This window comes from Pleurodeles waltl, chromosome 1_1 (genome assembly GCF_031143425.1).
Source record: "Pleurodeles waltl isolate 20211129_DDA chromosome 1_1, aPleWal1.hap1.20221129, whole genome shotgun sequence".
Taxonomy (NCBI): domain Eukaryota; kingdom Metazoa; phylum Chordata; class Amphibia; order Caudata; family Salamandridae; genus Pleurodeles; species Pleurodeles waltl.
This window is the reverse complement of record NC_090436.1, coordinates 618,659,836-618,731,924: the sequence shown is the minus strand read 5'-3', so window position 1 is coordinate 618,731,924 and position 72,089 is coordinate 618,659,836.

Genomic DNA, 72,089 nt, shown 5'->3' with positions numbered 1-72,089 from the left:
CATTAATCTGTTAAAAAAAAATGGGAAGATCCCGAACCATTGTTTCATCCTGTGTCCACTGGGTTCCTAGTAACCCTGACAAAGGAATTAGATATTGAACTTTGCCCCACAGATCAAGACCAGGGTAGTGATTAACCACAGATAAATCTCTCCCTACTATCTCATCAACAAGAACAACTCAGGGCCCTCCTTCACCAGCACGAAGGGTTTTTCTCTTCAAAACCCGGACGGAACAGTTTAACCCAGCATCATATTAAGACACCATCGAGGAAGGTCATCCGTCTCCGTCCCTACCGAATCCCAGAAGCCTGGAAACATTTAGTTGAGCAAGAAGTAGAAAAGATGTTTCACATGGGGATAATAGAACCCTCGGTGAGCCCGTGGTGCTCCCCAGTTGTCCTTGTACCAAAGCTGGACGGCTCGGTTCACTTTTGTATTGACTTCAGGCAGTTAAATGCTATATCCCATTTTGACACCTATCCGATTCCCCGAGTAGATGAGTTGCTAGAAAAACTGGGGAAAGTCTGTTACATGTCCACTCTGGACTTGACTAAAGGTTATTGGCAGATACCTTTGGCCCAGGAGGACAGGGAAAAAACGGCCTTCTCCACTCCCTCAGGTCTCTATCACTTCATCATACTCCCTTTTGGGCTACACAGGGCTCCCGCTACCTTTCAGAGGCACATGGACCAACTAATACAGCCCCATAGTAATTATGCTGGCACCTATTTAGATGACATAGTAGTCTATAGCGAATCCTGGGATGAACACCTAGCCCACCTAGACAAAATATTCCAGCTATTACATACTGCAGGGCTCACTGCCAACCCCTCAAAATGCCACCTAGCCTGTAACGAAATCGCATATCTGGGCTACCACATAGGAAAGGATGTAGGTACAGGAGCTGTACTCTTTCAGAAAGATGAATCTGACAACAACCACCCCATTGTGTTTATTAGCCGTAAACTCCTGCCCTGTGAACAACGTTATCCTATAAAATAGAGAGGGAGTGCTTAGCCATAAAATGGGCCATTGAGAACCTTCAATATTATCTTCTAGGGCACCCATTCATTTTGTATACCGACCACGCTCCCCTTACTTGGTTGTCCCGACATAAAAACCCCAATGCACGCATACTGCGCTGGTTTATGGAACTGCAACCCTTTTCCTTTCAGGTTCACCATATCCCAGGAGCTCAACAATGCACTGCAGATTACTTGTCAGGATACCCCATGAGCTCGGAACTCCAACAGTCCCTCTCTAGGGGAGGGAAGTGTAACTGGGTTGTTCTCCACCTGGTTACTAGTGCCACAGAGGGAACGGCTGAAGGGTGCCCCGGAGGCACCGATCAGCTTGCGCCGGAAGCAGAACACCACCAGGGAAACCTGGATGTCCGGGTTTCCAACAACAAAAAAGATGGACGACCAACGTGCAAGGAGGAGAGCCGGGAGACGGAGGTCAAGAGAGAAGAGGGAGCGCGTTCGGAGAACCCAGGAGAACGTCGCAAAGAAGGAACAGGACAAACTGTGGAGCGACGCGAGGAAGAGACAAACCTGACGATCCGGGGCTCAGAGGCTCCTAGAAGATTTATCTTCCGCCACGTCCCTGGAGGGGCGTGGCTCATGCAGGTACGTTCCTGCTTGCGGAGACGCTACCAGGCTATCCACGGGAGGAAGGAGGGAGCGGATGTTAGGAAGGGAGAGGCAGGAATATTTAAACCACTCCTGACCAGGAGTGGAGGGCTAGCGCCCAAATGCCTGCCCTAAGGCACTATTTTGTTTGGTTTGACCCTCTCTAACCCACAGTATTAAAACGCTAGGAGGACTGTGAAACTAACAGTCCTCCTACCTCTGCCTGAGAAAAAGTTTTTTTTTTCCTTCTTTCTTTCCTCTATTATATTTATTACGGCATGACGATTGTTTGGTCACAGCACTGTGTTGAGCTCCTGTGTTGAGCTGGTAATTAGCACCACAACACTCCCACCTCACCGCACCTCCCCCTTTCTAACCCTATAAACGGGAACCCTCAAAAACATCCCCCTTACCTTTCTTTTTTTTGTTCTGTTCCCTTCCTTGACTGCCTCCAACGCCGCCGGACTTTTGCTTCTTCGGTGCAAACGGAGACCACGTTACCAGGAAGATCCACCTGAAAAGAAGAAAAGAAGGATGAGCGACCGAAGAAAGGGATTCGTGAGAATCATTCCATTATCCCAGAAAAGAACTGAGAATTAAATAAAGTAGACTGTTTAAGGAAAACATAACTAAGAGAAATAAACATATCAACTTGCAAAGCCTACTATCTTGACTTGTCTGAGCTCTGTTCACGTAACACAATACCCACACCTCGTACAGTGTTGTTCAGCAAATGAGTGATGTCAACTCTTTCCAAAACATGAGAGGGCCAAGAATAAGCGGTCCAAATCCAAATTTCCAGAATAATGTGAACCTGATGCAAGGTTTTCAGCCTATGCAGCCCATGCAGCCACAGCAATTACAGATGCCCCAAACACAGCAGATGCAACCGCAGGTGCAAATGGTGCCTAGACAACAAATCCAAATACTTCAAGCCCCAATGGAACAGTGGCAAGTGATGCTTTCTCAGATGGTCACAGGTCAAAGGCTTAATCAGAGTAATACTGTACACCAATTCACCTTACACAGTGAGAATGGAATAAACAATGATTGGGTGAGCAAGAGTTCAGATGAGGAAGAATGCGTGTTGACTGCTTCACTAGAGGTAGATCAGAAAGGTCCTTACGATAAGGGAATGGTGAATGGTCACAAAGTGTCATGTTTGGTCGACACTGGAGCTACATGCTCTACAGTGAGAACTGCAGAGGTTCCAGACCTGCCCCTTTCAGGGAGAACAGTCCAAATTGTAGGAGTTGCAAACCAATATTGACAAACAAAATTATAGAACCAGTCCTGGTCAAAACTGGCAATTTTAGGGGATTGCACAAATTTGTGGTTCGAGACCTGTATCCCTATTGGGAAGGGATTTGTTGTGCAAAACAAAATGCTCGATTATGATGGAATTAAAATTCAGACAAACAGTGTTGATGAAGATGATTTACTTACAGGGACAAAGAATGACACAGTGACTGAAGAATAACCTCTGATTAGCTTCTTTTCAGCTTTCACTGTGAGAGATCTTCCGATTTGCAGGGATCTGTTGTAACGAAGGTGTGGGATTTTTCGTAAAAAGACATTGGCCTAATAAAAGGGTTTGAGCCAGTTAAAGTTACAGTTAAGCCAATGCAGTTTTTCCCCAAGTTCCGCAATACCACATGACAAAAGAGACGATTGGCAATGTAGCACCAATAACTGAAGAATTCCTAGACAAAGGTGTGCTAAAAGAAGTGCTGAGCTTCCATGCAATTCACCAATAATAGGATTGTGAAAGCAACGTGGGAAAGTTCGAATTGTTCAAGATTTGAGAAAAGTAAATGACATTGTGGTTAAATGTTGCCCAGTGGTACCTAATCGAGCTGTGATCATGTTCCAAATTCCATGCAACTCTGAATGGTTCACAGTAGTGGACCTGTCACAAGCATTCTTTTCTGTTCCTCTTCATGAGGATAGCTAATTTCTCTTTTGTTTCAAACTCTTAAATCGAGTAAATTGTTGGTGTAGGATTCCACAAGGGTATTCAGAGTCACCTTCTATTTTTAATCATATCCTGAAAAAGGACTTGGAGTCACTAGAGATGCCTTACCAGTCAACGTTGGTACAGTACAGGGAGTGCAGAATTATTAGGCAAATGAGTATTTTGACCACATCATCCTCTTTATGCATGTTGTCTTACTCCAAGCTGTATAGGCTCGAAAGCCTACTACCAATTAAGCATATTAGGTGATGTGCATCTCTGTAATGAGAAGGGGTGTGGTCTAATGACATCAACACCCTATATCAGGTGTGCATAATTATTAGGCAACTTCCTTTCCTTTGGCAAAATGGGTCAAAAGAAGGACTTGACAGGCTCAGAAAAGTAAAAAATAGTGAGATATCTTGCAGAGGGATGCAGCACTCTTAAAATTGCAAAGCTTCTGAAGCGTGATCATCGAACAATCAAGCGTTTCATTCAAAATAGTCAACAGGGTCGCAAGAAGCGTGTGGAAAAACCAAGGCGCAAAATAACTGCCCATGAACTGAGAAAAGTCAAGCGTGCAGCTGCCACGATGCCACTTGCCACCAGTTTGGCCATATTTCAGAGCTGCAACATCACTGGAGTGCCCAAAAGCACAAGGTGTGCAATACTCAGAGACATGGCCAAGGTAAGAAAGGCTGAAAGACGACCACCACTGAACAAGACACACAAGCAGAAACGTCAAGACTGGGCCAAGAAATATCTCAAGACTGATTTTTCTAAGGTTTTATGGACTGATGAAATGAGAGTGAGTCTTGATGGGCCAGATGGATGGGCCCGTGGCTGGATTGGTAAAGGGCAGAGAGCTCCAGTCCGACTCAGACGCCAGCAAGGTGGAGGTGGAGTACTGGTTTGGGCTGGTATCATCAAAGATGAGCTTGTGGGGCCTTTTCGGGTTGAGGATGGAGTCAAGCTCAACTCCCAGTCCTACTGCCAGTTCCTGGAAGACACCTTCTTCAAGCAGTGGTACAGGAAGAAGTCTGCATCCTTCAAGAAAAACATGATTTTCATGCAGGACAATGCTCCATCACACGCGTCCAAGTACTCCACAGCGTGGCTGGCAAGAAAGGGTATAAAAGAAGGAAATCTAATGACATGGCCTCCTTGTTCACCTGATCTGAACCCCATTGAGAACCTGTGGTCCATCATCAAATGTGAGATTTACAAGGAGGGAAAACAGTACACCTCTCTGAACAGTGTCTGGGAGGCTGTGGTTGCTGCTGCACGCAATGTTGATGGTGAACAGATCAAAACACTGACAGAATCCATGGATGGCAGGCTTTTGAGTGTCCTTGCAAAGAAAGGTGGCTATATTGGTCACTGATTTGTTTTTGTTTTGTTTTTGAATGTCAGAAATGTATATTTGTGAATGTTGAGATGTTATATTGGTTTCACTGGTAATAATAAATAATTGAAATGGGTATATATTTTTTTTTGTTAAGTTGCCTAATAATTATGCACAGTGATAGTCACCTGCACACACAGATATCCCCCTAACATAGCTAAAACTAAAAACAAACTAAAAACTACTTCCAAAAATATTCAGCTTTGATATTAATGAGTTTTTTGGGTTCATTGAGAACATGGTTGTTGTTCAATAATAAAATTAATCCTCAAAAATACAACTTGCCTAATAATTCTGCACTCCCTGTACATTGATGATTTATAAATTGCTTCCAAAACAAAGGAAGAATGCAGACATGATTCAATTGCCTCACTGAATCATTTAGGAAACAATGGTCATAAGGTGTTCCCAGCGAAATTACAATACTGTGAGAAAGAAGTAAAATACTTGGTTCACCTAACTGAGAAAGGAATTTGGAAAATATCCAGAGAGAGAGTTGCAGCTATATTACAGATGAATCCTCCAACTACTCAGAGAGATGCTAGGATGTTTTTGGGAATGGTGGGCTACTGCCACCAATGGATTAAATTTTTCCGGTCATTTCAAAACCCCTGCAAAACTGATTCACAAGGAGGTTACTGACCCCCTAGTGTTCGACCAAGCCTGTATGAAAGCCTTTACAGAACTGAGAGAGTATGTGTCAAGCACCAGCTTTAGGTATGCCTAATTACACAAAACTCTTCATGTTGTTTTGTTATGAACGTGATGCTTGTTCTTTGTCTGTCTTGACTCAAACACATGGCAGTGTAAATTATGCGGTAGCCTATTTTTCAGCTACCTTGGACCCAGTTGCAGCAGTCTTACCAGGCTGTCTAAAGCCCATCACAGCAGTTGAACAGAGTCTCACTCAGAGTAAGAGTATTGTGATGGGACATCCCTTTACAGTACTGGTCCCTCACTTGATTGAAATTTTGTTCACTACATCCAAGACCCAGCACTTAACCAGTGCTCGATTGACCAAGTACGAGTCCATTATCTTGGGATCCCCAAATGTGTCAATCAAAAGATGTATAGTACTTAACCTATCAACTTTACTACCGAATGAGAATGTTGAAATTGACAAAATCGATGACATCGAACATGATTGCCTAGAGGTAACTGAAATGTGCACAAAACCAAGACCTGATATTTGAGATACTTGTTAGGAAGAAAATGACCAAATTGTCTTTGTTGATGGTTCTTGTCTAAGAGATAACATGGGTGCATTGAGAGCAGGATATGCTGCATGTACTGTCTCTGGAATACTAGAAGTGTCCTGGTTTCAATGAGTATACTCTGCACAAGTGGCAGAGCTAGTAGCTCTTACTAGAGCATGCAATATTTCCACGCAGCTTAAAGTTACGATTTTTACAGACAGCCAGTATGGATTCATAATAGTCCACGACTTTGACCAATTGTGGTCACAGAGAGGTTTCCTTACCTCTTCTGGTTCACCGGTAAGAAATGGCGAGAGAATTTGAATTGTTACAAGCTATTCAATTGCCTGAAAAGATTGCTGTGGTTAAATGCAGTGCTCATCAAAAATCGCAAGATTTTGTTTCAATGGGAAATGAATATGCTGATCAAGTTGCAGCAGATGGCTGTGGGAAAAGGAACAATAGTCAATATGGGCCACATTGGAAAAGCCGGAGGGCCATTCAGCAGAATGCAGATTAATTTCATTGAGATGCCTGCATGTGGAGGTCTAAGATATGTGTTGGTGATTGTGTGCATTTTTAGCCATTGTATTGAGGCTTACCCTACACAAAGAAATGACAGCCTTACAGTAGCAAAGTTACTGCTTAGGGAACCGATGACACAGTTTGGGTTTCCAGTCTCTTTAAAATCAGATAGAGAAAGTCACTTCAACAATGAAGTAATCAAATTGCTATGTTCAGCCTTAAACAATGAGCAGAAACTGCACTGTAGTTAATGCCCTGAAGCATCAGGACTTGTGGAACAAATGAATGGTACCTTGAAATCAAGAATGGCAAAAATGTGTGCGTGCATGAATCCGAAATGGCCTGACACACTACTGTTAGTTTTAATGTCAATGAGAAGTACAGCCGACAAGAAAACAGGACTGTCTCCTCAAGATCCTTATGGGCAGAGCGATGAGGTTGCCAGCTGTCCCTGCAAATGCTCTTGTGAACATTGCAGATGATATGGTGTTGGACTACTATAAAGGCCTGGCTGACGTGGTTCGCTCTTTTTCTCATCAGGTGGAAGCTCCCACACTGCAACCGTCTCAAGATCAAGGATACAACCTGAAAACAGGTGACTGGGGTGTGGTCAGAAAGCACGTGAGGAACTCGTGCTTGGAGCCTCGGTGGAAAGGCCCATACGATATAGTGCTGATCACAACCACTGCTGTAAAGTGTGCTGGTCTTCTGAACTGGATTCATGCCAGCCACACACAGAAAGTGCATAACCCTTCCAACAAGAAAGCAGAGTTGTTGAGATTACTGACAATGTCCAGGCAACCTCCAGGCTTGGAGAGAGGAGAAAGTGAACTAGAGACTGTACCTGAGCAGACCACATCCAACGTAAACACTCCTCTGACGAAGTGGAAGAAATGCAGGAGAGTGACAATGAACCGACCTCTAGTACAATAGGAGAACCTGACCAGAGGAGGCTTTTCCCGGAAGCAAACAGTCTTGAAAGGCGAACAGAACACATGACTGACCCCAGCGGGGAAGGAGTTGAGGTGGATCAAAGCCACATCCTGACTCCTCCTGAACCACTTGCGAGAAGGTCAAAAGAAGTTGTTGCATGTGCAATACTAAAAAGAGCACTGACAGGGAAGCCATTAAAAGGAGACAGGTGGTCAGAATGTGGCCAGAATCACAGCTGAACGCAAAGAAATCGATCAAAGTAACAACAATCGAGGAACAGGTCGATACAACCAGCAAAGAAGACTTAAGTGAAGGAGAACTAGGTGGTAATCGAAGATTGCAAATCGAAGGTATTCAGGTCTTGAATGGGCGCATATGGCTACCAGTGAGTGGCAAAAATCATTTATGTCTTTTGTTTTGATCAAGATATTCCAGGTCAATACTTTGGCATGTAATGAGAATCTATGAACTGAACCTGTTGAAAATTCTGAAACTGAGAAAGTTCCAAGAAAAGAGAATGTTTTAATTTACCAGAAGAGACATTTTTGATAACCTGATAAGACAATCTGCTAAACTGATTTTGACAAAGTTACCGATTTTGACAAGGGTCCTGAATTAAAGACTGAAAGCTGTAAATTATTGCTGAAGAAGATTGAAGATTTTTGCTTTTGATTTTGCTGCATAGCCATAAGATTTTATTACTTCTGCTTTCTGATCCATTGCAGACGATGAGTAATTGCAACCAGCAGGGTAGGAAGAATAGATGCTGTAAATACATGGATATTGGTTTGGCAATTGCATGTGTGATAGCGTGCCTGATGTTGATTGTAAGTGTGTCTGTTCTTGATATGAATGAGGCCAACCATACCACAGCTGTAGAGGCTACTACACTCTCAAAAATAGATAGGTTTAGGTTAGATTAGAAATATCTGCACGTAAATGACGCAGAGAGAGAACTTTCTTCTAATGTCTTCTATTGCTTATTGCGTGAGTATGTTGATACAATGGATATAAAAGAATGTTATGTTTGTACCCATATTCCTGCCTCAGTCGAGGAAGGAGTGATGTATCATAGTCTGCCTTTAACCTATGGCATAAGTTGTAGTTTTTACTAACAATATTTTATAGTCAGGAGTATATCCAGTATTTCTATTCTAACTATGATGTTGTGTTTTCGTTTGTTCCTATAATTAAATATCTGAGTAAAATAGCTAAAGAAAATAAAATAGAATTAATGAGAGGATTCTTTGAGCCTACATTAATGTTTGGAACTGCTTACGCACACAGGAATAATCTGACATGTTTGCTTACTCCAGTAGAAAAGAGCTTTTTAGATCACACACAAGATAGAAGAAGAGCATTAAAAGCACATAAAGAAAAAGGGTTAGTGATAAAGACACCAGGAAATGATCATGCATTTAGGGCCTCATTACGACCCTGGCGGCCGGCGGTAAGCTGGCGGTAACACTACCAAAAGGCTGGCGGTGTTCCGCCAGCTATTATTACCGTGGCGCAATAGCCACGGCCATACTGCCGGCCCCTCCACTATACCGACAGGCTTTTGCCTGGTGGTCATAATCCCCAGGGCAGTGGTGCAAGCACCGCTGCCCTGGGGATTATGAGTCCCCGACCGGCAGCCTGGCCACAGCGGTAAACACCGCCATGGAAAGGCTGGCAGTAAGGGGGACTTGGGTGCCCCTGGGGGCCCCTGCACTGCCCATGCACTTGCCATGGGCAGTGCAGGGGCCCCCAGGCATAGCCCTTTTGCACATTTCACTGCCCGAATTTTGGGCAGTGAAACGGGCGACGGGTGCTTCTGCACCCGCTGCACATCAGCATTGCCGCCGTCTCTATTACGAGCCGGCAGCAATGTTGATGGACTTTTCCGCTGGGCCAGCGGATGTTAACACTGTTACCATCCACTGGCCCGGCGGAAAAGTCAAAATAGGGAGCCAGAAATACCGCCAGCACTGGCGGTATTCTGGCACCCGCTGCCTTGGCGGTCTTCTGAGAAGACTGCTGAGGTTGTAATGAGGGCCTTAGTGACACAACAACGCAAGGGAAATTAGCTTTAGATGTGCTACATGTAGGAAAGCTTTATAAATATAGGCCACAATCTAGAGTTGATAGGGTGTTTGTGGGAACGAGTGAATGCGGACATGTGTTTTTGTTTCAGTATAAATGGACATTTATGTTGAATTGTCAGGACCCAGCAGTTCCAGGTATTTTTTACATCTGTGGACCTAAAGCATATTACCGTCTTCCTAGAGGATGGTATGGCACATGTTACTTAGGGATAGTTTTCCCAAAAATTTATCATCTTAAAGACTTGAACAAATTACCTAAAATGACTGAATTACATCATGAAAGACAAAAGCTAAATCAATTTCTGGCATTGTTGGAGACATATTTGGAGCAATACTTCCTTCAGTAGGAGTTGTTCTGAATTCTATTAAGATTTGAAAGTTGTGTACTATTGTGGATAACATGCTGACAGATTTTTCAGGAGCCATTATCCCAGTGGATACAGAGATTGCTGCTTTAAGAGCTATGACTCATCAGAACCGCCTTGCGTTAGACATCCTTTTAGCAAAAGATGGCGGAGTTTGTAAATTGCTTAGTCAGCAACATTGCTGCTCATATATTCCTGATAATAGTAGAGAGATTAGAGGCCGTATTAACAATCTAACCAAAGATAAAGCTGATTTAAAAGAACTACCTGAACCTAGTTTATGGGAAAATGTTGGCAAAGGCATTGCTTCTGTGGGGAATTGGCTTGGCAACCTGGGAAAAGGGATAATAATGAAATTAATACAAGTGGTTTTGGCTATTGTGATTTTCTTAATTATAATATGGGGAATGAGAAAATTGTATAATGTGATTAAATTGAAAAGATTGAAAAAGAATCAGAGGAGGGAAGAAATTGAAATGGAAAATTGACTTAGGGAAAATTCAAATGGGAAAAGATCTAGTAAGAAAATAAAGGAAACCAAGTTCTGAAAAGAAAATTGTGGGATACATTTTGTATGATGACATATTTAGTCATCAGAGGAGGGATTGTGAGCACTGAAATTTTACTGATAAATAATTTATGAATCTTGGATTCTGAATATGCTAGACAATGATTTAATAGAGGAAAATAACATGTAACTCGTAAAATGTGCCCACTCGAATGGCCGCCACCTAATATCAATTGTCGTTCTAAGGATTTTAATGTGTACTGAGAGTCTATATTAAAAATAAAATGCAGTAATATGTCATACTTACAATTAAATGCTATGCATTAGCTTAAATTAACTGTAGGCCTCAAGCTAACAAGGCCTAAGCTTTAGTATTGCACCACTGTTTGTTTGAAATTGAAACATTAGAATAAAATATGATCTCATGCTTTCTGAATAGAAGGTAACTAATTGTATCAGTTTTGAAGGTTGGCCAAATCTTATGAATAAGCACATGTTTTTCCTGTCTTCATAAGCTACTGTGTATTAGGTTATGTGTGTAGAAACATGAATGTACAAAAGTTGCTACAAATTAATAACTTCAGATGTATGGGAAAGTAATGCTCGCAGGAACTAACAATGGATGTACTGACGGAGCGGAAGAACGCTAAATGTTGCTTCTTGACAACTCAACAACATGCGTAAAGGGAGGAGAACCAATCATCAACATGTGAAAGGTTGTCTCGTGATATCTCTGATTTGAAATATTAATCTCATTGGACTAATAGTTATCGTATGATTTTCTGACCAATGACAACATGGGACAACTTTAACTTAAACGCACTGCACTGAGAATTTTGGGAGATTCTTAGCTTCTTCTCTGGGTCACTACTCTGACAACTTCTCTGCTGAGATCTTACCCTACTATTTTACGTGTTTTATGCTCAAATGCTGGCGTTCATTCTTGCGTTCGATGTTTAGAGCTCAATGCACCTTTGCTGCCTGCCTTAGATACTCCTCTTAATGGTTTGGAGAACTTAGAGTCACTGGTTCTTAACTATTACCCCTGCAATGTCCTGTTGATGATTCTTCCTGAACTGATGCCCGCCCGACGATGATTAATCACCGCTTGCTGATCCATAAAGGACAGTTATCCTGACCTGCAAATGTCTTTTCTACTGATTTGTCTTTTGTTTCTAGGTACCAACTTCTGCTTTTGATAGAGCCATAGTTAGATGTTTTCCAAATTAATGTTGACTAAAACATTTGCATGAAGCCCAACATGCTGATGTTAACCTGATGATAGTCTATTCTCACTCAATTAACCACTGATTTGATGTTGCTCAATTGCTGAACATCTCAATGTATGTTATTTCTATTGCACAATTACTTTTACTGCTGTTCTGTACTCTGATTTTAGAAGGACTGATTGTATATGCTTTAGTTAAGTTGAGATTATTTAGAAGATTTGGTCAACCAGTGTTGTTTTTGTACTTATAACATGTCGTTTTGAGACTAATTTACGTAATACTAGCATTGATAATCTAGGAAAATAAACTTTCCAATTGGTAATAAACGTGTGGGTATTCATGGCCAAATTGGTCACGGTGAGTGAAATTTACTGTCTCTAAAGATTTTCATTGATTGTTTTGTTGATATTCATGATAGGTGCAAACTTGAGGGTGTGAACATCTTAAACGAGTCCAAAGGTTTAATGACCTCATACACGCGTCTCCTTAGCAACTTATTGCAATAAATTAATAAAGTGCGACACGCAAACAATGGGAAGTGAGCTTTTTACCCTGTTTAGAAGTTCTAGTTGAGGGATAGAGAATTTCCAAGTTTGAAGGACTGAAAATGTTTTACATTTTCAGACTTTTGGAGTGGGAGCATGAGGAAGTGTTGGACAAACCAAGGGCAGTTGGAAGAATGGTTTCATTGAAGACAGACAGAACCAGCTATAAGACCTGGGAAAGTTCATATAGGAGATAGTCAAAACACAGCTGTCAATAGTAGTGGTTGATGAAGTACAGAAGCTTGATGCCATTTCAAATAGAGAATATAAGGCAGAAAGAGATGGCCGAGCCACTGCTGAATGAAGTATTAGGAAAGGTGACAGGCCAGTGTGCCTCTGTTTATTGAGAAAGGAAATGATTAAGGGTATGTGAAATTCAAGTAATTTGCTTTCGCAATATTAGATGAAATTTCAGCAAAATTACACATAACGCAAATATGTAATTTCAAGCTATACACAAAGTGACATAATGATGTGATTCTGCGTAATAAAAATAATGCGAAATTCTCAAAGTTAGTGAATTACACTGGCATAATTTACATTTTGCCCAGACCTAGGTAAGAGGTGGTTTTCAACAAAACCCAAAAGAATCCTTCAGCAAGTACTTCCAATAAATGGTAATTAGCTCAAATTAGACACCGGTTGGTGGCTAATTGGATGGATATTGTGAAGTGTGTCTCTTTCAGATTGGTGGTCCCTGCAATGATCCCAGTAGTGATCTATGTTAATGCCTGAGCCAATACCAAATATGTCAGCAAACCTGGTGTAAACAGGAGACTCTACAGTTATACATCGAAAGTATTTTACCAACTAACAAATGCCTCCTCTTTGATGCAATTCGGTCAAGGAAGATAGTCTCTCATTTTTAAAATCACCCTTCCTGCACAAAAACAATCCTGCCTGCAAAGCAGGCATCCTTGCACCATGATACAATGCTGCCTGTGTTGGCGCTAGGCAGCTAAAAGTGCACCAGTGCAAGGAGAGAGCAGGAATACGCCATAACTTGATAGATATGGTGCATTCCTGCCCTCTCCTTTTCACGCAGTGCAGCAAGGTATCTTGCTGCATTGCTTAAAAAAAATATAACTATCGCCCTCAGTGTCCAAGGGACTGTATGCTTCTCATAAATGTTTACTGTCATGGAACAACATGCCCATATTCATCAGGACATCCTCAAAGCTGCTCCAATTTAGGAAAGATTGAAGACTCACATCTGAAAGGAACACTATATCACAATTCACCTTCGAACCCACTTCCTCTCTTATTACTCAATGACTTTGTGCTTGTCTATGACCACGTTTGACTAGTTTTGCGCTAAAAAAATACTATACACACACACACACACACACACATATATATATATATATATATATATATATATATATATATATATATATATATATATATATACACACACACATACACACATATTGGAATACATTGGTGAAGTGTGCTTGTGCTTTGTATTATAAACTGTAGGAATATGTAAGCCACAATAATTTTTGATAGAGGCTATGTTAGCAAAGTGCTGGGGCTGCAAATTTGTGTAATTTCATGATCTTGCATTAGGCACACCAATAAGGGCTGTAATAGATTTAATGGATGTACAAGGTAGTGGTTCCTCTGTTTTCAGTGTTGTGTGAGAAAATATAGAACACTATCTAGTAATACTGTTACCATATGGTTTTCAAACATTTCTGCGTTGAATTACCACCAGCAAAGAGAATGTATATTGTAGTAATGTTGTTGGACACAAATGTATTTTATAAGAGGTTCCTTTATTCCATTAGGAGTAAAACCCCTTCACAGCCTCTCAAACTAGGCCCCTATAACAACTGCCGTGGCGAGATTCAAAACCCCCCAGAACCTCATATTCTAATAAAAGCTGCTCCTAGCCAGCAATCCATCAGCTATAGCCTCGCTTCGCGGGGCTCAAGGTATTACACAAACCCACATTATAACATCTCCCACCCTTCACAAAAAAGCCCCAAATCACCAAAGACAACACATAACACAACATCAACACATGACAATAGACCATAAGACTACACATAGCACACCACAAACATCAGGGGGAAAAATGGAACAAAAGCTTTCTGAAATAACAACCCCACACTGTATGCCATTTCCATGGTCCCCTTCATCAATTTGTTGACCCTCTCCACCAGCATGTTACTTTGGGGACTGTACAATGATGTACACACATGCTTAACCCCCAAAATTATCCAAGAATACACTCATCTCTAGAGAGATAGGTTGAGTGCCATTGAAGGAATCCCTCCCCTTCTAAACACTTCACCTAGAAGAGCAATCATAGATCTAGTGTTGATGGACCTCATAAAAACTACTTAAACCCATCTAGACTTAGCATTCGATCAGGTAAAAAAATAAAAAGGACCTATGAAATCCAAACAGATCTTTTCCCAAACTTCCTTTACTTCCTCCACCTGCTGATCATGGTGAGAGAATCCTAAACCAACTCTAAAACATTTCTCAGACTGTTTACACAAACCACATTCCTGCACACATGTTTTCACCTGACCATCCCTAAGCCTTCCCTTTAACCTTTTCAAGGTGCTGTGAATGTATCTTGTGGAAGGGAGCTCAAGTGCTCTTGGTGGATGCTCATAAATGATGGTGATTTTCAGAATGTGGAGGTCAACAATGAGGGTGTTCTACCTAGTGCGGGGGCAGGGGTGATGTGGCAGTGCCGGTTACCAGGATGGCAAGGAGGCTGTCTGCCTATTTAGGGGATTACGTCTGTGGTTGACACCACTGCCAGCATGATTCTATTACCTCTATGATCACTCTAGTGATCAGGAGGGTTGATGTGTATAAAGTTCTCCAATAAACCAGGGCTTGAACGAGGGCAACAGAGCTTTGCATAACGCAAGAAGGCAAAGATGGCACAGCGAGGCCTACAGTAGTGTGGGGAGGATATTAGCTGATCATCTGTCTCGCTTTAGCACTGAAAATCGAGGCCCACTGGTGCCTGTGGTATTGGATATCAAGACTTGCCACCTAGTGAATAATCACTGCATTCACTGGGTTTGTCTCTCTGGTGTTCTCCTGATAGATGATAGGTGCCTGGATTAGTCATCGCCAAGAAATTGCATTTTATAACAGGTTCCTATATTCCATCTGGAGTAAAACCCCTTCAGAGTCTCTCAAACCAGGCATCTACACCAACTGCTGTGGCGAGATTCAGACCCCTCCCATAACCTCATGATGCAAAAGAAGCTGCTCCTAGCCAGCATTCCATCAGCTTTATAGAGCTCAAGGTATTACACAAACCCACATTATAACATACGTGTACATGAGGAGGTTTACACCTCTGTTGAACTTATTTTACATTTCTTTGGAATTCACATACCTGTACAGGAAGGTGCCCAAATAATTGTGTCACTCTCAAGTTTCCAGGCACATTACTGGGAAGATCCTCTTACTTTTTCAAGCAGTACCATTTTCACAATGCGGAATTGTGTGCACAGTATAATAGAATGGAAAGGTGCTGTGGTGCACGTTATTTATTTTCTTCAAAGGGAAAATATTTTCCCTATTGTCGATCCACTTTCTTTACCACCCTCACAAGTCTTTGGTTTGGGTGTTTTGTTCCACTTCTCACTTTAGAAAGGGATTTACTTTAGCCTTTGACTAATGTAAATCTACAACCTTTCCCTGGGAAGGAAAGGGTCAGAGAGACATTTTTTTATGTTTGAATGTAGATGTGTTCATAGCTCCATTTTACTAGAAGTCAGACTGCACACAGCACTGAATCAAATTTTGCAATCCTGCATTAAAGTAACATTAGACCCTTGAGGGCCATGGACGTAATGGTTACTTCCATGGCTGTGCCTCTCAGGTGCCATGGACGTAACCATTACGTCTGTTTACCGCCCCCCCTCAACCCTCCCAGGTCATGGCTGGAGGGGGAATCACTTCTCCTTCCACCCCCGACCCCGCTGACCCCCCCCAGTGACCTCTGATGATGTCAGCACGCGATCGCGTGCTGACCTCATCAGAGGTCACCTCCCATTGCGCTGGAAGAATGCTTTCGGCGTGGTGCGGAAAAAAAATGCAAAAGCATTTCTCATTCGTTTGGGAGGAGGGGGCCAGCAGAGACATGAAAGGAAAGGAAAGGCCTTTCCTTTCCTTTCACGTCTCTACAAGCATTTCTGCTGCCCGATCGGGATGCGATCGGGCAGCAGAAATGCCCACTAGACACCAGGGAATTGTTTTTTGGGGGAAATGGACATGAGGGGAGTGGCCCCTTGGGCAAGGGCCGCTGCCAAGGGGGCCAAATATTTTTTAGGCCGATCAAAACCACTAGACACCAGGGATAATTTTTTTTGTTGTTTTTTTTTCTTTTATGTGTGGGGAGCGACCCCTTAGGCAAGGGTCGGTCCCTGGGTGGCTAACTTATTTTTAGGCCATTTCTGCCTCTATTAGGGGCAGATCGACCTAATTATATTAGGCCAATCTCCCCCAGGGGGGGGCAGAAGCCACAAGACACCAGGGATTTTTTTAAATGTTATACTAATGCATGAGGGGAGCGGCCCCTTGGGCAAGGGTGGCTCCCCAACGGGGGCATACTATTTTTAGGCTTTTTCTGCTCCGACTGGAGGCAAATCAGCCTAATATAATTAGGCCAATCTGCCCCCAGGGCAGGCAGAAACCTCTAAACACCAGGCATATTTATATTGTTTTATTTACTTTATGTTTTGATGTATGGGGAGTGACCCCTTAGGCAAGGGTCACTCCCCTGGGGGGAAATTGTATCTAGCCCATTTCTCCCCCTTTGGGGGCAGATCAGCCTATTTTTGTTAGGCCAATCTGCCCCCCACTAGACACCAGGGATTGTTGTGTGTGTGTTTTGTGTGGGTGGCAGCCCCTTGGGCAAGGGTCGCTCCCCATGGGGGCACATTACTGTTGGCCATATCTGCCCCCCTTGGGGCAGATCGGCCTATTTTTAGAAGGCCCATCGGCCCCCAAGGGGAGCAGAAAGCCCACCAGAGACCAAGAAAGATAATTTTTTCAAAATAAGAGGGTGGGGTATGGCCATACCCCAACCCCAAATAAATGGGGCCAAAGTTGTTCTTCCCACCAGTGGGCAGATGGGGTAATTACCCCCGATCCACACCCCGGGGGGCAGAAAGTCTACTAGATGCCATGGAATAAAAAAAAAACAATAGTGGGGTGGTGGCTACCAACCAGTATGGGCCTGGTTATGCCCCCACCCCAACTGAAGGGGGTAACAGTCTTTCAGCTCTCCTCCTGCACACTAAAACATCTTATCCCACGGCAAGCATGAGGACATTTGATTATTTTAGGTTTCGGTTTCACATTTGAGCCATGAGAGTTTGGTAACTCTCAAAATCGTCCCACTTGGAATGGTGAGGGCTGCACTTTTTTTTTACTTTGGGACGCTGCGATGTAGAAAAATCCACAAGACCTAGACACATCTGAAAACTAAACATCTGGTTGATTCCAGGGTGGTGTGCTTCACATGCACCCCGCACCATTTTCTTACCCACAATGCACTGCAAACCTCAACTTTGCTGGAAATCACACATTTTTCCCACATTTTTGTGATGGAACCTTCCGAAATCTGCAGGAATCCACAAAATTCCTACCACCAAACATTGTCTCATCTATACCGATAAATATTCTGCTGCACTTGTCAGCCTAAAAATGTTTTTTTTCAAACTGCCCTTTTGGACCCGCTTTGGTTCCCCCTCAATTTCAACATGTTTTTGGCTCTTCCCTGTCACAGGCACTTGGCCCACCAACACAAGTGAGGTATAATTTTTACTGGGAGACTGAGGGGAACATTGGGTGGTAGGAAATTTGTCCCAGTGCTGTGATTCCACACAGAAATGTGGGAAAAATATTATTTTTTTGCTAAATTTGAGGTTTTCTGAGGATTCTGGGTAAGAAAACATTGGGGGATCCACGTAAGTCACACCTCCCTGGACTCCCTTAGGTGTCTAGTTTTCAGAAATGTCTGGGTTTGGTAGGTTTCCCTAGGTGGCTGCTGAGCCCATGGCCAAAAACACAGGTGCTCCCCCTGCAAAAACAGGTATTTTTGTATTTGATAATTTTGATGTGTCCGGATAGTGTTTTGGGGCATTTCCTTTCATGAGCACTAGGCCTACCCATACAAGTGAGGTACCATTTTTATCTGGAGACTTGGGGGAACGCTGAGTGGCTCCTCTCAGATTCCAGAGCTTTCTGTCACTGAAATGAGGAAAAAGTGTTTTTTTGGCCAAATGTTGAGGTTTGCAAAGGATTCTGGGTAACAGAACCTGGTGAGAGCCACACAAGTCACCCCATCCTGGATTCCCCTAGGTGTGTATTTTTCAAAAATGTGCAGGTTTGGTGGGTTTCCCTAGGTGCTGGCTGAGCTAGGGGCCAAAATCCACAGCTAGGCACTTTGCAAAAAACAGCTGTTTTCTTTGGGGAATGTGATGTGTCCACTTTGTGTTTTTGGGCATTTCCTGTCACGGGCGCTAGGCCTATCCACACAAGTGAGGTGCCATTTTTATCGGGAGACTCACGGGAATGCTGGGTGGAAGGAACTTTCTGTCACCGTAATGAGAGGAAAAAGTGTTTTTTAGGCCAAATTTTGAGGTATGGGCACCCCGGAATTCAGAGATGTGCAAATAACCACTGCTTCTCATCACCTTATCTTGTGCCCATTTTGGAAATACAAAGGTTTTCTTGATACCTATTTTTCACTTTTTATATTTCAGCAAATTAATTGCTGTATACCCGGTACAGAATGAAAACCCATTGCAAGGTGCAGCACATTTATTGGCTCTAGGTACCTAGGGTTCTTGATGAACCTACAAGCCCTATATATCCCCGCAACCAGAAGAGTCCAGCAGACGTAAAAGTATATTGCTTTAAAAAATCTGACATCGCAAGAAAACATTACAGAGTATAACATGGAGAAAAATGGCTGTTTTGTTCACCTCAATTTCAGTATTTTCTCATTTCAGCTGTTATTTTCGGTAGGAAACACTTGTAGGATCTACACAAATTACCCCTTGCTGAATTTAGACTTTTTCTACTTTTCAGAAATGTTTACCTTTCTGGGATCCAGCATTGGTTTCACACCCATTTCTGTCACTAACTGGAAGGAGGCTAAAAGCTCAAAAAATAGTAAAAATGGGGAATGTCCCAGTAAAATACCAAAATTGTGTTGAAAAATTGGGTTTTCTGATTCAAGTCTGCCTGGTCCTGAAAGCTGGGAAGATGGTGATTTTAGCACCACAAACCATTTGTTGATGCCGTTATCAGGGAAAAAAGCACAATCCTTCTTCTGCAGCCCTTTTTCCCCATTTGTTTTTAAAAAAACTATATTTGTGCTGTATTTTGGCTAATTTCTTGATCTCCTTCAGGGGAACCCACAAAGTCTGGGTACCTTTAGAATCCCTAGGATGTTGGAAAAAAGGATGCAAACTTGGCATGGGTAGCTTATGTGGACAAAAAATTATGAGGGCCTAAGCGCAAACTGCCCCAAATAGCCAAAAGAAGGCTTGGCACCTGAGGGGGAAAAGGCCTGGCAGCGAAGGGGTTAAAATACTTGTGCGTAGTCAGATTCATCAAAAGTGGTGCATTGGTGGTATCATCTGCAATGCTTGCACAGAAAAGTCCTGTTTTGTGTCAATCAAATTGTTGTGCAGTTGCATGAAGATAAAGCTGCAGACGCTAGCATTAGATTTGCTCTTGTTAGGTAAACCTTTCAGTAAACATTTTTGTTTTTGGATAATCCCACGGTTAATCTTAAACGATGTAATATTACATAAATTACACTACCTGTAGAAATATCACACGATTTGCTTCACTTGGCATAAGGATTTTTCATAAAACAACATTAGGCTAGTTTAGATGATCTCGTTTTTTGCCAAATCCTATCGGTGTTGGATCAGTTCTGCTCCCTTAGTGTCCCCTCTGAATTCATTAAAAAGGGCGTTGCTCCTTCTTGCCGCAAATCACTGTTGGTGCTGCATGACTGTCAACGTCCAGTGCAAAGTAGGTTTTGAGCACAAAAGTTGATTGACACAGCTGCCTGGGCCGCAAAGTAATAGTAAATCTGTGCATATGGGCCTTAAAAAGCAGAAAAGTAAGAGGCCTTTCATTTGTGATGTGTTTGGTGTGATCAAAATACAGACAAAGGTATTATGTGCTTTAAAATACCAATATCTCAATATTCAAATAGCAAACTATCGACATTTTGGAAAGAAGGGCATGCAAAACTTTATTGCTCAATTGAAATGCATACAGAAGAATTGCATAGGGGAGCAATCTAAAAATCATTAACATTTTCTGCTTCTAAGTTTTCAAACTGTGACTGGGGTGTCAGCAGAAGTGCTCAGGAAACTAAGGGCTCCCTTACAGATCCGACACAGGGTGCTCCCACTCTGTGCCACTGTGCGCCTGTATTACAGTGAATATGCTGTTCCTAAAGCAGGCACAAACTCGTATCTGCCCTGCGAATGGTGTGGTGCATCGTGGCATGACACAGCAGATAGGCTGTTTGAAGCCACCCACCTGCCTTTACTGCCAATGGCAACTCAGCCTGCTTTTCAAAGGGGTGTAGAGATCCCTCTGCAGGTGAGTGCATCGAGTGACTGTCCTTGCCTGCAGGTGGATGCTGAGGGTCCATGGGATCCCTCCCCCCTCGCAAGCGGTGCTCGCTGATGTTCTGTCTTTTGCGTGCGCAGCGCGCATGGAAGTGCACCGGCCGATCAGGGCTTTACATTCTGGTAAGTAACGCGCGGGCCGCAAACGCGCGGTTGAAATGACATGGACACGGGACACACAGGTAGATCGTTACGCTTCCTCGGCCGGGGGTCTTAGTCCCACCCACCTGCCGAGTCAAACACTTTATTAGCTCCCTTGCGTCACGGCGCCCATACCATCTCGCTCACATAAACAGGGAGGTTGGAACCTTCCGGCATGCACGGGGTTTAGACATACAAAACACCCCTGTGCGCCGAGAACTGTGGGGCACCCCCCCCCAAACATAACATTCCTCCTCAACTATAAATTAACTTACAACTAAACAGCAGTGTGTTCTTCCTTGAATACATGGTTGTAACCTTGCACACACTGACTTTTCCACTAGCATTTCGACCACCATAATACACACCCCTTACAGTGTCCACTTTACTCACACACATAGTCCTTCAGCCGAACTGGGGGTGATACGCGGGACCTCAGATAATACCTTCCTTCTCCTCTTCTTTGACTCACCACCCGGCTGTCTTTCTCCACCAGCCCCTCTGCAGATAGGCTCTCCTCAACCGGGGTTGACACCCCCGTAGGTGCCAGATCTCCCACTCTGACATCCTCCCCGTTGCCGGTATGACTAGTCTCAAGTTCACTCCCCAGGAAAAACCCTGGTCGCTCTATATCTTCATCTTCTACCTCATGGCTGCGATCACTTTCGCTCCTGTGATGAATAAAATGATCTCCGTGGTATTTTTTTGAAACAAGAAATGTTCCTGGTTACCATCTCGCTTCCTCGGGTGACGGTCACTAGCGTCCCCTTTACTCGAGTGACAGTCCACAGGCCCGATTCGAAAGTTGTTCTGAACTTCCCGGCCAGATGTCGATTTTTCATGAGTACCACATCCCCTATACTCAGACGTCTGGGATGCGCTCTCCTTTTCCTTGACATTCTCTCATTTTGGACCTGTCTCCGTCGTAGTCTCGCTTCCACTTGTTTGTGCCTATTCTTTGATTGTCCTGATGCCTCGGTGAGGGTTTCCACCTGGGGAATGGTATCCCTTATCTGTCTTGGCATGCAGATCTGGCTCGGGGAGACACCAGTTGTACTGTGAGGGGTCAGTCGATACTCTCTCAAAAACTCAAATATCGCGCAGTCTATATTTTTCTCCCTCGCTACCGCAATCCGCAATACCTTATTGAGGGTCCTCATAAACCTTTCGGCCTCACCATTGGCTTGAGGCCATCGTGGAGTGATTTTTCTGTGGTGGATGCCATGCGATGCCAGATATGCTGCAAACTCATTGCTCGAAAATGGGGGACCGTTGTCAGTCCTTAGTTCCTGCATCAAACCATGCGTAGCCATTATTTTCTCTATACATGGTATGACCTTTTCCGTGACTGTCGATTCTAAAACGTCGACCTCCGGATATTTGGAGAAATCGTCAATCACAACTAGCATGTGTCTTCCATCCGGCAAACTTCCAAGATCCGCGCTGGCTCTTTGCCAGGGCTTTGCCGGGATGGATTCGGTGATGATGGGGGGCGGCGGATCCGTCGGCCCTACCATTTGACATGCGTGGCACCTCTGTATGATCTTCTCTACCCAGATGTCTAGGTCAGGGAACCACACTTTGCTCCTCAGTCGAGCTTTTGTTTTAACCACGCCCTGGTGAGCACTGTGGGCCAACTCAACAGTTCTTTGTCTCAGGCGGTCCGGAATAACTAACCTACTTCCTCTCAGCAGGCAGTTTTCCGGCGACACGGCCAGCTCTTGCCTGACTCGAAATAAGGCCTGCATATCGTGGTTGGCTTCCTTGGTTCTTAGATTCAGATTCTGCTTCACCAAATGCCATCTCCCATCGCTTACACAGGATATTGCCAATTGCAATACCTCATCTTCCTTTGTTGCCTCTTGTATTTCTTTTAGGGATATGGGCAGTGGCCTCGACCTCTCCACTATCAACCTCCCGTACTCCTCCGTACTCTCGATCTCCTCCTTTTCCCGTTCAGTAAACGGTCTTGCATGCCGGTACAAATAATCTGCTGGGTTTTGTGCCCCTGGGCGATATACCACTGCAAACTGATACCCTTGCAACTGGAGAATCCATTTTTCAATTCTAGGGGGAGGCTGTGAGGCTGTCTTGTTGAATAATGGTATCAGCGGCTTGTGATCGGTGTATACCGTGAATGGGTGACCATATATATATAGATGATAGTGGCGACAGGCCCAGTTGACTGCTAGTGCCTCCTTTTCTATGTGTGAATATCTTTGTTCCGTTTCTGTCAATGCTCGACTGGCATATGCCACAGGGGTCCAGTCACCTTCCTTTTTCTTTTGAGACAACACTGCTCCAAGACCTGTTGGGCTCGCATCCACTGATATTTCTGTTTCTTTTGCTGGGTCAAAGAAAACTAGCGTCGTCTCTGCTGATAGTGCCTGTTTTGTGTCCTGAAATGCCTTTTCTTGTGTCTCATTCCACTCCCACGGAGTGTGGGCCTTAGTGAGCTCCCTGAGGGGGGCCGTGAGGGAGGTTAGATTGGGAATGAACCTCCCGCAGTAAGTTACCATCCCCAGGAAACTTTGCACGCCGGTGACTGAAGTGGGTGGTTGTGCTGATTTTATGTCTGCTACTTTCTCTGGGTCCGGCCGAACTCCTTTTTCTGAGAAATGATACCCAAAGAAAGCAATGTCTTTTCTCAAAAACTCGCACTTCTCGCGATGCAAAGTTAGTCCATTTTCCTGCAGTCGTTGGAATACTGCCCGTAATCTCTGCATGTGTACCTCCACTGTGGGTGCATGTACCAAGATATCGTCACTCACGTTTATGACTCCCTCCAGGTCAGCTAGAACTCCTCTGATTGTGTCCTGGAAGACTTCTGCTGCGCTGGCAATCCCAAAACTCAAACGTCGGTACCGGCGTAGTCCCACATGGGTAGAGAACGTAGTGATCGCTCTAGACTCCGGAGCCAACATTATTTGGTGGTATCCTGCTCGTAGATCCATTTTTGAGAACCACTTGGACCCGCTGACCTCTGCCACTATATCGTCTACCGTCGGGGTGAGGTGGCGCTCCCTCTTGATGGCTACGTTTGGAAGGTGCATGTCTACGCATATGCGTACCTCCCCTGGTTGCTTCGGCTTTCTAGTGACCACTATGGGTGACACCCATGGGGTTGGCCCTTCTACTTTCTCAATTATGTCCGCCTCTTCCAGTTTTTTTAGTTCCGCCTCCACTTGTGGGCGGAGATGAAATGCAATGCGTCGGTGTTTCAGCGCGACTGGTTCTATTGATTTATCTATATGTAGCTTTATTTGGCGGCCTTTTAGGCAGCCAATTCCTTGGAAGATGTCTGCGTATTCTTCCTGTAGACTGACTAGCCCCCCGACGTGAATGCTAAATGCGAACGTCACTAATTTCAACTCTTCTGCAGTGCGACAGCTGAGCAGCATTCCGGTTCCTATTTTGGTGACGTACACCTTGGATTGTACCTTTTCTTCCTCATGATTGATATCCGTCACAAAGACTCCCACCATTGGGAGAGGCCTGGTTGATCCGAATGCGAAGACTTGTACCGTGGTGCGTCGCAAAGGGGGGCGACATGGCATTTTATCGAAGTCAGATTGTGCCAGTATATTTATTGATGCCCCTGTGTCAATGAGGGCCATAACCTGGTGTCCCGCTACTGTGACTTGGCATCTGGGAAATTTTTTCCGGCTTGTACAGCCTGGTTTCGTTGCATGGATTATGTACACAGTGTCTTCTGGCTCATCATCATCATCCATGTCAGGACTGAGATCTGGTGGTTGTATCGCCTTGGCCCCTTGACTTGTCTTTTGTCTCTCTCCTTTTGTTCTGGTGTTTGATCGACAAACTTTTGCAAAATGATTCAGCTTTTGACAATTGGCACATTGTTTCCCTTGAGCTGGACATTTTCCTTGGTGTGGGAATGATCCTCCACACATGTAGCATGATCGTTGCGCCCCTGTCAGTTTTGTTCTGTCTTTCTTTTTTGTCATGCTGTTTGATGCTATGACGTTTACCGGTTCTGTTTTTATAGTTTGTGCAAGCGCTGTTTCCATGTGTGCGGCTCTTACCCTGGACAGTTCTTTTGACCTGCCCATCGTCAGCATGTTCGCCATCGTCATGCCTGGGACCTGAAGGATGTGCTCTCTTAGCTTTGTTGAGTGGCATCCTTGGATAAATTGTGCTCTTATCTCATCATCTGGGTCAGGCAGTGTGCACGTGCTTGCTAATTCCTTTAACCTTGCATAGTATGTATCTACTGATTCATCTGAGCTTTGTTTGGCCTGGCGCAGGAGGAATCGTTCATAGTCTCGATTTGCCATTGGTTAAAAATATGCAGTTATTGCCCTTTTTAGCGTTCGGTATGTGAATGGGGGCCCTTCTTCAGCTACTGTCTTGCTGACTCTGTGCAGCATCGCTCCTCCCATGTGCAGAAGCATTGGTCTTTGTCTATCCGGGTCTAGTGCAACCGCTGCAAAGTAGTTTTCTAACCGTTCCACCCATGACTTCCACTTTGCTGCCTGTGCTGATGGGGGTCCTTCCATAATAAAAGGCTCTATGACCGGGAATGTAGCCATTTTTTTATTTTATTTTTTGTTTTATATATGTGTCCCCTCTTTATGTCCTTAACTTTTGTCCAACTTTTCCGGCCTTTTATTGTTGTTCCCCTTTTGTTTTCTCAAAATATGCTTTGTTTTTTTTTTCTGTCCCTTCTTCTGTTAATTCGACGTTTATTTATTTATTTATTTTTAATTTATTGAAACCCAGATGTCTGTGCCCCTTCGTTCGTGAGCCGTACTCTCTCTCACCTCCTTTCTGTGCTCGGGCTGTCGACCAGTCTCCACAGGCCGTTGTATTGTCTTAGGACACCGTCTACTTTCTTTCTTGCTGAGCGCGCGTTTCTCCGGGGCTGCAGCTCACTCCAGTATGGGCATGTGGAGGATTAATTTTGCCTTGCGCTGATTTGCTTCAGCAGCTCTTTTTTTTTTCACACCGCCGCTTTCGCCACGTGGGTTCGCCGCCTCATCGCCAATTTGTTCTGTCTTTTGCGTGCGCAGCGCGCATGGAAGTGCACCGGCCGATCAGGGCTTTACATTCTGGTAAGTAACGCGCGGGCCGCAAACGTGCGGTTGAAATGACATGGACACGGGACACACAGGTAGATTGTTACGCTTCCTCGGCCAGGGGTCTTAGTCCCACCTACCTGCCGAGTCAAACACTTTATTAGCTCCCTTGCGTCACGGCGCCCATACCATCTCGCTCACATAAACAGGGAGGTTGGAACCTTCCGGCATGCACGGGGTTTAGACATACAAAACACCCCTGTGCGCCGAGAACTGTGGGGCGCCCCCTCCCCCAAACATAACAGCTGACTGGGTTAAGTTCTATGTGGGGCACAGTCATTTTGCTTCCTGGTGGCTTCCTGTGCATTCATGCATGTCATACAGTGCGGGCATAAAGACAAAGGATGTTCTCATTTGCTCAGGACTACTGCCCCATTCAAATGAGAGAATGCCCCCTTGAGATTGCATTGTTGCACATTTACGGCCAGCGCCATCTGTATTACAGAAGCAGCTGCAAAAGCGCCTGTTGCCGCTGCTGTAAAAAGCAATTGCATATGCCAGTTGCATCCCAGGGTCACTTTCTATAATACAGCCCAAGGTCAAGTATCTCTTTTCCACTGGACTAAAATAAAAAAATAAAATGATGTGCATTGCACTGGCCTTTATCAGGCAGTTCACTCTGCTTGCAAAATTTAGCTCCTTTCATGTGACACAAACTTGAGGCTTCAAAATATTATAATACCCTCTGCAAAACTGAGAAAGAACTTGTGAACCATTCAATTTGTTTTCTATATAAACATTTTTAAAGTGTAGGCTATCTGAAGCTGCTTTTTAAGCAATGTTCATTTACCTGAATTCAAAACTGTTGAAAACAGTGGAGACATACGGCACAATATTTAAATTAATGTTTAAATGCTAAATAATGTACTGTCTGCTAAATCATACTGCAAATGGTAAACCAAAACCACTTGAAATATAAAATATTACTTTTAAAATAACTTGTATTTGTCAACAGATATCATGAGTAAATGTTTCGGAGTGCTTTCCTGTTAGACCTGACAGCCTTAGGGTGGTCACCCCTAACTTTTTGCCTGCCTCCCTCCACTTTTTGGACACTGTTTTTGCTGGCTTTTAGACTCTGCGCACTTTATCACTGCTAACCAGTGCTAAAGTGCATATGCTCTCTCCCTTTAAACATGGTAACCTTGGATCATACCTGATTGGACTATTTAATTTACTTATAAGTCCCTAGTAATGTGCACTATATGTGCCTAGGGCCTGTAGATTAAATGCTACTAGTGGGCCTGCAGCACTGGTTGTGCCACCCACTTAAGTAGCCCTTTACCTTGTCTCAGGCCTGCCATTGCAAGGCCTGTGGGTGCAGTTTCACTGTCACCTCGACGTGGCATTTAAAAGTACTTGCCAAGCCTATACATCCCCATTCTCCACATATAAGTCACCTCTAATGTGTGCCCTAGGTAACCCCTAGAGCAGGGTGCGGTGTGGGTGAAAGGCAGGACATGTACCTGTGTAGTTTACATGTCCTGGTAGTGTAAAACTCCTAAATTCGTTTTTGCACTACTGTGAGGCCTGCTCCCTTCATAGGCTAACATTGGGGCTGCCCTCATACAGTATTGAAGTGGTAGCTGCTGATCTGAAAGGAGTAGGAAGGTCATATTTAGTATGGCCAGAATGGTAATACAAAATCCTGCTGACTGGTGAAGTTGGATTTAATATTACTATTCTAGAAATGCCACTTTTAGAAAGTGAGCATTTCTTTGCACTTAAATCTTTCTGTGCCTTACAATCCACGTCTGGCTGGGCTTAGTTGACAGCTCTTTGTGCATTCACTCAGACAGACCCCAAACACAGGGTACTCAGCCTCACTTGCATACATCTGCATTTTGAATGGGTCTTCCTGGGCTGGGAGGGTGGAGGGCCTGCTCTCACACAAAGAACTGCCACACCCCTTACTGGGACCCTGGCAGACAGGATTGGACTGAAAGGGGACCTGGTGCACTTCTTAGCCACTCTTTGAAGTCTCCCCCACTTCAAATGCACATTTGGGTATAAAACAGGGCCTCTGCCCTACCTCATCAGACACTTGCTGGAGAAGAAACCTGAACCAGAAACTACATCCTGCCAAGAAGAACTGCCTGGCTGCTCAAAGGACTCACCTGTCTGCTTTCTACAAAGGACTGCTGCCTTGCTGTTGGCCTGCTGCCTTGCTGAACTCTTGTCTGGCTGTGAAAGTGCTCTCCAAGGGCTTGGATAGAGCTTGCCTCCTGTTCCCTGAAGTCTCAGGACCAAAAAGACTTCTCTTTTTCACTTGGACGCTCCGTGCGCCGAAATGTTTGACGCACAGCTTGTTCCGCGGCGAGAAAAATGCCGCACACCGACGCTGATCGACGCGACGCCTTCGGGACGACCGGAACGTCCACGCACGGCCTCACAAGGACAACGCCGCCCGACCTCCAGAGGAGAAATCGACGCAACGCCTGGCGTGAGAGTGAAACTTCAACGCACAGCCCTGCAGAACGACGCGCAGGCGGAAAACAAGCAGGAAAATCCACGCACAGAGCCGGTACATCTGGTAATCCCCGCGATCCACAGAAAGAGACTGTCCGAGCGCCGGAAAACGACGCACGACTTCCCCGCGTGGAAAATAACGACGCAAGTCCGTGTGTGCTGGGGAGAAATCGACGCACACACCATTTTTCCACGTATCTCTTCTTCTGTGGCCCTCTGAGGAGATTTTCCACTCCAAACCAGGTACTTTGTGCTTGAAAGAGACTTTGCTTGCTTTTTAAAGACTTAAGACACTTTATATCACTTTTCAGTGATATCTCTACAAATTCACATTGCAACTTTATTCGTTTTGACCTACAATTATCCTGATAAATATTATATATTTTTCTAAACACTGTGTGGTGTATTTTTGTGGTGCTATATGGTGGTATTGTATGATTTATTGCACAAATACTTTACACATTGCCTTCTAAGTTAAGCCTGACTGCTCGTGCCAAGCTACCAGAGGGTGGGCACAGGCTAATTTTGGATTGTGTGTGACTTACCCTGACTAGAGTGAGGGTTCTTGCTTGGACAGAGGGTAACCTGACTGCCAACCAAAACCCCATTTCTAACATTTCCCCTCTGGAGGCTACCAGCAACTGCTTCACAACTTCACAGGGAAATAGCTTCTCCTGGGACATGAGAAAACAGAGCTTCTCATGCCTGAGACCTTGTGGCTCTGTCTGTGTCTCTGCCCACCCATGCCTTCTGATTCAAACCATAGTGTAGTGAGCAAACCAATGCTTGAAGCACATGCTTTAATGCACAGCCCATTCAATACTAGGTGTTTGCTGTTCCTTAACCAGTGTGATTGGTGAAAAACAAACAGTATGCAATGGGCCTACTAAGCATTTGTACTTGTATATTGTGCACACAAATCAGCAAGTGTTAGAAAACAGAATATTTCTTCTACCAACATACGTATTGTGCTTGAAAAACAAAGCCTTTTCATTGGAACCATGCAATTGTGTTTGTCTGCCAATATTTCATGCATCCAGAGCACTAAACATGTAAACGAGTAGGTTATACGTGAGAACCCATTCGTCTTGCATGCAAATCGGCATGTAATGCTTTCAAACCAATGGGCTGTACATTTCAACCAATATATCACACGTACAAACCAATACAATACAAGGATGAAGTAGTATAGTGCCTATAAGAACCATACAATTATATATGCAGACCAGTACAGTATGCATGCAAATCAGTGAGGTATTCATGCAAACCAGCAGGCTATGGATGTGAACAAGCACATCAAATGCAAAACCATTATGTAATGCTTTCAAACCACTAGATTGTATATTGCAACCAATATGTTGCATGTTCACACCAGTACATTACAAGAGTGAACCAATGCATTATGTATCCGAATCAAGCAATTATACATGTGCCTGTACATTATGAATGCAAAGCAGCAGATGCTGTCAAACCATTAGGCTGCACATTTCAACCAATATATTACGTGCACAAAGCAGTACCTTCCAAGAGTGAGGCAATATGTTAAGTGTATTAATCAGTCTATTAAACACCTCCACTAATGTGTTACTCTTGCAAAGCCATACAGTATGAATGTGAATCAATGTCCCTTGAACACAACCAACTCATTATGAGGGCAAACCAATATATTAACCTCAACCAATATGTTATATGCCTAGTTTAGGGTGGTATGTGAGCACAGCAGTAGGATATGCATGCACACAAAAGTGTTATCCATATAAACCCGTCCATTTAGAGGACAAACTAAGAGAGTATGTCTACAAATCAGTATATTGTACAAGCACACCACTATTTTTCAGACACACCAGCATTTACTGTGCATACACCAATGTGTTTAACAAGCACAGCAGTGTTCTGCTGATATAAACTAGTATATGAAACATAAGCTGATATGTGGTGTTTGGAAACCACACACCTTAAATTGTATGCTTTCTCACATAAACTAATGGTATTTATTAGTGTGCCATTAGTTTATCTTTGGATTAACCAAAATATTGATTCCTCAAACCAATGTTACTCTTTACCAACCAGTACAGCGCATGAAAATCAATAAAACGTGTGTGAACCAGTGCAGTGCACACAAAGACACATTCAATATGTTTCATTTTTAAACCAATGTAGTTACTATGTGAACCACTATGATTTATACAAATCACTATGTGCTGCATTCAGTTTAATTTAATTTTGGCCTGTTTAGCACCTCATGAATCTCTAGATTATCAATATGGAATGACCCACCGTGGCAAATGACCAGCACGGTTAGTGGTGGTGCACCACAGCACTGTGAGGCTCCATACAGTCTCTGCTGCTTTCACAGTTTAAAGAAATCACAATGGGATAAAGAAGCAGGAAAGTACTCTGAAGCTTCTAAGGGACCGCTCTCCTGGCCTAGTATTGACAGCAGAAGTGATTTGATTGAATGTAATGTGGGATTTCTAAAGTGCAATAGCTACCCAGGGGTGCCATGCGCTGTTACCAACAATAACCCTAATAGGAGGAGAAAGGCCATATCTTAAACTGTTCCAAGTCCTGAAGTTTGTAGTACCACAAGGATGATATACACATAGCTTTCACATAACATCACGTCCATAGTGAAATTTTGAGTGCAGTGTCATTAGCATGGAGGACATGTAGAATTTTGAATGTTTATCAACCTGCGCTTTATGTCCTGCATAGAGGGAGCTAATGTAATTCAAATGTAAGGGGTTAGTCTTCAGCAAATACTGATAAAATGTTGGGAAAAACATTCTTACTGCTCGTAATTATTTCATAATACATGACTCACCTGTAATAAGGTGAGTCCACACCAGATGAAGATATGTGGTAGGAGGTATTTATTACAGCCTCAACCAACAGCCAGCATATCAACTGTCATGCAGAGAACCCTGCATGACAGAACCTCAGAACAAGCTGGTTCCATGCCCAGTGTTCTGGCATGGAGCCATGTTACATCATTACACTTCTTCCTCTTTACATTAGAACAGAAATAAAATGAGAACAAAAAACACATTTGAACAGAAAGAAAAAGAGGGTAGAAAGAACTACACAAAATCACGCAAATGTAAAGGAAACCTGCGTGTTCTGACACTCCTACGAGTATTATCAGACCTTAAATCAATGTCAGAGGGAAAACGATAAGAAGTATCATCTCTCCTGTCGGCCACACCACACCCCCCAAAATGTGCTACACGACTATGATTCCAGATGCGACCATCATCCGTCTTGACAGCATTTTTAAACAGCTTAATGATAATTTTTGGAGAGGTATATTTTGACCAATTTTGACACCCAACAGGAGCTTTGACCTTTACTTTATCTCCAACCTCAAAATTTGTAACTTTCGCATTATTCCTTTTATCAACATAAATCTTCCTTTTGCTTTGCAGAGACACTTCTTTGTCTCTCCATTCCCCAATACCATTGTTTTTCAAACCCTTCCCAGCAACCATCCAGCCAGGACACAAACAAGTATTTGGAGACCTTCCCCTGAGCAGCTCAAAAGGAGTCTTCCCCGTTGATGCATGAGGAGTGTACCTGTAAGCTGTTATACGACCCTGCAGTTCTTTTCTCCAATCTAAACAGTTTACCTTTGCTAATTGTATACTCTCCTTTAAAGTCTTGTTAAATCTCTCCAAAGCACCATTCGCCTCTGGATGATATAACGCAATTTTTATATGTACAATTCCACATTTTACAAAATACTCCTCCATCTGAGCAGAACAGAACTGCGGACCATTGTCAGAAAGAATAGAGTTAGGAAAACTCTCGCGTTTGAACACAGATTCTAAAAAACTGATCACAGATTGAGAAGTGATCTCTCTCACCAAACTCACCTCCACCCATCGTGAATACAAATCCAGCAACACCAACAGGTAAGGAGTCTGATGTTCTCCATACAATGGCCCCACAATATCGATAGCTAATTCATCCCATGGACTCTTTGGTAAACTTCTACAAACCATAGGTGAACATCTTGGTTTGAGTACCTTATCACTAGCTTGACAAGGTGTACACTCCCTAACGGTACGTTCCACCATCAAATCTAATCCAGGCCACCAGAAATCCTGACGGATGCGCTCTTTGGTTTTAGAAATGCCCATATGCCCTTCATGAGCCATGTTCACGATGACTTCTCTCAAACTCAATGGGGGAATCATTCTTGTGCCCCTCATTAGAACACCATCAACAATGGCTAACTCATTCGCAACTAACGACCAAGGTTTAACCAGACTTCGAGACTTATGCTGATCCAAAAGAGACATCACAGAACACAATTCACTATCCTTTTGCAACTCATCCCTCCATTCATCTTCCTTTACAGCCCCCAGCGTAACATCACAAACTCTTATGCCACACTCAGCGTCACATTGATCATTTTCATCCTGAGATTTATCATTCTCTACCACCTCCACCAATCTCGACAGACAGTCTGCCGTTACATTTGTCTTTCCCGGAATGTATTCAAACATGAAGTTATACTCCTGTAAGGAAATGACCCATCTCCTGATCCTCGAGGAAATCGAGTCCAAACCCTTCTTCACAAAAATTTCTTTCAGGGGTTTATGATCAGACCTGACTACGAAAGAAGATCCCCACACAAATTTTCTGAACTTGTTTATGGCCCAGAATATTGCCAACGCTTCCTTCTCTATAACAGAATAACATATCTCTGCCCCTTTCAAGCATCTTGAAGCACAAGCTATTAGCACCTCTTGGCCCTTCCTGATCTGAAAAAGAAGAGCACCCGCAAGAGTTTTCCTAACTCTATTCTTTCTGACAATGGTCCGCAGTTCTGTTCTGCTCAGATGGAGGAGTATTTTGTAAAATGTGGAATTGTACATAAAAAAATTGCATTATATCATCCAGAGGCGAATGGTGCTTTGGAGAGATTTAACAGGACTTTAAAGGAGAGTATACAATTAGCAAAGGTAAACTGTTTAGATTGGAGAAAAGAACTGCAGGGTCGTATAACAGCTTACAGGTACACTCCTCATGCATCAACGGGGAAGCCTCCTTTTGAACTGCTCAGGGGAAGGTCTCCAAATACTTGTTTGTGTCCTGGCTGGATGGTTGCTGGGAAGGGTTTGAAAAACAATGGTATTGGGGAATGGAGAGACAAAGAAGTGTCTCTGCAAAGCAAAAGGAAGATTTATGTTGATAAAAGGAATAATGCGAAAGTTACAAATTTTGAGGTTGGAGATAAAGTAAAGGTCAAAGCTCCTGTTGGGTGTCAAAATTGGTCAAAATATACAGTACCTCTCCAAAAACTATCATTAAGCTGTTTAAAAATGCTGTCAAGACGGATGATGGTCGCATCTGGAATCATAGTCGTGTAGCATAAGTCTCGAAGTCTGGTTAAACCTTGGTCGTTAGTTGCGAATGAGTTAGCCGTTGTTGATGGTGTTCTAATGAGGGGCACAAGAATGATACCCCCATTGAGTTTGAGAGAAGTCATCGTGAACATGGCTCATGAAGGGCATATGGGCATTTCTAAAACCAAAGAGCGCATCCGTCAGGATTTCTGGTGGCCTGGATTAGATTTGATGGTGGAACGTACTGTTAGGGAGTGTACACCTTGTCAAGCTAGTGATAAGGTACTCAAACCAAGATGTTCACCTATGGTTTGTAGAAGTTTACCAAAAAGTCCATGGGATGAATTAGCTATCGATATTGTGGGGCCATTGCATGGAGAACATCAGACTCCTTACCTGTTGGTGTTGCTGGATTTGTATTCACGATGGGTGGAGGTGAGTTTGGTGAGAGAGATCACTTCTCAATCTGTGATCAGTTTTTTAGAATCTGTGTTTAAACGCAAGAGTTTTCCTAACTCTATTCTTTCTGACAATGGTCCGCAGTTCTGTTCTGCTCAGATGGAGGAGTATTTTGTAAAATGTGGAATTGTACATAAACAAATTGCGTTATATCATCCAGAGGCGAATGGTGCTTTGGAGAGATTTAACAGGACTTTAAAGGAGAGTATACAATTAGCAAAGGTAAACGGTTTAGATTGGAGAAAAGAACTGCAGGGTCGTATAACAGCTTACAGGTACACTCCTCATGCATCAACGGGGAAGACTCCTTTTGAACTGCTCAGGGGAAGGTCTCCAAATACTTGTTTGTGTCCTGGCTGGATGGTTGCTGGGAAGGGTTTGAAAAACAATGGTATTGGGGAATGGAGAGACAAAGAAGTGTCTCTGCAAAGCAAAAGGAAGATTTATGTTGATAAAAGGAATAATGCGAAAGTTACAAATTTTGAGGTTGGAGATAAAGTAAAGGTCAAAGCTCCTGTTGGGTGTCAAAATTGGTCAAAATATACCTCTCCAAAAACTATCATTAAGCTGTTTAAAAATGCTGTCAAGACGGATGATGGTCGCATCTGGAATCATAGTCGTGTAGCACATTTTGGGGTGTGTGGTGTGGCCGACAGGAGAGATGATACTTCTTATCGTTTTCCCTCTGACATTGATTTAAGGTCTGATAATACTCGTAGGAGTGTCAGAACACGCAGGTTTCCTTTACATTTGCATGATTTTGTGTAGTTCTTTCTACCCTCTTTTTCTTTCTGTTCAAATGTGTTTTTTGTTCTCATGTTATTTCTGTTCTAATGTAAAGAGGAAGAAGTGTAATGATGTAACATGGCTCCATGCCAGAACACTGGGCATGGAACCAGCTTGTTCTGAGGTTCTGTCATGCAGAGTTCTCTGCATGACAGTTGAGATGCTGGCTGTTGGTTGAGGCTGTAATAAATACCTCCTACCATATATCTTCATCTGGTGTGGATTCACCTTATTACACACCCATGTTCAGATGGTGAAAGAACTCTATTATTGGATTATCCTGCACACCTTGAGAATACAGCTATCTATGAAATTACATTCAACCATCTGTAAAATAATAGTTTAAAACAATGCACTAGTTTTGCCAAAACTGAGCTTTACGTTTCACATTGAAATGTGGTAGATTTCTGTGAGTTAGTCAGTGCCATTGTTTGGTCCATGGTCTGACTCGACAAAGCCCCCCTTTAGAGAGCACACAGCAGACTAAGCTTCATTCCCATGTGTAGGTCTACCTGTGCAGCCCCACCTCTCCTGCCATTTCAGTTTCTACTCCAGCTTTATACCATCTGTGCAGATGTGCTGCTGTTGCACTCCTCACCTACTTCTGTCTTGTAAGAAACTGGATGTTTAGTTGAGAGAGTCCCACTGAACTAATAAGTACAATCCTTGTCAGCGTAAACCACAAAGTCACTAAAATAACCTGTGCTTAACCCTCTGGTAGCTTTGCACAAAAGCAGTCATGCCTAACTTAGAGGCAATGTGTAAAATATTTACGCAACACAAACAGTGATGAAGTGAAAACACAATGCAAGAAGAGTCCCACACCAATTTAGAAAAAGTAGAGTACATTTTATTTTAAAAAATGACACTGTTAGACTTTTCATCCTTGGTGTGGTCTCCCTTAACTTTTTGCCTCTGTTCCCCAGGTTGTTGATGTGTGCTGGACTCTGATTTTACTGTTTTTGTTACTCTGGGCACTTTACCACTGCTAACCAGTGCTAAAGTGCAAGTGCTCCTGTTTAAAATGTGTACGTAATTGGTTCTCCATGATTGGCATATTTGTTTTACTGTTAAGTCCCTAGTAAAGTGCACTAGAGGTGCCCAGGGCCTGTAAATCAAATGTTACTAGTGGGCCTGCAGCACTGGTTGTGACACCCACACAGGTAACCCTGTACTCATGTCTCAGACCTGCCACTGCAGTGTCTGTGTGTGTATTTTTACACTGTAAATTCGACTTGGCGAGTGTACCCACTTGCCAGGCCTAAACCTTCCCTTTTCTTACATGTAAGGCACCCCTAAGGTAGGCCCTAGGTAGCCCCAAGGGCAGGATGCAGTGTATGGATAAGGTAGGACATATAGGGGGTCATCCCAACCCTGGTGGTCGGTGTTAAAGCGGCGGCCAACCCGCCAACAGGCAGGCGGTAAAAAAAATGGAATTCTGACCCTGGCGGAAACCGCCAACAGAGACCGCCACTTTAACACTCCGACCGCCACGGCGGGACAAACAAACAGCGCGGCGGTCACCGCCAACAGACAGGCGGGAGACAATGTACCGCCCACCCTATCACAACCCACCAATCCGCCACCTTTTCCGGGGCGGTAGCCCCGCCGATAAAAACATGGCAGAAACAGCCATTACGAATGGAAAACGCTCACCTCTACACACTCCACGAGGAATCTGGACAGCATGGAACCCGAACTACACATCCTACCAGCTATTGTCTTCCTGCTCCTCTACCAGGAGCACGAACGCCGTCGCAGAAGTACTGCACCTACGACACAGTGGAGGGTGGATGCAAAAAATTACGGGGACACACATACGCGACACACCCACCCTCACCCACAACTACATACACATCAATGCAGAGCAACAACTCAGAGTGACACCCCCAAACCCCCCGGAAGAAAGCAAAGACAAAATAAAATGACCATGAAATTTGAAGTATATTGTGCGGCTAAGTAAAAAAATATATCAAACATCTATAACTATATATACATATGTAAATTGTCCTGTCCAAATTGGGTATCAGCCATTGTTCGTGGGCCAATGGGCCTAAACACATGGGCAAAGCCCACACAGGATACCCGTCTCCAATGGAGAGAACACTGCAGGGGCATCAGATAGCAAAACTACAGGCACCTCAGGGGGAAGGGAAGGGGGGGCACCTCAGCCAGATGAGTCCACGACGCCAGATCCACGAGGGGCCTCCATGGCCACTGTTCAATCCTGGGGAGTGCAAAGCCACAGTCTCACAAGTCTCTACAGTGGGTGGATTGCCCACTGTGCCATCCTGGGGAGTGCAAAGCCACAGTCTCACAAGTCTCTACAGTGGGTGGATTGCCCACTGTGCCATCCTGGGGAGTGCAAAGTCACAGTCTCACAAGTCGATTACAGACGCCACTGGTTCTGGAGGAGGCATGGTGCCCAGAGTGCTTCGTGCAGCCCTGCCCGACACAGATGCGGTCCTGCCCCTTCTGCCAATGGGCCAGCGGTGCTTGAGACGGCGGTGCCCAGTGGAGCGGTGCTTGAGGTGAAGGGCCCAGCGGAGCGATGCAGAGACGGCGGTGCCCAGCAGAGCGGTGCTTGAGTTGAAGGGCCCAGCGGAGCGGTGCAGAGACGGCGGTGCCCAGCGGAGCGGTGCTTGAGTTGAAGGGCCCAGCGGAGCGGTGCAGAGACGGCGGTGCCCAGCGGAGCGGTGCTTGAGTTGAAGGGCCCAGCGGAGCGGTGCAGAGACGGCGGTGCCCAGCGGAGCGGTGCTTGAGTTGAAGGGCCCAGCGGAGCGGTGCAGAGACGGCGGTGCCCAGCGGAGCGGTGCTTGAGATGAAGGGCCCAGCGGAGCGGTGCAGAGACGACGGTGCCCAGTGGAGCGGTGCTTGAGATGAAGGGCCCAGCGGAGCGGTGCTTGAGATGAAGGGCCCTGTTCAGCGGTTCTTGAGACGGCGGTGCCCTGTTCAGCGGTTCTTGACTTGAAGGGCCCTGTTCAGCGGTGCTTGACTTGAAGGGCCCTGTTCAGCGGTGCTTGACTTGAAGGGCCCTGTTCAGCGGTTCTTGAGACGGCAGTGCCCTGTTCAGCCGTTCTTGACTTGAAGGGCCCTGTTCAGCGGTGCTTGACTTGAAGGGCCCTGTTCAGCGTTCTTGACTTGAAGGGCCCTGTTCAGCGGTGCTTGACATGTGTGTCCATGTCACCAGATCCGGCCATTACATGGATTTCACTCGCCACCTGACATGTGGCTGCCGGGCCCTTCGTGCACATCTGTCTTCTCGTTTGCGGGGCCCTCCTGTGCTGCCGTCCCGGGCCCGTGGGTGTCCTCCTTCACCCCTGGAATGGGGCTGGTGGGGCCCTCCTGGGCAGCTCGCCTGCTGCCGGACTTGTCGGCCGTGCTGCCCTTGCCACCCTTCCCTGCTCGTCTGTGGCCCTTTCCTCCCTTTGACGGTGTGCCAGGTCGCACCCCACTCCCTGACGGTGCCAGGGTAATGCTTTTGGAGCCTGCTGTCTTTGGCCTGTTGCGCCGGGCACTGGCTTTCTTGGCTTTTTTTTTCAGGGGGTGGGCTGGCCGTCTCTTTACTCCTAGCCAAAGTAGCTGGCCTTGAAGGTGGTGGACTCCAAAATCCTTGGACTATTGTCTTTGTAGGTCCAGGTTTTGTGGTGGCTGAGGTGCTGATTGGAGTCTTATGAGATGGAGGGGGTGGGTCAGTTGTTGGAAAGAGGTCAAGGTTGGAAAGGAAAATCAATTTAGAAAGACAGGGACGGGTAGTTGTAGTGGGTATGGGAGTGGAGGAAGAGGATGTGGTTGTAGGAGAGTGAAGTCTGGTGTCTTTGGGTGCAGGTGCTTGTGCTGGAGGCTGTCGTGAGGTGGATGGCTGTTGGGTGGGTGGCTGCCTGCGTTTGTGTGGTTTGGAAGAGGGGGTGACAGACACACTGGGAGAGGACACAGGGGACGTGTAAATGGTAGTGGGGGTGGTGACTGCACGTGTGCGGAGTGTTCTGGTGGGTGTGCTGGTGATGGACGTAGTGGCTGAAGATGTTGTGCATGCAAGTGTGAGTGGAGACGTCACAGGGAGGGAGGAGGGAGACGAGGAGGAGGGGGACACAGAGGAGGCAGTGGCTGTTGGCATGTCTGCATGTGGATGTTGCTTGGGTGAATGCTTGTGTGATGTGTGGTGCTTATGTCTGGATGAGCTTCCCTTGGGTGTTGAGGTGTGTGTAGGCTGGTCTGTAGGTGTGTCTGGGATAGGCAGAGGTACAGGGGAGTGGGACTGGGTTGAGGAAGTTGGAGGAGGGAGGCAGGAGACAGGGACAATGGCTGCCGTCAGTGCTGAGGCCAGAGCGTTGAACGATCGCTGATGGGCAGCCTGACCCGAATGAATGCCCTCCAGGTATGCATTACTCCGGTGCACCTCCCTTTCTACATCCTGGATGGCATTCAAAAGGGTAGACTGCCCAACAATGAGCGTCCTCAGGAGGTCAATGACCTCCTCACTGAGGGCAGCAGGGGTAACTGGGGCAGGGCCTGAGGTGCCTGGGGCGAAGGAGATGCCCACCTTCATGGGTGAGCGGGCACGGGGCGAACGCTGAGGGGCTGCTGGGAGGGCGGAGCTGGTGCGCTGGGTGGTGGCTGTACCTGTTGTTGCGGTGGGCACGGATGTTGCCGCCACCACAAGGGAGCTCCCTTCCGAGGACGTGTCTGTGTCGCTGGTGTCACCACGTGTCCCCGCTGTGGAGCTCCCCTCGCCCTCCATCTCACTGGTGAAATCCGAGTCAGTTGCATGGCCCTCCATGGCCATGTGAGATGCAGCTCCCTCGTGCTCCGATGCCACTTCTCCTCCGCCTGATGATGCTAATGCACACATGAACAGGAAGACCACCAAAAAAGGGGGGGGAGGGGAGAAACAAAGACATGTTGAGTGCATGCATTGGCGACACCGTTGGCGGAGAGGACAGACACAGAAGCCCCCTGCACTACGCCGCGCACTTGGGGTACACTACTCAATCCGTGGGACATGGCCTACAAGCCTATGGACGACAACTCCACACATAGGTGACATAGGGCCATGAATAGCTGTACTAGGCAACCTACAGAGGTGGGGGGCGGGGGCACAGGGCCATGCCTAACGGAGGGGCCTAGCCTACAGAAATCGCCCTGGCCTAGGGATACCCACAGCCCTCCTCCCCCACCCAGACACCTCCAATGTGTGCAAAATCAGCAGAATGTGCTTGTACTCACCCCCTTGTGTCTGCTGTGATGTCCTCACGCGCCCATCCAAATCGGGGTAGGCCACCGCCAGGATCCGGGACATCAGGGGGGTCAAGGTACGACTGGCACCCCTCCTACGTTGGGAGGCCATCCCCAGCAGAGCCTCCGCGGTCTTCCTGCTCCCGCGGCGGATGTCCTCCCACCTCTTCCGGCAGTGGGTGCCCCGTCTGTTGTGGACCCCCAGGGTCCGGACGTCCTTGGCGATGACACGCCAAATGTCGATTTTCTGATGGGCGCTGACCTATGTGACATGTACACGGGGAGAAAATAAAAATTCATCACCTTCTGCATGCTCGATGTGAGTGGCCTCCCATCCCCATTCTTGCCATGTGGCACATGCTCTCATCTGTCGTTTGATGCATGCCTCATTCGCTCCCCTCCCCACCATCTTTCATTCACCCCACTCAACCCAGGCATTGGCCACAAAGCATGGTCCCAGTGTTCTTACCTGTTGGTCTGGAGGACCGTAGAGTAGCGCATACTGGGGGAGGACCCCATCCACGAGTTTCTCCAATTCTTCTGAAGTGAAGGCAGGGGCCCTTTCCCCAGTCGCAGCAGCCATTGTCTCTTCCAGACCGAGGTCACAGCAGCACTTGCAGTATAGGTCTAGGAGTCATTAAGCAGATAGAAAATGGCGGTCACGCCCGCGGCGGTACGTACCGCGGCGGGGCGTACCGCGACCGCCGGCGCACATCGTCATTGGCTCCTGAAACCCATAGGGTTCAATGTTAACCAATGCGGCTTTGCGCCGCGGTCTTCGACCGCCTACCGCCACGGTGTGCCACGCCAGCGCATTGACCTCACATCCCACTGTCGCACTTCACAGGTCAGGCAGCCGCCATTTCAAGGGCCCCCATATCTTAATTTCTACTGCGTCACACATGCCTAGGCCTTGCATCAACACTCATACAAGCCATTCAATGCATTGAGAATCGTGTACTGTGCAAGCTGTGGGAACGTACCTGTGGGTTGATTGACTCTGTGCTCCATGTTGTCCTTCCTAGGCACCGTCCGCTGGGACTTGCGAGGAGATGGAGGAATCTTCCCGTGTACAGACCGCTGGTGGACCTGTCGACAATGGAAGAAAGACATGTCATACTGACATACAGGCTTGACAGAGCCACTATACAGGAACTGTGTGCCCAGCTGGAGCCAGATCTGATGTCACCCATCCGCCAACCCACAGGGATCCCCCCTCTAGTGCAGGTTCTGTCAGTACTCCATTTTTTGGCAAGTGGGTCATTTCAAACAACAGTGGGCTTATCATCAGGGATGTCTCAGCCTATGTTTTCCAAGGTGTTGTCCAGAGTGTTGTCTGCCCTGCTGAAATACATGCGGAGCTACATTGTTTTCCCTGAGGTGGGCGATTTGGCTACAGTGAAGGGTGTTTTCTACGCGCTTGGACATATTCCCAACATCATTGGTGCAATTGATGGGACACATGTTGCTTTGGTCCCCCCCAGCACGAGTGAACAGGTGTACAGGAACAGAAAAAGTTATAATTCCATGAATGTCCAGGTGGTCTGTTTGGCTGACCAGTACATCTCCCATGTAAATGCCAAGTTCCCTGGGTCAGTGCATGACGCGTACATCATGCGAAATAGCAGCATCCCTTACGTGATGGAACTACTTCAGAGACACCGTGTGTGGCTAATTGGTGACTCTGGTTACCCCAACCTGTCATGGCTACTGACCCCAGTGAGGAATCCCAGGACAAGGGCAGAGGAACGGTGCAATGAGGCCCATGGTCGTACTAGGAGGGTGATCGAACGGACCTTTGGCCTCCTGAAGGCCAGGTTTAGGTGCCTCCATATGACAGGTGAATCCCTAATGTACTCACCAAAGAAGGTGTGCCATATCATCGTGGCCTGCTGTATGCTTCACAACCTGGCTTTGCGACGCCAGGTGCCTTTCCTGCAGGAGGATGGTCCAGATGGTGGTGTTGTGGCAGCTGTGGAGCCTGCGGAGAGTGAAGAGGAGGAAGACGAAGAGGACGACACAGACAACAGGGACACAGTAATACAGCAGTATTTTCAATGACATAGAGGTAAGAATCAACACCGGCATTTTACATTTACTTAAAGTCTCCTGCCTCTCTACTGTCTGAGTTTCCCCCCAGTGTATGTTAACTGAGTTGTGACTTTCCCTTCCAATTTCAGAGATGTGGGCCCCACTCCGTGACCTCTGCTTTGTGTCCCCATGGACTACAGCTGTGTGACAGTGGTATGTTGTCATCACAATGTAACTGGACATTTTGGCACGGTTCTGTGTAATACATTTGTTCAAAAATACAGGCAGACTCCAGATTATTTTTGTACAAAAAGTGTGTTTATTAAAGTGCTCAATTTTGGGTAATGGTTGCAATTCGGGGATGGGTCATGGTGGAGGAATGTCCATGGCAGAGTCCAGATTTTCAGTATCACAGGTGCATTGTCCATATGCCTGTGGAAGGTGGAGCAGGGGCAGTTGAAGGTTGGACAGGGTGACAATGTGGGACAGTGGGATGACAATCAGGGGGTATCCTTTCCTGGCGGGGGTCTTGGCATCCTACTCTGTCTTCTTCCTAGATCTCAGGCCCCGCTTGCAGGGTGGTTCTCCTTCTGCAGGGTGTGGGGTTCTGGTGGCCTGTTGTTCTTGTGTCGGGGCCTCCTGTCCACTAGCGCCGGCAGAGGTGGTAGCCTGTTCTTGGTCCATGCTAGTGACAGGGGCCCTTTGTGGTGCCACATGGTCCCGCAATGTGCTGACAATCTGATTGAGAGCCACAACGATGGTGCCCATTGCGGAACTGATGTTTCTGAGTTCTTCCCTGAACCCCATAAACTGTTGCTCCTGCAGTACCTGGATCTCCTGGAACCTGGCCAGGACTGTCGCCATCGTCTCCTGGGAGTGGTGGTATGCTCCCATGATGGAGGATAGGGCCTCGTGGAGAGTGGGTTCCCTGGGCCTGCCCCCCCCTGTCGCACAGTAGCCCTCCCAGTTCCCCTGTTTCCCTGGGCCTCTGTCCCCTGGACCGTGTGCCCACTACCACTGCTCCCAGGTCCCTGTTGTTGTTGGGGTGGTGGGTTAACCTGGGTGCCCTGTAGTGGTGGACACATGATTTGGCATGCCGGTGGGTGGGGGGGATGAAGTAGTTGAGATTAGACTTCCCAGAGTCCATTCCTCCGCCTACTCCTGCGAGGCCCTCAGGATGCAGGATCGCCAAGAGCTGTTCCTCCCATGTTGTAAATTCTGGGGGTTGAGGTGGGGGTCCGCCGCCAGTCTTCTGCACCGCGATGTTGTGTCTGGATACCATGGAACGCACCTTCCCCCGTAGGTCGTTCCACCGCTTCCTGATATCGTCCCGATTTCATGGATGCTGACCCACAGCGTTGACCCTGTCCACTATTTTTTGCCATAGCTCCATCTTCCTGGCAATGGTGGTGTGCTGCACCTGTGTCCCGAAGACCTGGGGCTCTACCCGAACGATTTCCTCCACCATGACCCTGAGTTCAGCGTCTGAAAACCTGGGGTGTCTTTGGGGTGCCATGGGGTGGTGTGGATGAGGTGTGGGGTGGTGTTTGTGGTGATGAGTGTGGTGAGTGTGGTGGTGTGTGGTGTTTTGTGCGTGGATGATGTGTGAGTGATGGTGTAATGTGCCTGTGAATGCTCTGTACTAGCTAGTGGTGTCTCTCTCTGGCCTTAGTCAATAAATGGTGGTCGTAGGGGTTTGTGGGTGATGTAGGTGTGTGTTTTATATTGTGTTGGGTGTGTGGGAGTGGTGTTTGTATGTGTATCAGGTGTGTGTATTTCAAAATGTCCAATGTGGCAGTGTTTTGGAGCTGTGTGTGTATTTTGACCGCAGCGGTGTGTACCGCCAATAGAATACCGCGGTTGAAAGACCGCCGCGTGGATTCGTGGGTCGGAATGGAATGGGCGTATTTCTGTTGGCGTGACGGTGGAGGTTTGGTCATCGCCAGTTTTTCGCTGGCCATTGGTGTGGCGGACTTTTGTGGATGTCGGGTTTTTGGCGGTTTGCCTGTTGCGGGTCAGAATGACCGCGGCGGTGTTATGGCGATCTTCTGACCGGCGGTAAGCGCCTTTTACCGCCGAGGTCAGAATGACCCCCATAGTAATGTGGTTTATATGTCCTGACAGTGAAATACTGCCAACTTCGTTTTTCACTGTTGCAAGGCCTGTCTCTCTCATAGGATAATATGGGGGCTACCTTTAAATATGATTAAAGCGGAGATTCCCCTAGAGAGTAGATGGACATGTGGAGTTTGGGGTCCCTGAACTCACAATTTAAAAATACATCTTTTAGTAAAGTTGATTTTGAGATTGTGCATTTGAAAATGCCACTTTTAGAAAGTGGGCATTTTCTTGCTTAAACCATTCTGTGACTCTGCCTTGTTTGTGGATTCCCTGTCTGGGTCAGTTTGACAGTTGGGTTGTTTTTCACCTCACACTAGACAGTGACACAAAGGGAGCTGGGTGTAACCTGCATTTCCTGATTAGCCATCTCTGCTAGGAGGGAGGGGTGGAGTGGTCACTCTCATTTGAAAGGATTCTGCCTGCCTCTGACAATGCAGATTCCAACCCCCTGGTGTGTGTCTGAGGCCTTGCCTGGGCAAGGCAGGATTTCACAAGTAGGTGTGAGTCCCCTTTGAAGAAAGGTGACTTCAAAGACTAAAATGGGTATAAAAGGGCACCCAAATCTACAGACTTTAGAAACTCTTCTGGAACCAAGAGGAACCTCTGCCTGGAGAAGTACTGCCCTGCCTGTGACTGTGCTTTGTGGAGCTTTCCTGCAGTGCTGCTTCTTCAGGAGTAAGAGGGCAAAGACTGGACTTTGTGTGCCTTCCATCTTGTGAAGAAATCTCCAAGGGCTTGATTTAGAGCTTGCCTCCTGTTGTTTGAAGTCTCAGGGACAGCAAAGACTTCTCTCTGCCAGCACCTGGAGTCTCTGGAGAGACTCCTGCTCTGACAAGTGGTGCCCTATCCAGTCCTTGGGCCCTTGAAAGGAAAGCTGGTGGAAATCCAAGGAAGTCGACTTCGGACGACTCCGGACCGACGCAGCTGCTGAATCCGGTGACGCCGCCTGCACCCAACGCCGTAACCTTCGCTGGAACGCGACGCTCTTCGCAGGCCTGACGCCGCTGCAGCTCAGCTGAAGTCCGCGACTCCGTGGAAGTCGCCGCACCACGTCGTGACCGACGCCGCTCGAAGTGCGTGGATTCAACGCTTCGCACAGACGCCGCGATCCCCGACTTCGCGCATCGACTTGTTTTCACTCTTCACCAAAGGTACTGTACTTGGGGGTCTACGCGACTCCGCGACTCCGCTGGTGTTGGCTTCTTGGGAACGACTCCGTCACGACGCCGTGTTAACATCTCATCGAAGCATTTTTGTTTCTAAGCGCTATTTTTGGAGTTTAATCTTTAAAAATTCATAACTTGACTTGTGTATGTTGGAGTTTTGGTCTTGTTTTGTTTAGATAAATATTTCCTATTATTCCAAACTGGTGTTGTGTCATTTTGTGGTGTTTTTCATTAAGTTGCTGTGTGTGTTGGTACAAATACTTTACACCTAGCACTCTGAGGTTAAGCCTACTGCTATGCCAAGCTACCAAGGGGGTAAGCAGGGGTTAGCTGAGGGTGATTCTCTTTTACCCTAACTAGAGTGAGGGTCCTTGCTTGAACAGGGGTTAACCTGACTGTCAACCAAAGACCCCATTTCTAACAGACACCAAAATGACAAACATCCAATCAGTAAAACAAGAGATGTGAGTTTTTTTAATTTTAGGTGGAAATAGTGCCACAAAGCACCACTCTTGGTTATCTGGTTGTGCTGGACTGGGGAAAAGGCATACATTCAGGCCAACCACAATGGAGCTTGGGCCAGATAGAAGGACCCGGTTAATCTTGCTGAAATTTATGTTCTCAAAGTCTGCGCAAAGAGTGCCATTCACATTAGTGGATGCCCCTAGAAGGGGGCTGTGAAAGCAAGGAGCAGGTTGAGCACTGTGGACGGTCGATGCTGTACTGAGAAGAACTGGTCATCGCTGGAAGTTCGTATTGGCATTTGCTGCAAGCTGTTGGTGCAAAGTGCAGGTCTTGTGCTTCTGGTCATCACTGACAGTGCTGTCAGCATGAAGAACATGTCCCACTGGGGCTTCACGCTGGTGGTCGATGTTGGCTGTCGTTTCTCCATGCAAAGGAGTCACAAGGAGCTCAAAACTTCTGTATCTTTATCCTCTCTTCAGGAAGGGTTCACACTGATGCCAGCCAGACCTGTGAGATACCTCTTGAGGATCAGGACTCACTTAAGCAGAGGCCAGCAGCAGGGCTTAGGCAGGTCCAGTTGGTGCTGGTCAGCTGTCATTTGCACGGAGGCCTCTAGAAGTTTGTTTTTTCCATGTATCTCACACAGAGGGTCAGCAAATGGACCTTTGGAAATATTATGGGTAGCATGGGTGCAAGGTAAGCAGGTCATCAGTCAGCAGGGCAGTCCCTTGTCCTCAGACAGCAGGACAGTCCTTATTCTAAATCTTACAAAGATCCAGGAGTGTTCTGATGAGAGGGTCTGAAGGTCCCACTTTTATATCTGTTGCCAGCCGTTGTGTGTGTGGAATTCCTTAGATTCCCCTAAAAACTAGTTCTGGTCAGTTATTTCCATTCCCCTTCTTCTGGCTCCAATATTGTCTAGGGCAGAGGTCTTCAATCTGTGGGGCACAACCCCCAAGTGGGGCCGAGGAGTCATGGGAAGAGGGGTGCGTATTCCCCAATCTCATTTCTACCTGGAATTCAAAATGTTTGCTCTTTGTTTTGGGAAAAGACAACCACCCCGGGACAGGTAATTCTGATAGTTAAGATGCTTCAGCTGGAGTGTCATTCAGGGAGTGTCCTGTACTGTGAAACTGAAGCCGGGCAGACAGTTAAACAAGTCTTCCTGTCAGGGTACCAGCATGCCTGAAAGAAACACAAATGTGTGTTACGAGTTAGTCTACAAATATATAGGGTAATCTGCAAAATGTAAAGGATACTTATACCTATACTGGCTTAAATTGATTGAGTCACTGGAAGTTTTATGATGACAAAGATTTATTCTTTTTGAGTGGTACTGCAAAGAGTTAAAATTGTACTACCTATGGTCTGGTATTACCAAAATCTATATTTTGGAAGCACCATTGTATCATGAAAATTTTTGGCATATTTTGTCTATCTTGTACTGTGTGTAATGCAAGTATAAAATAATGACTTACATATTCACATTGCTTTCTGGTGTGACCTCGTAGCACTAAAAATACACAAGTCACTCTTCTCCACTGCAACAACTAAGATTTAATTCTGCGACTCTCTGGTTACACACAGACCTCTGCAGTGCATTAACTAATAGGGGTTTCATAATGTACTATAGAGCATTTCCCACTGAGTAACAACTTTTTTTTATTTATTGTTCAGTTAAACTGCCTGTTATTTTATATGTATCTAACTGATGGTGAAAGACCTAAAAACGAGGTCAACAACATCAGCAAAGTAATGTTACCAGGAGTCAGTATTTGCTAATATAGAAGTGTCTGGTTTTATAATGTTAAAAATGATAACCTTTTCAGAAAAACAGTGTAAAAGAAGATTAAGGGACCCCCTTCTTTCCCTTGAACTAAGGAAAACATCCTACTTGAACTTTACAGTTCATCACTAATGATTGTAAATGGTATGTTTTAATTATGATGAACGATGCGCAGAAACCTCCAGTTCCTTACAGTTGTAAAAGCCAAGCTGTCAGCATTCCATGAAATATAGTATGGTTCTCCTCGGGTGCCATGCACTAAAGTTGTAGCCCATGCTTTACAGCCATCATACCAAGAGCCACTGACAGAATGCAATTGTATGGCTGTGGTGATTTTCACAGAATTATAGATTTGCCGCATTAGCCACATAATCCATCGTCTGCTGCATAATCAGCTGATTTTAACAAAAAAAAATGTTTATAGCTCAAGCGGTTCAAAAGTTACTAAAAGCAGCAACATGTGTTGCCATGAGGTAGAAGGTCCTTTTCAAAGCTGGACTGGTCACCTTTTTGTTGCTTATTGCTATATTTGGGTGTTAAACTGGAACTAATGAGGTGCAACCACAGATTGACCGTCTTTCTGGAGAAAAACAGTCACACCCATCACATTAGTTCAGAAAGGTGTTATCATCCAAATAAGTTTTGTCAAATCATGTTTTGTTGGTAAAAAATAAAGTACAATTGTGCATGTTTGGGTAATTCTTTTTGGAGACGTTTGTTTGAACTGTGTGGTAAGCCTCTGACACTGAACCACAGTCACCCACTAACCTTTGGTTTGCTAAACACTGTTTAATATTATTTCCCCACAGTAAAAATGATTTGCCGTGGGAATTGGCGGTGTTTATGGTAGGCGATGTTTGTTGACGATGAGTAGTACCAGGTTCTAGAACGTTTTGTCACGAAGGGGTCCTTACGCCTATAAATGTTTGACAGGGGGTCTCTGCATCAAAAAGCATGAAGACCTCTCATCTAGGGCAAGAAAGGCAAGGGCAGGCCTGGTGTCAGGTTCCTTTGCATGTGCTGCAGACAAGGCCTTTTGAAATGTAATCAGCGCAGGGCAGAACTCCCCAGCTATCATGTCAGAAAAACCTTTTCCCCCTCACACCTAGGCTTCTTTGCTCTCAATGTCTGGAAGGAATTCACAACCCACAACAGCAGAGCCATTCACACTCATTCGACCAAGGACAGTGACAGAAAGGCACAGCTGGTTTAGGCAGAAAAATGGCAACTTTCTAAAAATGGCTTTCAAAATTGTGACTTAAAATCTGACTTTATCATTAAAAAAAGGATTTAAAAGTACAATTCATTTGAGTGGAAACAGCATGTCTCTATCTGGTTCCAAGCTGAATTTAGCATTTACTAACTGTGATAAGGTATCCCAGCGTTAGGCCATGGGAAAGCTAGGACTTAAAATGAAAAACAGCTTTAGGAGTGTTTTACTGTCAGGACATGTAAAATGTAAACACACATTCTACTTTTTAAATACAATGCACTCTTCCCTCTTAGGACCTACCTTAGGGGTGACATAAGTATTAAAATAGAAGATTTAGCACTGACAGAAGATTTATTTTTCCAGGACCAAATGGCAGTTTAAAGCTGCACTACAGGCTGCAGTGGCAGGCCTGAGGCAGGTTTTACAGTGCTACTTTAGTTGGTGGCACAATTAGTGCTGCTTCCCGCTAGTAGCATTTTTGTTTTTATGATAAAGAGATTTTTATTGATTTTGCAAAAAACAGTGAAATAATAATACATATAACATGACACCAACTGGTGCCTGGATACGGTCATTCCCCGGGCCCGGTCAGGTCTCTGTAAATAATATCTATACACAAAGTTGATAGTTAGCAACATGAACTCAGCCTATTAAGGAAGGATGAAGGAGGTAAGGGGAGGGGAGAAGAGTCTTCCCACCATCCCACCTGGTGACAATACCACCCCTGAGTCACGTTGCCCCCAATAAGCTAAGAGCACGCCATGGCCTCCCACTTCCCCCACACTTTATTGTATTTATTTGGGCACCCCCTGGCCTCATACACAAGCTTCTCACGCTGTACACACCAATCCACACCTCTTCGCCATTTGTTCAGTGCCAGTGCTGCCCCGGCCTTCCAATCCACCATTATGTCTCTCTTAGCCACCAGGCACGCCACTCCCAGGAAAATCCGGTCCACTCTTCTCAGTCCCGCCTCTCGCTAGTAGCAGTTAATTTACAGACCCTTGGTACAGGCAGTACCATTTACTAAGGACTTACAAGTACATTAAATGTGCCAATTAAGTGTAGACCAATTTTACTATGTTTTAAGGAGCGAGCAGAAACATTTTAGCACTTGATAGCAGGGGTAAAGTGCACAGAGTCCTAACACCAAACAAATAAGTTCAGTAAAGAAAGAGAATAAAGGCAACTTGGTTGGGGTATACCATACTAAGGATATAAAGTCTAACATATCTCTTATGTCCAAGTGACCTAATAGGTCACTTGACACTGCCTCCCAATATGGTGGAAGCAGTAAGCTCAACCATGCTGTGTCACATTATAGAACCATAGGCATGGATTACCATATATGCCGTTTGGCACCACAAAACCTGCTGCATGTTGCTCCGCTCCCAGCATCAAAGAGGCAAAAGTCACATTTGCCTCTGAGTGCAGGACTCGGCTTAAAATCCTCACCATGTCCAGGTGTAAGCATGTGGTTGCACAGCACCTTCCCCACGCAGCAGGGTGAGTGGCAACTGATATATTTGCAATTCATAAGAACAACCCCCATGCTCCACGCAGAAAGTCACCTATTTAGGGTCACAGTGGCTACTCATGGTGGCATCGCACTAGGATCAAATTGGAGCAGTTCTTCATGAGTCAAATTGTCAAGTATATGAGCTAGTGGAATTGTGTCTCTCCGACACATGACGAGACAGTTTATTTGACCAGGACAGGGTCGGACTAACCTGCAGGGCAATTAGGCACTGCCTGACAGGCTGGTCAGATCAGTGTGGGCCAATTTTTTGACTGTTTCTGTGCCTGTTTTATGGTCTGCTGGGCTGGTTTGTACTGTCGATTTTCCCTTCTATTAAAACAAACATTGCCTTTTTGACTTTTTAGGGCAATAATTAATTCATGGGGGCCACTTCTGTTTTGGTGGCCGGGCCTGTTTTCTGTCCTGGTCTAACCCTGGACCAAGTTACAGCCCTGCTCTCCCTGACAGACCTTTCTCTCCGTTGATGGACGAGGCAGATGCTGGATAATCCATAGCAGACCAGATAATGTTATCCGGCCACTTCTTTTTATTTCTTCTTAAATCACTGCCACATCTGCTATATTCCTAAACACGCATTCTACGAGTTATTCAATTTATTTTCCCTCCCGACCACTTAAGGCAGGCTGTCTCTGTGAACCACTGAATCAACCTCCCTCGGGATGTTAACATGCCTCTCTCCACCTAGCCAGAAAAGGCTGATATTTACCGGTTTGAAGATCATCATCCGCTTTATATTTCATAATCTATATATTTATGCCGCATGCTTCCTTTACATGCTCTTAACATATTAATAAGTGCTATCGATTTTGCATCGGCTTTTACCTCACTATTTGAACAGGATAACGTATTCAAAAGGCTGTTTTAATAAGCCAGAGTAAATTCAGCATCTGCATCAGTTAGTTCGCGGTCACCTGGGCTTTATAAACCCGGTCTCCTGGAAGTGACCCCACATTCCGATCGATTCAAAGAACATTAATTCAGTAGTCAACCCTCTTATGTACGCGTAAAAACAACAACTTGTAAAAGGTGACATTGGAAGTGGAAAGGGGACACTTCTGAACCTGTTGGTCGGGGACTCTAAGCGAAGAAAAAAAGCGATAGAAAGGCCAGAACTGCTTTTAGGGTGACCACCCGTCCGTAAATTTCACGGACTGTCCGTAATTTCGCCCTGCTGTCCGTTGTCCGCGATGAAAGCTTTAACGGACGGCATTTGTCCGTAATTTCACCTAAAGGACAATGGAGGCAGGGCGAAATTACGGGCAGAGGAGTTTCCCCAGCTGGGCTGGAGGCAGGGGGTCTCCTGTGCTCTGATGGAGGGAGGGGCAGACAGATAAGAAAAGGCCTTCTTGCCAGGGGGTCTCCTTCCCTAAAGACATGCAAATGTGGGCAACTGGTAAATCTGGAAATACAAAGGGGCTTGAAAACCTGCATTGACTTTACTAAAAGGAGTCACTTGAAGTTTTCTGGTGGCAAAGATATTTCTTTCAGAGAGGTATTGTAATGGTGTTCCAAGGTGAGCTGTGGAGTGTGTGGTTTTAATGGAGTGTTATAATTTTTTTTTATCCTAGGTATAAACTGTATATTATTCAAATCTGTATTTGAGAAGCACTTTTTTTTTATTTAACCGAAATGTATTTGTGCATTTTGTAGAAGCCTTTATTATGATGTAATTGTATTTTCACAGTTCTTTCAGGTACCTCAGTACCTCATAGTACTAACAAACATTGGCAAAGCCAATAGGTCTCATCTACGAAAGAGTTATTGGCTTTGCTAATGTGTTTTAGCCATTAGCCCTGTTATACACCAGAGTAGCTGCTGTTCAGCATGGCTTAAAGCTAGTGGCATAGTGGTGTGGAGTGGAGTAAAGTAGCATAGGAGCAGTGACGTAGAGCCCTGTGGTGCAAAGTACAGTGCAGTGGGGTACAGTGCAGTTGTTTAGAGTGCGTTAGCGTAGAGTGCAGTGGCATGGAGTGGCATGGGACAGCGTAGAGTGGCAAAAAGTGCAGTGGAGTAGAGTGGCATACAATAGAGTAGCAGAGAGAGCAGTAGTGTAGAGTGGTGCAGTGGCATAGATTGCAGAGTAGACTCACATTGCAGGGAGTGCAGTGGTGTAGTGTAGAGTGGTGCAGAGTGGGGCAAAGTGCTGTACAGTGGAGTGATGCAGAGTAGAGTGGCATAGAGTGCAGTGACATAGAATGCAGTGTGCGCGTTGGCAGCCATTGCCCGCCATTTGCAGCAAACGATAGGACGCCGGCAGTGAGAGAGGGGGAGTTAGAGGTCGTCGTTGGAACAGCGTCAGATCGCTGCCTTTAACTAGAAAACTACTTTGCCCCGTAATCGGTAAGCCTCTCAGCTGCGCTGCGTTTTTGTACCTAGAATGGAAGAAAGGCGGGCTGGGACCGTGACGTATAGCAGCAGGCCTGCTTATTTTGAAGTGGGCCTGGCTTCCGTGCAGTCTTATTTATAATACATGGTCATTGCGCAGCGGCCTGAACGAGACCTGCTTTTGCAGAGTGTGGGGCATCTGCTCGTGGGGGTTACAGGAGTTTTGTGGTATAGTCCTTTGGGGGTAGTAATGACATGAAGTCTAAGTAGATCGTTCTTTGGTAGATGAAGCCACCCATTGCCTACTGATGCTGTGGAGCGCCAATGGCGTTAACTGCCCACAATTTTTCTTCCTCTCCGTTTGGTCGCCCATGTTAAGTCTGCCTTTGACCATCAACAGATTTCCGCTTCCTTTTGGTTAGTTTCGCCTTATACTTTCATTAAACACGTGGGTACAAGCAGTGTACCAGCAGGCCTGTATTTGAACTCTTTATACTTAACTGGCTACTCCCAAGGCAGATGACGCCCCCAGGCATTTGAGTATTGAATAAACGGTACCGTGTACCCAGATACATTTCATGGGAAGCATACAGCTGCGAGATTGGGGAGAGGGTGAAAGTGAACCTGTTAGAACTACCTCTCTTGATGTTTGGCCCACGGGATTCGGGGGGGATTAGATTTGCTTTTATTATTGTAGGGGTGTAATAATTGCGCAGTGTCCCTATTGTTTGGGCCAGGCCTCATGCATCGTGATGTGGGATTCCTTCTGTGAGAAGGATCTCTTTGGCGCATGCTTATTAGGCACGCATGGCCCACTGCACAGGCCTTCAGAGCGCATCACAGTTGCATTCTATTATGTGTATTACAGTGGTTTCATGTATTGGAATAGTCGTCGGTAACACCCGCCTGTCTGCGTGCACATCTGTGCGTCGGGTTGTGTGCTCTCGCCCAAAAACATGTGGCAGACCTGTTGTAGTTTTAATTTAAATACTATTTTAGTTCAGTTTTACGTTTTGTTCCTGTGTATGTTTCCTCAATGTAATGTTTGCCTCTAAAGTTAAAATGTATTTCATATAATGCTTTAGCAAAACGTTCAATTTACCCTTGCGGGTATTACGATAAGCATAAGTGTACACTTTGATATATACACACACAGTACTTTACTTTCACTCACTTTAGTTGCTAGTGAACGTTAGGTGGCATAAAGCCCAGTCATGAAGGGTCCCATTCCAATAACATTTGTTCAACCTGCATGCCCCTCATTTAAACAAACTTTCAGTCGAAGTATTTCTTACTTGTATAGGTAAATAAGACTATTTCAGTGTTGAGGCTCTTTCGGTAAAACAAGTATTGTTGTGGGTCGTGTCTTTGGGTAGCGTGCCCTTCTTTAGAAAGCTGTTGGATGGTCAGGACTGTGGTCACTGGGCATACCGTCTTCAGGTAGTCATACTCTGTCTCAGGCCTTGTGTGTAATAAATGTATTCCTATATCCACAGGGAGCCTGTTGAGTATTTTATATTTTCATGCTTATATAGTTTATACACGCCCTTTCCCCTCTTTCGGAGCATTTGTAGTCATATTGACTTAAGTTTCGTTGGGTGGTCTGCTTAGTAAATGTTTCAATAATCACTCTGCCCTAACTAGGGCTTTTTGCTCTACTCGGTCATCTATTTTTAAATTTCGTGTAACAAACATTACTCGCAATCCCTGACAATTATGCCAGCATAACTTAAAATTTTGGCCAGGCATGTATGTAGATATGCTAAGATGTGTCCCTCTCTTGGCAGGCAGATTTCCAGATGTCATGGGTTATCCAACCGCTACTCAAGCCATACGTTTGTGCTTCATGTCCCATCCTCTCACTCTTGCGAGACTGGCAGCTAGGCAGACGCCATCCCTCCTTTACACATCGTAGCCCGTGTAGCACTCCCTTCCCTGTTTGTAAAGGATTTTGAACTAGAACAAAGTAGGGTGGTTTGAATCCGTGTTGAGCACAATTTTTAGCTGTGGATCCACTGTCAGACTGTGAAACTGGGTCAGGTGGATCTTTCTAGTGTTCCCAAGCTGTTGTCTATATACAACTATTGTGAGGAGTGATGCTTCTCATAGCAAGTAATGCTGTCTGCAGTATAGAGCACCCACAACAGAGGAACAACGTTTTTTGAGGTTTCTGCATTTGTCTGGCTGCCCAACTCAAGGAGTAATCATGGGCAGGTACAAGGGTCTGCATCCCTTGAAACGGCCTCATCTCTCTCTAAACAGCCTGCAAACCCACCCATCACCAAATGCCAGTGGTCCGAAGACTGAGAAGTTACTTTCTAACAACCTCAAGGCATTTCAGAAGGTATCCCTCTTACTCCTCACTTCGTCTCTCTCCACTCTCTAGCTGCTGGAATACAGGCAAAGCATGGATCCCTGTAGCCTCCAGTACTTGGGACACATTATGGGCCTGATTCCAACTTTGGAGGACGGTGTTAAACCGTCCCAAAAGCGACGGATATACCACCTACTGTATTACGAGTTCCATAGGATATAATGGACTCGTAATACGGTAGGTGGTATATCCGCCACTTTTGGGCCGGTTTAACACCGTCCTCCAAAGTTGGAATCAGGCCCTATATGTTCTGGTGTTACCCAAACAACAGATATGCACGCTAGGGATGTCATTGCAAAGTACCGGGTCGATACTATAACATCAAGGCATTACTTGGGTGGACCATTAAATATTTTACGTTTTCAAAACTCAGCTGTCTCACATCATGCTTGTCACAGAGCTGAAGAAACCATATGTAGCTGGCAGCTGGCGGTATGAACCTCGATTTGTTTTCTCATGGAACTTTGAGATCCAAACGGAAATTGATCAAAGTTTGTGTTCATACTTTATTAGGAATAGCACGGTATCCTTGATAGGCGATATTGGATGTACCTCATAGCCCGTATTACATATAAGATGCACTGTCCTAGTTTGTGGTACGGTGCACCTTAAAGGAGGCGCACCAGGCGCAAACTGCGGCGATCTATTACAGTGGAGGGCAGTGTAGTCAGTGTGACAGCGTCAAAGCTGCTCAATGTTTCTATATGCCAGTAAGCAACCCGCCTTCCTTTTAAAGAGGAGTTAGTTACTCAATGCTCCCGTCTGCAGGTAACTATCAGCCTGCGGGGGATATCCAGGGTGGGGGGAGGCTGGGGGGCGTTCATAGGTTCCTATCAGCCACCTCTAGAAACTTCAGGGCTCTTTTTTAGGGCCATGCTTGCACACAAGGTGATTCCCTAATTTGCATGGAGCTGCATGCACACGAGGGAACGCCCTCTAATGATGTGATGCATGTTCACCATTGAGCTCAGTATTATAGACGTGGCTGAACTCGTCTGCGGCCCCTTCTCGAATAACAAAGCGCACTGGGCGTGCAGAAAGCGGATACACGCAGACCATGCGCCCCCTGGCTCTGTAATACGTCCCAGAGTGTTCTATGAGGGCTCCTAAGAGAACTTTGCAGACTGAGTGAATACATAATGTATGAGATAAAATTGAAATTTCAGTGATTCGGAAGCTCTCTCGTGATATTTAGGATTTGTGAACATCGGTAGACTGTTTTTAAGATGCAGTGTATGTTTATAATTGTGTACTAAATCGAAGAAGAAATGTATTGTAGCCATCTGTGATTATGGTTGAAGTAAACTATCCTGAATCAGTTGTTTTCGGTCATAAGATATAAATAAGGAGCAATATTTAAACAGGAAGATGTTCACGTGATCAATGCATAAGTTCAATTGTGTGCACAAACATTTTAACTGTAGCCACATGCTTGACTGTTCATATTAGATGTTCTAGGCAAGTGTGCCGTTTCTGTGTACACTTTAAGCTTGTATGCCACCTTGTCATACCCCATATTCTGTTGCTTTTGTATATATCTTGCTTTATGAGTGGACAATTGTAGCCTAAATGAGTTTCCGTGTTAATTATTCAAAGAACGTTATTGAGTCTGTGGGTGCTTTTACTTACATATACAGTCTAACGAGTCTAAACGTGTGGGTTACAGCTGGGGCTTGCAACTGCAGGCTATATGGCTGCCTACTTGAAAAGGAAAGACTACCGTCGGCTGCAGAAAGTGGGCACCATTCAGGAGTTTTAGCACTTCAACTTGGTGTGTTTGTATCAATATCTTAAATTGTTCCAGCACTTTAGAATTTCGAGAACTGATAGTCAGTGGTAAAAGCCTTATTAATGTGGATAGAATAATACCAATAGAACATCAGTTGATAACTAAGGAATGACATTGTCATCTCTTAATGGGAAGCCCTCTAGTATCGGGAAATTCGAGTGGAAAGGAGTGTCCTAACACTTGGAATTGTAGGACCAAATGGTGTGGGCATGCTGGCCAAGGAGTTAGGAGAGTTCGGGTTTGCCTCCTGTCGTGTAATTAAAAGCAAATAATGCAACACAGATAACTTTCTTGTCTTCAGAAAACTACTCAAGAGTTGGCTCTTTCTTTCATAACCACCTTTTTCAAACAACTATAAACTGTATATGCCTATGTGGATAAATATTTTTTTCAGATTATATGTATATTTCTATTTATTTATAGTTTCTTTGGAAAATATGTATTGCTACTATGTCATAACAATAAAACACACACACACTCTTTAAACCTGTCTAAGTATTTTTTACCCATTATTCTAATTATGTATTGTATGTGCATATGTGTGTGTATTCATGTGTGTGTGTGTGTGTATATATATATATATATATATGTATGTATGTATGTGTATATGTTGTTTCTGTGCTTGGCATGTTCATGGATCATTGCATGGCTCCTGGTTGGGTTGTTATACTAGATATCTATGAATTCCTGCTCTCATCTTATCACACTTATCTACTCATCACTCTTATGTCATGTCTCTATCAAACTATCCTCCATTCTCACTCTGACTCATCCCAAATCCCTTCTACCACTTTCATCTCCTAAATATCTCTGCCTAAGCTCTTCCCTCCACCTCCACATCTAACTCACCAAACCTCACTCTACCCCTGTGACCTCCCACACAACCCTACTAAATTCTCCTGCATTCATCTCACCCTGCTACTATGCTCTCCCTAACCCTTCCACATACTCTTCACCCTCCGCCCCCCTTTATTCATCCCAAGCCTTTGGGTTGAGTAAATGAAGGGTATACTCCCAATTAACATTTCTGGATTTCTTTCCTCCTCCACCCCTCCATTACTCCAGTCAATCTAACTAACAAACTCTCATATCTGCGGCTCAAATTAACTCATAATAATACTAAAACTGTACTCATTATTTAACAATACTAATCCATCACTAATTCTTGTTGGGTTCCGGAGTAGCGTGCTACTCATCAAAAAGCGCTTCGACGCCTCGTCAGGGGTAGTAAGCGCTATATAAATACGATTACAATACAATACAATAGTACATTGGTGTATAGTACGGTGGTGGAGAGTGCAACACTGCAGAGTAGAGTGTCAGTGCAGTGATGTAGAGTGGAGTAGAGTGGCACAGTGCAGTGGCGTACAGTACAGTGGTACAGAGTAGAGGGCAGTGGTTTAGAGTGCATTGGCGCAGAGTGGAGTGGCATAGAGTGGCATGGGATAGAGTTACATAGAGTGCAGTGGAGTAGAGTGGCATACAATAGAGTAGCAGGGAGTGCAGTAATGCAGAGTGGTGCAGTGTCCTAGAGTGCAGAGTAGACTCATGTGGCATAGAGTGTAGTGGTGTAGAGTGGTGCAGAGTGGAGTATTGTAGAGTGGTGTAGAGTAGAGTATAGTGCCTAGAGTGCAGTGGCATAGAGTAGAGTGGTGTAGAGAGCAGAGTTGCAGAGTAGAGTGTCAGTGCAGTGCTGTAGAGTGGTACAGAGAACAGTGGCATAGAGTACAGTGGTGCAGAGTAAAGGGCAGTGCAGTTGTTTAGAGTGCACTGGTGTAGAGTGCAGTTGCATAGAGTGGCATTGGGCAGAGTAGAGTGGCATAGAATGCAGTGGAATAGAGTATATTGGTGCAAAATGCAGTAATACAGGGCAGAGTGGTGTAGAGTATAGTGGCGGCCAGAGCAGTGTTGCAGAGTGTCAGGTTGCAGTGGTGTAGAGTGCATTAAACTAGAGTGCAGTGGTCAGAGTGGTACAGAGTACAGTGGCGTAGAATAGATTGTTTCAGAGTAGAGTGCAGTTGCATAGAGTGGAGAGGTGCAGGGTAGAGTGCAGTGGCATAGAATGCAGTGGCACAGAGTGCAGTGGCATAAAGTAGATTATTTCACTGTAGAGTGAGGTGGCTTAGAGTGGAGAAGTGCAGGTTGGAGTGGAGTTGCATAAAGTGGCATAGAGTGTGATGGCATAGAATAAAGTAGTGTAGAGTGCCGTGCCATAGAGTGCAGAGGTGCAGAGTAGATTAGAATGATGTACAGTGTATTGATGTAGAGTGCAGGGGCATAGAGTTGAGTGTTACAGAGTAAAGTGCATTAGCATAGAGTGTATTAGCTTAGAGTGCAGTGGCGTACAGTGCAGCGTTGCAGAGTGACAGAGAGTGGAGTTGTGTGGATTAGATTGGTGTTGCCTAGACTGGATTAGTATGGCGTGCAGACGAGCAGAGCGCAGTGGTGTAGAGAGGCGCAAAGTGCGGTGGCTTAGAGTAGAGTAGTACAGAGTAGAGTAGAGAGGCATAGTGTGAAGTAGCATAGAGAGCAGTGCATAATGTGGAGTGGTTCCGAATGGAGAAGAGAACAGTGGCATGGAGTGGCGTAAAGTGGAGTGATACAGAGTAGGGTGCGATTCTGATATATTCTGAAGTCTATTTAAATGTTGTCATGTGATAGAAAAAACTCTTTCCTAACCCCAGTATCCAGCAAGGTTGTTGCATAAATCCTCTCACTTTGAAGTCAGAAAAAGGAAAGTAAACACTAAGGGGGTCATTCTGACCTTGGCGGTCTTTTCGCAAGACCGCCGAGTTACCGCCGCGGTGAAGACTGCCGACCGCGGCGGTATGCCGCTGTGCGCATTCTGACCGCTGGGAGCGTTCCGCCGGAAAACCGCCAGCAGCCACACTGGCGGTCGGCGGGAAAGTGGAGACTGGTCAACCTCCACCGCCACGCCAGCAGAACACCGCCCACAGAATTACGACCCACATTTCTGTGTGGCGGTCTTCTGTTGGCGGTCTTCTGTTGGCGGTCACCTCCCCATGGCTCCTGTCACCTCCCGGAGGACCAATGCACAAGGTAAGTTGATCGTCCGTGAGGGGAGGGGGTGGGGGGGTGTTGTGTGATGTGTGCGTGCATGGGGGTGTGCGTGTGAGTGTGTAGAGGGGGTGTGTGAGTGCGTGCATGCGGGCGGGGAGTGCTGCTGTGCCTATGGGCAATGTGTGTAGTTCGGCGGGTGCGCATGTCGGCATGTATGTGTGCGGGTATGTGTCCCCGTTGTGTATGTGTGTGTGTAGGGGGTGTGTATATGTGCATGTTGGGGGTGTGTGCATGTCGGGGTGCGTGTATGTGCATGTCGGGGTGGGGGTGGGGAGGGGGTTCGTACCACCTCTGGGGGGTGGCAGGGGGGTGGAGGGTGTGGGGGGAGGACTCGGGGGGGCAGTGGGGGGTGGGGGAGACCCCTATCAGTGCCAGGGAAGGAATTCCCTGGCCCCGATAGTGCCTACCGCCATGGTTCGCATGGCGGTTCCCGACCGGCAGAAACCGCGGCGGTAAGCAGGGTCATGATACCGTTGGCGGTCTTGGGTCGACCGCCGGACCGGAGTGCGCAGACTCCAGGCCGTCGGTCATGACCGCCGTGGCTGTCGGAGTGGGGAAGTGGCGGTCGGTCGCGGCGGTGACCGCCGCGGTCAGAATGCCATTTTTAATACCGCCGGCCTGTTCGCGGTCCGACCGCTGCCTCTCCGCCGACCGCCAAGGTCAGAATGAGGGCCTAAGTTCCCACCGAAGACAGAGCCTGACATTTGACTTTGTTCTTTGAATGCACAGCAAATATAATAAGATAAGAACAAGATTTACAGGCCTGTTTACAGAAAGGGAGCACTCGGCAGGATACTGTAAATAAGGTTTTGGCAAGGGAAGGGACGAATTCAAGCTGCATAGCCTAAAACAAATAAAGCCAGCAAATTGAAGAAACAAATTGTGAGTTACAAACCACAAGGCCAATGGCAAGCAACAGGCAGAATGCATTCACAAGGAAGCACTATGAATTTACTTAAAGTGACAGCTGTGGGATACTTTGTGGGGAAAGTCCAGTATTTTAGTCCATATCTTGCAGAGGTTTGGCTACATCAATCACCCAGGTAGTATGACAAGAAGACCTGGAGTGGTTTCCATGTTGCAGGATAGGTCTGTACACCCATTCTATCAGTTTGCCACCATTTCGTATGGTACAGAGCTTCTGGCACACCTCTTGTAGGGTTATTGCTAGGTAGCAGACATGAAATAGGGCATTTAATGATCATTTAAGGTGGTTGTAAGTAAGGAGTTGACCGGGGTGAAGATGGTAGTCTGCCACAAGGGTTTAGTAGCTCACTGTTCAGAAACAAAGTCCCCAATTTTAAGACACCTGCAACATGCCACTGATGGAGTTGCTCTGAGCACAGCCATCCTGTGCGAGTGGGAAGGCTTAGCAAAGGTAGTGCAGGAGCATAGGGTTTCTTCATGTCAGTGAGTTTACAGGTTCTGGCAAGGCAAGAGAAAGCCATGCATGATAACCCCGGATGGTGATCCATAGAATGGCCAGTAGGAAACGATGAGCAGTGCATTAAGCCTTCCTTAAAAGTCTTTACTGGTAAACCCCATCTCATGCAGGGAGGTGGGCAGAAAGCCAGTGAGCCACCCATTGGACATCTGCAGCTGAATAAAAGCATTCTAAGTCCAGAAGATCTTATCCACTGCAGTCACAGTTAGCTTTAGAGTGGAAAGAGCTCCCGATGGCACCGCAGCGACCAAATCAGATGTGTGGCCTGTCTGAAGAAGGAATGATGGACGAGCAGGGGAAGGTTTGCAAAATAATACTATCATTGGGGTAGCACACCATCTTCGCTAGTGCCACATGGCCTCTACAGAAAGCAGAAGAGAAGACCAAAAAGCAAACTGGGCTTGGAGGGACCATTCGCTCTGCCGAGATTTTCATCCTGGAAATCAGTGTAAGAATGGTAGATATTAATCACTAGGTATCAAAAGGTGATCTGAGATCTAATTGTGTATGAAGGCGAAAACAGTGCCATATGTTAAAGAAACACTAATTACATTTTAAAATTTGTAAATTTTGTTTGTGCAATTTACATCCCAAATATTTTGAAGATTCTATGTGTACTTGACACTTAGGGATAACCCGGATCTCTAGTTTGGCTTTTGCTCAATTTCAAAACCATATAAAGACATGGACTAAGCGAGCAATTGCCTTGCACAAACTTGCAAGGGGTCTGGCCCCTGCTCACCCTTCACAAGCACTAACAGCGAACCATTGCACCAGAAGAGTTTGCCAAGGTGGATGGGTGTTGATTGTTCAACCACTTGACAGTGCCCCTTCTGTTTCGCTCCTGTGTGCAGACAACTCCCCAGGTACCCAATACCTTCAAATAGTCTTGGTGGACCCATCTTGTCTGATTTTAGGAATTGTCCCACCTTGTTCTTCTCTTCTTTATTTATCCAGTTTGATCTCGATTTCATCCTACTCTTTTATTATCTTTGATTGGTAGTCCGGGCTCCGATTTCTGAGATACATGTAGTCCCAAACATACACTCTAGTGCAGTGAGACTACAGACAAGGTATGGGTACATCACATCCTGTCATTAGGTGTGAGACTGTCACCCACACCATCTGCCCTGCCTCTTAAAAAAAAAATAGGTTGAAAGTCCATGGGCGGTTGGGGTAAGCCAGATGTTTTTGTTCAATTTGTTTAAACTAGCATAAGGTTAATTACCTTAATGTTTCCCAAACTGTTTGCCAGGGGTTTTGAAATGTTCAGAAACATAATCAAAATGTTGCTGTTACTTTCTCTTCAGGAAAGATCGGGTAGATTTGGGTAGGGGTGATGGCCTTGTCGTGAAGGGCATTAATTTACTACTGAACAAGGACGTAATGTGACACCTGAATGTAGCATACCAGGAGGCAATCACAAAAGGTCCACAGTGAATAAATAGTGCAATGTTAAAAAAAAGAGTACATAAATGCACTGACAACATAGTGAGGCATGGCCTCTCTTGCATGTGTCTGTAAAACTGACGTTTGTTCTTGAATTTTGACCCTTTGTCCTGAATTTATGTCCTGAATTTTGACCCTTTGTCCTGAATTTTTTATAGTCCTGTCCAGAATTTGCTTCAATGCCAGGTGGTCACCCTACTTTCACCCAATAACTTGATGTATACATGGAAGCTTACAGACCTATGCACTCATATACTGAGGGGAGATGAGGGGCGCCGCTTCCATCAGCACCCTGCCAGCCGGGCACGCGGCTCTTACTGAATCCATTCTAGTTTAGTGAACTGAGCTATGCGCTGATGCAGATAGAGATTTCGGAGAAGGTGTGGGGAAATCCATGTTTTGGCTACAATCAGAAAATGCTACCACAAAGAAAATGGTTAATGAGCGACCCGTTATAACCCTCGTGCTTGTAACACTCCAGTGAATGCAGTTCATCTAGAATTGATTTGGTCTCTTCCTTGGTAAGACAGAGAAGTGAAGACACTTACAAAGTACTCCGAACCTGCTAATAGGACTTCTAACAGTGTGTACTTGTGTGGACAGGTACATTTTGACCAGGTACTCCGGCTGCTGAAACCATTTTAAATCTGTGTGTGAACTGCTGGAGGGAATTGTGAAATTACCCTTTGAATCGGCCCTAAACTGACCATTTTCCTTGTAATTCCTCCTTTCGCAGAAGAACTACTGAGTTCCAATTGTAATCTTTGTTACCTAGGTCCTCTTACTCCCACGGCTTTCAGGTAATTTTGGGTGGTGGATTCGGGAGCGGACATCAGGCACCTCATAGTTGGGGTCATGGCATGTGGCTTACCTTACAGTGTGTAGCAAGTGTATAAGCAGTATACTCCAAACTCACATACGATCAGTGTATTCCCAGGTAGGAAAGGCTTTCAGTGGTTTTAAGATTGCTGTCACTTGGTGAAGGTGGTCATGTCTCGGGAGCATTCACCACACAACAGTGCACAAAAGCACCCCAACCTACAGCCCCCATGACTGAGCTGTATCTTCAAGTTTCTTGGGCATGGGGGTGGTCATTTTGGAGTTATTGGGTAAACGTTTCCTCGTGGTTCACAGTGCCTTTGCTAAGCAGTCAAGATAATTTGTTGCTGTAACCAGGACCTGGCTACCAGAATGTATGGCAACTTTGGAGACTGTGGCCCTCATTCTGACCTTGGCGGGCGGCGGAGGCCGCCCGCCAAAGTCCCGCCGTCAGGTTACCGTTCCGCGGTCGAAAGACCGCGGCGGTAATTCTGACTTTCCCGCTGGGCTGGCGGGCGGTCGCCTTCAGACCGCCAGCCAGCCCAGCGGGAAAGAGGCTTCCACGATGAAGCCGGCTCGGAATCGAGCCGGCGGAGTGGAAGCTGTGCGACGGGTGCAGTTGCACCCGTCGCGTATTTCACTGTCTGCGCAGCAGACAGTGAAATACATGTAGGGGCCCTCTTACGGGGGCCCCTGCAATGCCCATGCCAGTGGCATGGGCACTGCAGGGGCCCCCAGGGGCCCCGCAACCCCCCCTACCGCCATCCGGATCTCGGCGGTCCGACCGCCGGGATCTGGATGGCGGTAGGGGGGGTCGGAATCCCCGCGGCGGTGCAGCAAGCTGCGCCGCCGCGGAGGATTCAATGGGGCCGCGGTACACTGGCGGGACCCCGCCAGTGGTGCCGGTCCGACCGCGGCTTTACCGCCGCGGTCGGAATCCCCATTGGAGCACCGCCGGCCTGTCGGCGGTGCTCCCGCGGTCCTCCGCCCTGGCGGTCAAAGACCGCCAGGGTCAGAATGACCACCTGTTTGTTTTTCCCTAAATGTATGGTTGGAAGTCTGAAGCAGAAACAGAGATGTATTTTACAGAATTAAGTCATGTTTGGAAACGAACCTTTAATCACCGAAATACGCTGGAGATTTATATAATTATATTTTCTTGCACTTTGACGTATCTAATTTATGAAAGGAAACAGGAAAGATCCACTTCATTTTGAAGACTTCAAATATTCACAATGCACTTATACTGTATATAAGATTAAGGTGGTGTTATGGGAATTGATTAACTAGGCTGAATTTGAGCAATGTAATTCAGATAGATGTTTATTATACTAGTGTTTCATGAAAAAAAAGGCAACTTGAATATATATCACAACCAGAGAGCATGTTCCCACAAAAATAGAAGGTAGTTACCTTGTTATAAAAGAAAGTGGGATTACAATAAAATAACACTAATTACATATATATCATTTACATTCCAATTTTAGGAATGTCAGCAATCCAATAAATACTAAGGGGGTCATTCCGACCCTGGCGGTCATGGACCGCCAGGGCCGGGGACGGAGGAAGCACCGCCAACAGGCTGGCGGTGCTTCTGGGGCAATTCTGACCGCGGCGGTAAAGCCGTGGTCAGAAAAGGGGAACCAGCGTTTTCCCGCCGGTTTTCCCCTGCCCCAGGGAATCCTCCACGGCGGCGCTGCAAGCAGCGCCGCCATGGGGATTCCGACCCCCTTCCCGCCAGCCTGTTCCTGGCGGTTTACACCGCCAGGAAGAGGCTGGCGGGAACGGGTGTCGTGGGGCCCCTGGCATGGGCACTGCAGGGGCCCCCTAACAGGGCCCCATTCAGATTTTCAGTGTCTGCAAAGCAGACACTGAAAATCGCGACGGGTGCCACTGCACCCGTCGCACACCAGCAACTCCGCCGGCTCCATTCGGAGCCGGCTTCATCGTTGCTGGGGCTTTCCTGCTGGGCGGGCGGGCGGCCTTTTGGCGGTCGCCCGCCCGCCCAGTGGGAAAGTCAGAGCCGCGGTGCGGTCTTCTGGCGGTCTCCGCCCGGCGGGCGGCGCCCGCCGGGGTCGGAATGACCCCCTAAGTGTTAGAAATGGGGTCTTTGGTTGGGAGTCAGGTTACCCCCCTATCCAAGCAAGGACCCTCACTCTAGTCAGGGTAAGTCACACACAATCCAAATTATCCTGTGCCCATTCTCTGGTAGCTTGGCACTGAGCAGTCAGGCTTAACTTAGAAGGCAATGTGTAAAGTATTTGTGCAATAAATCATGCAATAATAACACAGTAGAACACCACAAAAATACACCACACAGTGTTTAGATAAATATGATATTTATCTGGATAAATGCAGGTCAAAATGATTAAGATGCAATAAGAATATTTTGAAATATCACTGTAAAAATGATATAAAGCGTCTTTAGTCTCTTAAAAGCAACAAATGTCTCTTGCAAGCACAAAGTACCTGATTTGCGTACAAAATCTGCGTAAGGAACTACAGAGGAGGAGATGCGTGGAAAACAGAGAGGTGTCTGTCGACTTCTCAGGCCACACACAGTGATGCATTGTTTATTATTCACACAGGGAAGGCTTTGCGTCGATTTCCGGCACTTGATACTGGATCCTCTTTAGGTTGTGGGGTTTTTGGAAGCCCCCGGAACGATGCGTTGAAATCCAGTGCTAGCAGGACAATGTCACAGGGGCTGCGTCGATCCGGTGGGCGTTGCGTGGAAATTTCTACTGCACTGCAGGTGCTGTGTCAATTCCTCCTTGGAAGTTGGGCTGCGTCATTCCGGCTCAGCCGTGCGTCGATCCAGTGGGCAGTGCATCGAATTTTTGGTCGCCACACTGGTGCTGCATCGATCTTCTCCTTGCAAAGTCGGGTTGCGTCATTCTGGTTCAGCGTGCAGTGAATTTTTCACCACGATGCAGGCTGTGCATCGTTTCTGGCATGCTGTGCATCAATTTTCACCACACAAGAAGTTCATCTTGCTGGAATGAAGTCTTTGGTCCTGAGACTTCAAGGAACAGGAGGCAAGCTCTATCCAAGCCCTTAGAGAACACTTCTCAGCACAGCCAGAGAGCAGCAAGGCAGTGGGGGAGACTTCAAAGAATAGCTTAGAAGTGCACAAGGTCCCTTTTCAGTTCAACCCTGTCTGCCAGGGTCCCAGTAGGGGATGTGGCAGCCCTTCGGTGAGGGCAGACTACTGTCGTTTGACATGTAAGTGTCAGGCCCTCCACCCTCCCAGCCCAGGAAGACCCATTCAAAATGCATATGTATGCAAGTGAGGCTGAGCATCCTGTGTTTGGGGTGTTTCTGAGTGAATGCACAAGGGAGCTGTCAACTGAACCTAGCCAGACATGGATTGTAAGGCACAGAAGGATTTAAGTGCAGAGAATGCTCACTTTCTAAAAGTGGCATTTCTAAAATAGTAATATTAAATCCAACTTCACCAGTCAGCAGGATTTTGTATTACCATTCTGGCCATACTAAATATGACCGTCCTACTCCTTTCAGATCAACAGCTACCAATCAACAGTATATGAGGGTAGCCCTAATGTTAGCCTATGAAAGGAGCTGGCCTCACAGCAGTGCAAAAACAAATTTAGGAGTTTTACACTACCAGGACATGTAGTGTATGCAGGTACATGTACTGCCTTTTGTCTACACACCACCCTGCCCTAGGGGTTACCTAGGGCCTACTTAGGGGTGACCATATGTAGAACAAGCATTTGCAATGCAACGGGTCTCGCGTTTGCACATGTTAGAGCTGATCGCGTTGTAAACTCCTAACCTGACTTTTCATCTATCGGCAAAAGTGCTTTTATGTACGTAACCCGAAAAAGTTAAATTAACTGTGTAAAGCGCTTGACTTCTGCCAAGCGAAATCGCGCTAGTAAAATAGAGAAAAAAAGTAGTCCACGATCCGACAGAAAACAGTGAGCCTCGCAAGTTTTCTGTACTTGGTCGATGCGCTCGAGGAGGGCTAGCCACTGGAAAAGGCATGACGTATGCATGCCTTCGACTAATGAAAGCAAGCAGATTTTAATAGGCAAGCCCACAAACCAATGGTTAACACTGACGTGACGTGGACAGGGCTCCCAGCCCTTTTTAATACCTAAAGTGTCTTGCTGCGCATGCGCAAGCGCATGCAACGCAGGCTCGACCCTAAAAAGGGGAGTTTTAGGCTTGGCAAGTACTTTTAAATGCCAAGTCGAAGTGGCAGTGAAACTGCACACACAGGCCTTGCAATGGCAGGCCTGAGACATGGTTAAGGGGCTACTTAAGTGGGTGGCACAATCAGTGCTGCAGGCCCACTAGTAGCATTTAATCTACAGGCCCTGGGCACGATTATACCACGGAACACCGACTTAAACTTAAAAACAACTACTAACCTTAACAACGAGGTCGGAACACTGACCTTGTTCTTACTACTAATGATTTTACCACGAATGCCTTAACAACGATATTTCGTTGTAAAGTCATTCCTGATAAAACCATTACTAATAGGCACCATTCACTCTACATCCCTCACCCCACCCCCCCAACCCCACCCCAAAACCTAAAACCCCCTAACCCCCCACCCCCTACCCAAAACCAAAAATGCCCCACCCCCCCAACCCCACCCCAAAACCTAAAACCCCCACCCCCTCCCCAAAACCAAAAACACCCCACCCCCCCAACCCCACCCCAAAACCTAAAACCTCCTACCCCCCCACCCCAAAACCAAAAATGCCCCACCCCCCCAACCCCACCCCAAAACCCCTTCGCTGCCAGGCCGTTTCCCCCTCAGATGCCAAGCCTTTTTTTGGCTATTTGGGGCAGTTTGCGCTTAGGCCCTTATAACGTTTTGTCCACATAAGCTACCCACACCAAATTTGCGTCCTTTTTTCCCAACATCCTAGGGATTCTAGAGGTACCCAGACTTTGTGGGTTCCCCAGAAGGAGGCCAAGAAATTAGCCAAAATACAGTGAAAATTTCTTTTTTTTCAAAAAATGGGAAAAAGGGGCTGCAGAAGAAGGCTTGTGGTTTTTTCCCTGAAAATGGCATCAACAAAGGGTTTGTGGTGCTAAAATCAGCAGCTTCCCAGCTTTCAGGAACAGCAGACTTGAATCAGAAAACCCAATTGTTCAACACAATTTTGGCATTTTACTGGGACATACCCCATTTTTACGATTTTTTGTGCTTTCAGCCTCCTTCCAGTCAGTGACAGAAATGGGCATGAAACCAATGCTGGATCCCAGAAACCGAAACATTTCTGAAAAGTAGACAAAATTATTAATTCAGCAAGGGGCAATTTGTGTAGATCCTACAAGGGTTTCCTACCGAAAATAACACCTGAAAAAAAGAAATATTGAAATTGAGGTGAAAAAATATGCAATTTTTCTCTACGTTTTACTCTGTAACTTTTTCCCGCAATGTCAGATTTTTGAAAGCAATATACCATTACGTCTGCTAGATTCTTCTGGTTGCGGGTATATATAGGGCTTGTAGGTTCATCAAGAACTCTAGGTAGCCAGAGCCAATAAATGACCTGCACCCTGCAGTGGGTTTTCATTCTATACCGGGTATACAGCAATTCATTTGCTGAAATATAAAGAGTAAAAAATAGCTATCAAGAAAACCTTTGTATTTCCAAAATGGGCACAAGATAAGGTGTTGAGGAGCAGTGGTTATTTGCACATCTCTGAATTCCGGGGTGCCCATACTAGCATGTGAATTACATGGCATTTCTCAAATAGAGGTCTTTTTTACACACTCTCTTATATTTGGAAGGAAAAAATGTAGAGAAAGACAAGGGGCAATAACACTTGTTTTGCTATTCTATGTTCCCCCAAGTCTCCCGATAAAAATGATACCTCACTTGTGTGGGTAGGCCTAGCGCCCGCGACCGGAAATGCCCCAAAACACAACGTGGACACATCCCATTTTTTGACAGAAAACAGAGGTGTTTTTTGCAAAGTGCCTACCTGTAGATTTTGGCCTCTAGCTCAGCCGGCACCTAGGGAAACCTACCAAACCTGTGCATTTTTTGAAACTAGAGACCTAGGGGAATCCAAGATGGGGTGACTTGTGGGGCTCTGACCAGGTTCTGTTACCCAGAATCCTTTGCAAACCTAAACATTTGGCTAAAAAAAAACATTTTCCTCATATTTCGGTGACAGAAAGTTCTGGAATCTGAGAGGAGCCACAAATCTCTTTCCACCCAGCGTTCCCCCAAGTCCCCAGATAAAAATGGTACCTCACTTGTGTGGGTAGGCCTAGCGCCCACGAAAGGAAATGGCCCAAAACACAACGTGTACACATACCATTTTTTTTTTACAGAAAACAGAGGTTTTTTTTGCAAAGTGCCTACCTGTAGATTTTGGCCCCTAGTTCAGCCGGCACCTAGGGAAACCTACTAAACCTGGGCATTTTTTTAAACTAGAGACCCAGGGGAATCCAAGATGGGGTGACTTGTGGGGCTCTGACCAGGTTATGTTACCCAGAATCCTTTGCAAACCTCAAAATTTGGCTAAAAAAAACACATTTTCCTCACATTTTGGAGACAGAAAGTTCTGGAATCTGAGAGGAGCCACAAATGTCCTTCCACCCAGCGTTCCCCTAAGTCTCCCGATAAAAATGGTACCTCACTTGTGTGGGTAGGCCTAGCCCTTGCCTAAGGGGTCACTCCCCATCTAAAAAAAAACAAAGAAACAAAAAAAAAAAACACACAAACAAAAATTAGCCCTGGTGCCTAGAGGTTTCTGCCCCCCCGGGGGCAGATCGCCTAATAACAATAGGCCGATCTGCCCCCAGGGGGGGCAGAAATGGCCTAAAATAAATGTGCCCCCCCACCCCCCCGGGGAGCGACCCTTGCCTATGGGGTCGCTCCCCTTGCGTGACGGCGCAAAAAAAAGATCCCTGGTGCCTAGTGGTTTCTGCACCCCTTGGGGGCAGATTGACCTAAAATCGGCCGATCTGCCCCCAAAGCGGGCAGAAATGGCCTAAATACAATTTGCCCCTCCAGGGGAGCAACCCTTGCCTAAGGGGTCGCTCCCCATCTATAAAAAAACAACAACAACAAAAAAACACACACAAAATAAAAAATAGCCCTGGTGCCTAGAGGTTTCTGCCCCCCCGGGGGCAGAAATGGCCTAAAATAAATGTGCCCCCCACTGCCCCCTGGGGAGCAACCCTTGCCTACGGGGTCGCTCCCCTTGCGTGACGGCGCAAAAAAAAAGATCCCTGGTGCCTAGTGGTTTCTGCCCCCCTTGGGGGCAGATCGGCCTAATTAAAATAGGCTGATAGAAATGGCCTAAAATAAATTTGACCCCCAGGGGAACGTCCCTTGCCTAAGGGGTCGCTCCCCTTACGTGAAATTCACGAACAAAAAAACAAAACTCCCTGGTGTCTAATGGTTTCTGTCCCCCTTGGGGGCAGATTGGCCTCATAAAAATAGGCCAATCTACCCCCAAGGGGGGCAGAAATGGCCTAAATATAATTTGCCACCTATGGGAGCGACCCTTGCCTAAGGGGTCGCTCCCCACCTCTAAAACAAAAAACTAAAAAACTAAAAATAAATAAAAATTATCCCGCGTGCCTAGAGGTTTCTGCCCCCACCCTGGGGGCATATCAGCCTAATAATAGGCCGATCTGCCCCGGGGGGGGGCAGAAAAGACCTTAAAAAAAATGCCCCCCCTGGGAGCAACCCTTACGTCAGTTTCATAAAAAACAAATCCCTGGTGTCTAGTGGGCGTTTTGACAGCTGGATTGCTTTCAATCCGGCTGCCAAAACGCAGAGAGAGACTTCAAAGGGAAGGAAATAACTTTCCTTCCCTTTGAAGCCTCTCTCGGCCTCCCCCACGTGATCGGAAGAGAAATGCAAAGCATTTCTCTTCCGATCGCGCTGGAAGCTCACGTCACAGGGGTGG